At 54.1% G+C, this 69,551-nt stretch overlaps 2 protein-coding genes across 2 annotated transcripts; one reads left to right on the forward strand and one right to left on the reverse strand.

Moving 5' to 3' along the window:
• Window positions 1-9,566: 9,566 nt before the first annotated feature.
• Window positions 9,567-32,727, reverse strand: LOC125435565. The gene is made up of 11 exons (XM_048501758.1): window positions 32,570-32,727; window positions 24,151-24,217; window positions 22,905-22,993; window positions 20,314-20,425; window positions 19,474-19,542; window positions 18,280-18,462; window positions 15,828-15,915; window positions 14,583-14,647; window positions 11,507-11,690; window positions 9,776-9,911; window positions 9,567-9,642 (listed from the first exon to the last, which is right to left on the reverse strand). Coding segments are annotated over exons 3-11 (915 nt in total). The 5' UTR covers window positions 22,907-22,993; window positions 24,151-24,217; window positions 32,570-32,727.
• A 1,334-nt stretch (window positions 32,728-34,061) lies between these two features.
• Window positions 34,062-60,726, forward strand: CAPNS1 (calpain small subunit 1). The gene is made up of 11 exons (XM_048500643.1): window positions 34,062-34,449; window positions 42,082-42,281; window positions 47,504-47,537; window positions 49,795-49,884; window positions 50,751-50,808; window positions 50,955-51,019; window positions 52,481-52,549; window positions 52,716-52,794; window positions 53,554-53,670; window positions 57,613-57,671; window positions 58,653-60,726. Exons 2-11 carry the CDS (start codon window positions 42,091-42,093, stop codon window positions 58,677-58,679), a joined length of 789 nt encoding a protein of 262 aa, XP_048356600.1. The 5' UTR covers window positions 34,062-34,449; window positions 42,082-42,090; the 3' UTR covers window positions 58,680-60,726.
• The last annotated feature ends 8,825 nt before the right edge of the window (window positions 60,727-69,551 follow it).

Consider the following 69,551-nt stretch of genomic DNA (forward strand, 5'->3'; position numbering starts at 1 on the left):
GGGGGGGGTGGGGGGGGGGGGGGGTGGGGGGGGGGGGGGGTGGGGGGGGGGGGGGGTGGGGGGGGGGGGGGGTGGGGGGGGGGGGGGGTGGGGGGGGGGGGGGGTGGGGGGGGGGGGGGGTGGGGGGGGGGGGGGGTGGGGGGGGGGGGGGGTGGGGGGGGGGGGGGGTGGGGGGGGGGGGGGGTGGGGGGGGGGGGGGGTGGGGGGGGGGGGGGGTGGGGGGGGGGGGGGGTGGGGGGGGGGGGGGGTGGGGGGGGGGGGGGGTGGGGGGGGGGGGGGGTGGGGGGGGGGGGGGGTGGGGGGGGGGGGGGGTGGGGGGGGGGGGGGGTGGGGGGGGGGGGGGGTGGGGGGGGGGGGGGGTGGGGGGGGGGGGGGGTGGGGGGGGGGGGGGGTGGGGGGGGGGGGGGGTGGGGGGGGGGGGGGGTGGGGGGGGGGGGGGGTGGGGGGGGGGGGGGGTGGGGGGGGGGGGGGGTGGGGGGGGGGGGGGGTGGGGGGGGGGGGGGGTGGGGGGGGGGGGGGGTGGGGGGGGGGGGGGGTGGGGGGGGGGGGGGGTGGGGGGGGGGGGGGGTGGGGGGGGGGGGGGGTGGGGGGGGGGGGGGGTGGGGGGGGGGGGGGGTGGGGGGGGGGGGGGGTGGGGGGGGGGGGGGGTGGGGGGGGGGGGGGGTGGGGGGGGGGGGGGGTGGGGGGGGGGGGGGGTGGGGGGGGGGGGGGGTGGGGGGGGGGGGGGGTGGGGGGGGGGGGGGGTGGGGGGGGGGGGGGGTGGGGGGGGGGGGGGGTGGGGGGGGGGGGGGGTGGGGGGGGGGGGGGGTGGGGGGGGGGGGGGGTGGGGGGGGGGGGGGGTGGGGGGGGGGGGGGGTGGGGGGGGGGGGGGGTGGGGGGGGGGGGGGGTGGGGGGGGGGGGGGGTGGGGGGGGGGGGGGGTGGGGGGGGGGGGGGGTGGGGGGGGGGGGGGGTGGGGGGGGGGGGGGGTGGGGGGGGGGGGGGGTGGGGGGGGGGGGGGGTGGGGGGGGGGGGGGGTGGGGGGGGGGGGGGGTGGGGGGGGGGGGGGGTGGGGGGGGGGGGGGGTGGGGGGGGGGGGGGGTGGGGGGGGGGGGGGGTGGGGGGGGGGGGGGGTGGGGGGGGGGGGGGGTGGGGGGGGGGGGGGGTGGGGGGGGGGGGGGGTGGGGGGGGGGGGGGGTGGGGGGGGGGGGGGGTGGGGGGGGGGGGGGGTGGGGGGGGGGGGGGGTGGGGGGGGGGGGGGGTGGGGGGGGGGGGGGGTGGGGGGGGGGGGGGGTGGGGGGGGGGGGGGGTGGGGGGGGGGGGGGGTGGGGGGGGGGGGGGGTGGGGGGGGGGGGGGGTGGGGGGGGGGGGGGGTGGGGGGGGGGGGGGGTGGGGGGGGGGGGGGGTGGGGGGGGGGGGGGGTGGGGGGGGGGGGGGGTGGGGGGGGGGGGGGGTGGGGGGGGGGGGGGGTGGGGGGGGGGGGGGGTGGGGGGGGGGGGGGGTGGGGGGGGGGGGGGGTGGGGGGGGGGGGGGGTGGGGGGGGGGGGGGGTGGGGGGGGGGGGGGGTGGGGGGGGGGGGGGGTGGGGGGGGGGGGGGGTGGGGGGGGGGGGGGGTGGGGGGGGGGGGGGGTGGGGGGGGGGGGGGGTGGGGGGGGGGGGGGGTGGGGGGGGGGGGGGGTGGGGGGGGGGGGGGGTGGGGGGGGGGGGGGGTGGGGGGGGGGGGGGGTGGGGGGGGGGGGGGGTGGGGGGGGGGGGGGGTGGGGGGGGGGGGGGGTGGGGGGGGGGGGGGGTGGGGGGGGGGGGGGGTGGGGGGGGGGGGGGGTGGGGGGGGGGGGGGGTGGGGGGGGGGGGGGGTGGGGGGGGGGGGGGGTGGGGGGGGGGGGGGGTGGGGGGGGGGGGGGGTGGGGGGGGGGGGGGGTGGGGGGGGGGGGGGGTGGGGGGGGGGGGGGGTGGGGGGGGGGGGGGGTGGGGGGGGGGGGGGGTGGGGGGGGGGGGGGGTGGGGGGGGGGGGGGGTGGGGGGGGGGGGGGGTGGGGGGGGGGGGGGGTGGGGGGGGGGGGGGGTGGGGGGGGGGGGGGGTGGGGGGGGGGGGGGGTGGGGGGGGGGGGGGGTGGGGGGGGGGGGGGGTGGGGGGGGGGGGGGGTGGGGGGGGGGGGGGGTGGGGGGGGGGGGGGGTGGGGGGGGGGGGGGGTGGGGGGGGGGGGGGGTGGGGGGGGGGGGGGGTGGGGGGGGGGGGGGGTGGGGGGGGGGGGGGGTGGGGGGGGGGGGGGGTGGGGGGGGGGGGGGGTGGGGGGGGGGGGGGGTGGGGGGGGGGGGGGGTGGGGGGGGGGGGGGGTGGGGGGGGGGGGGGGTGGGGGGGGGGGGGGGTGGGGGGGGGGGGGGGTGGGGGGGGGGGGGGGTGGGGGGGGGGGGGGGTGGGGGGGGGGGGGGGTGGGGGGGGGGGGGGGTGGGGGGGGGGGGGGGTGGGGGGGGGGGGGGGTGGGGGGGGGGGGGGGTGGGGGGGGGGGGGGGTGGGGGGGGGGGGGGGTGGGGGGGGGGGGGGGTGGGGGGGGGGGGGGGTGGGGGGGGGGGGGGGTGGGGGGGGGGGGGGGTGGGGGGGGGGGGGGGTGGGGGGGGGGGGGGGTGGGGGGGGGGGGGGGTGGGGGGGGGGGGGGGTGGGGGGGGGGGGGGGTGGGGGGGGGGGGGGGTGGGGGGGGGGGGGGGTGGGGGGGGGGGGGGGTGGGGGGGGGGGGGGGTGGGGGGGGGGGGGGGTGGGGGGGGGGGGGGGTGGGGGGGGGGGGGGGTGGGGGGGGGGGGGGGTGGGGGGGGGGGGGGGTGGGGGGGGGGGGGGGTGGGGGGGGGGGGGGGTGGGGGGGGGGGGGGGTGGGGGGGGGGGGGGGTGGGGGGGGGGGGGGGTGGGGGGGGGGGGGGGTGGGGGGGGGGGGGGGTGGGGGGGGGGGGGGGTGGGGGGGGGGGGGGGTGGGGGGGGGGGGGGGTGGGGGGGGGGGGGGGTGGGGGGGGGGGGGGGTGGGGGGGGGGGGGGGTGGGGGGGGGGGGGGGTGGGGGGGGGGGGGGGTGGGGGGGGGGGGGGGTGGGGGGGGGGGGGGGTGGGGGGGGGGGGGGGTGGGGGGGGGGGGGGGTGGGGGGGGGGGGGGGTGGGGGGGGGGGGGGGTGGGGGGGGGGGGGGGTGGGGGGGGGGGGGGGTGGGGGGGGGGGGGGGTGGGGGGGGGGGGGGGTGGGGGGGGGGGGGGGTGGGGGGGGGGGGGGGTGGGGGGGGGGGGGGGTGGGGGGGGGGGGGGGTGGGGGGGGGGGGGGGTGGGGGGGGGGGGGGGTGGGGGGGGGGGGGGGTGGGGGGGGGGGGGGGTGGGGGGGGGGGGGGGTGGGGGGGGGGGGGGGTGGGGGGGGGGGGGGGTGGGGGGGGGGGGGGGTGGGGGGGGGGGGGGGTGGGGGGGGGGGGGGGTGGGGGGGGGGGGGGGTGGGGGGGGGGGGGGGTGGGGGGGGGGGGGGGTGGGGGGGGGGGGGGGTGGGGGGGGGGGGGGGTGGGGGGGGGGGGGGGTGGGGGGGGGGGGGGGTGGGGGGGGGGGGGGGTGGGGGGGGGGGGGGGTGGGGGGGGGGGGGGGTGGGGGGGGGGGGGGGTGGGGGGGGGGGGGGGTGGGGGGGGGGGGGGGTGGGGGGGGGGGGGGGTGGGGGGGGGGGGGGGTGGGGGGGGGGGGGGGTGGGGGGGGGGGGGGGTGGGGGGGGGGGGGGGTGGGGGGGGGGGGGGGTGGGGGGGGGGGGGGGTGGGGGGGGGGGGGGGTGGGGGGGGGGGGGGGTGGGGGGGGGGGGGGGTGGGGGGGGGGGGGGGTGGGGGGGGGGGGGGGTGGGGGGGGGGGGGGGTGGGGGGGGGGGGGGGTGGGGGGGGGGGGGGGTGGGGGGGGGGGGGGGTGGGGGGGGGGGGGGGTGGGGGGGGGGGGGGGTGGGGGGGGGGGGGGGTGGGGGGGGGGGGGGGTGGGGGGGGGGGGGGGTGGGGGGGGGGGGGGGTGGGGGGGGGGGGGGGTGGGGGGGGGGGGGGGTGGGGGGGGGGGGGGGTGGGGGGGGGGGGGGGTGGGGGGGGGGGGGGGTGGGGGGGGGGGGGGGTGGGGGGGGGGGGGGGTGGGGGGGGGGGGGGGTGGGGGGGGGGGGGGGTGGGGGGGGGGGGGGGTGGGGGGGGGGGGGGGTGGGGGGGGGGGGGGGTGGGGGGGGGGGGGGGTGGGGGGGGGGGGGGGTGGGGGGGGGGGGGGGTGGGGGGGGGGGGGGGTGGGGGGGGGGGGGGGTGGGGGGGGGGGGGGGTGGGGGGGGGGGGGGGTGGGGGGGGGGGGGGGTGGGGGGGGGGGGGGGTGGGGGGGGGGGGGGGTGGGGGGGGGGGGGGGTGGGGGGGGGGGGGGGTGGGGGGGGGGGGGGGTGGGGGGGGGGGGGGGTGGGGGGGGGGGGGGGTGGGGGGGGGGGGGGGTGGGGGGGGGGGGGGGTGGGGGGGGGGGGGGGTGGGGGGGGGGGGGGGTGGGGGGGGGGGGGGGTGGGGGGGGGGGGGGGTGGGGGGGGGGGGGGGTGGGGGGGGGGGGGGGTGGGGGGGGGGGGGGGTGGGGGGGGGGGGGGGTGGGGGGGGGGGGGGGTGGGGGGGGGGGGGGGTGGGGGGGGGGGGGGGTGGGGGGGGGGGGGGGTGGGGGGGGGGGGGGGTGGGGGGGGGGGGGGGTGGGGGGGGGGGGGGGTGGGGGGGGGGGGGGGTGGGGGGGGGGGGGGGTGGGGGGGGGGGGGGGTGGGGGGGGGGGGGGGTGGGGGGGGGGGGGGGTGGGGGGGGGGGGGGGTGGGGGGGGGGGGGGGTGGGGGGGGGGGGGGGTGGGGGGGGGGGGGGGTGGGGGGGGGGGGGGGTGGGGGGGGGGGGGGGTGGGGGGGGGGGGGGGTGGGGGGGGGGGGGGGTGGGGGGGGGGGGGGGTGGGGGGGGGGGGGGGTGGGGGGGGGGGGGGGTGGGGGGGGGGGGGGGTGGGGGGGGGGGGGGGTGGGGGGGGGGGGGGGTGGGGGGGGGGGGGGGTGGGGGGGGGGGGGGGTGGGGGGGGGGGGGGGTGGGGGGGGGGGGGGGTGGGGGGGGGGGGGGGTGGGGGGGGGGGGGGGTGGGGGGGGGGGGGGGTGGGGGGGGGGGGGGGTGGGGGGGGGGGGGGGTGGGGGGGGGGGGGGGTGGGGGGGGGGGGGGGTGGGGGGGGGGGGGGGTGGGGGGGGGGGGGGGTGGGGGGGGGGGGGGGTGGGGGGGGGGGGGGGTGGGGGGGGGGGGGGGTGGGGGGGGGGGGGGGTGGGGGGGGGGGGGGGTGGGGGGGGGGGGGGGTGGGGGGGGGGGGGGGTGGGGGGGGGGGGGGGTGGGGGGGGGGGGGGGTGGGGGGGGGGGGGGGTGGGGGGGGGGGGGGGTGGGGGGGGGGGGGGGTGGGGGGGGGGGGGGGTGGGGGGGGGGGGGGGTGGGGGGGGGGGGGGGTGGGGGGGGGGGGGGGTGGGGGGGGGGGGGGGTGGGGGGGGGGGGGGGTGGGGGGGGGGGGGGGTGGGGGGGGGGGGGGGTGGGGGGGGGGGGGGGTGGGGGGGGGGGGGGGTGGGGGGGGGGGGGGGTGGGGGGGGGGGGGGGTGGGGGGGGGGGGGGGTGGGGGGGGGGGGGGGTGGGGGGGGGGGGGGGTGGGGGGGGGGGGGGGTGGGGGGGGGGGGGGGTGGGGGGGGGGGGGGGTGGGGGGGGGGGGGGGTGGGGGGGGGGGGGGGTGGGGGGGGGGGGGGGTGGGGGGGGGGGGGGGTGGGGGGGGGGGGGGGTGGGGGGGGGGGGGGGTGGGGGGGGGGGGGGGTGGGGGGGGGGGGGGGTGGGGGGGGGGGGGGGTGGGGGGGGGGGGGGGTGGGGGGGGGGGGGGGTGGGGGGGGGGGGGGGTGGGGGGGGGGGGGGGTGGGGGGGGGGGGGGGTGGGGGGGGGGGGGGGTGGGGGGGGGGGGGGGTGGGGGGGGGGGGGGGTGGGGGGGGGGGGGGGTGGGGGGGGGGGGGGGTGGGGGGGGGGGGGGGTGGGGGGGGGGGGGGGTGGGGGGGGGGGGGGGTGGGGGGGGGGGGGGGTGGGGGGGGGGGGGGGTGGGGGGGGGGGGGGGTGGGGGGGGGGGGGGGTGGGGGGGGGGGGGGGTGGGGGGGGGGGGGGGTGGGGGGGGGGGGGGGTGGGGGGGGGGGGGGGTGGGGGGGGGGGGGGGTGGGGGGGGGGGGGGGTGGGGGGGGGGGGGGGTGGGGGGGGGGGGGGGTGGGGGGGGGGGGGGGTGGGGGGGGGGGGGGGTGGGGGGGGGGGGGGGTGGGGGGGGGGGGGGGTGGGGGGGGGGGGGGGTGGGGGGGGGGGGGGGTGGGGGGGGGGGGGGGTGGGGGGGGGGGGGGGTGGGGGGGGGGGGGGGTGGGGGGGGGGGGGGGTGGGGGGGGGGGGGGGTGGGGGGGGGGGGGGGTGGGGGGGGGGGGGGGTGGGGGGGGGGGGGGGTGGGGGGGGGGGGGGGTGGGGGGGGGGGGGGGTGGGGGGGGGGGGGGGTGGGGGGGGGGGGGGGTGGGGGGGGGGGGGGGTGGGGGGGGGGGGGGGTGGGGGGGGGGGGGGGTGGGGGGGGGGGGGGGTGGGGGGGGGGGGGGGTGGGGGGGGGGGGGGGTGGGGGGGGGGGGGGGTGGGGGGGGGGGGGGGTGGGGGGGGGGGGGGGTGGGGGGGGGGGGGGGTGGGGGGGGGGGGGGGTGGGGGGGGGGGGGGGTGGGGGGGGGGGGGGGTGGGGGGGGGGGGGGGTGGGGGGGGGGGGGGGTGGGGGGGGGGGGGGGTGGGGGGGGGGGGGGGTGGGGGGGGGGGGGGGTGGGGGGGGGGGGGGGTGGGGGGGGGGGGGGGTGGGGGGGGGGGGGGGTGGGGGGGGGGGGGGGTGGGGGGGGGGGGGGGTGGGGGGGGGGGGGGGTGGGGGGGGGGGGGGGTGGGGGGGGGGGGGGGTGGGGGGGGGGGGGGGTGGGGGGGGGGGGGGGTGGGGGGGGGGGGGGGTGGGGGGGGGGGGGGGTGGGGGGGGGGGGGGGTGGGGGGGGGGGGGGGTGGGGGGGGGGGGGGGTGGGGGGGGGGGGGGGTGGGGGGGGGGGGGGGTGGGGGGGGGGGGGGGTGGGGGGGGGGGGGGGTGGGGGGGGGGGGGGGTGGGGGGGGGGGGGGGTGGGGGGGGGGGGGGGTGGGGGGGGGGGGGGGTGGGGGGGGGGGGGGGTGGGGGGGGGGGGGGGTGGGGGGGGGGGGGGGTGGGGGGGGGGGGGGGTGGGGGGGGGGGGGGGTGGGGGGGGGGGGGGGTGGGGGGGGGGGGGGGTGGGGGGGGGGGGGGGTGGGGGGGGGGGGGGGTGGGGGGGGGGGGGGGTGGGGGGGGGGGGGGGTGGGGGGGGGGGGGGGTGGGGGGGGGGGGGGGTGGGGGGGGGGGGGGGTGGGGGGGGGGGGGGGTGGGGGGGGGGGGGGGTGGGGGGGGGGGGGGGTGGGGGGGGGGGGGGGTGGGGGGGGGGGGGGGTGGGGGGGGGGGGGGGTGGGGGGGGGGGGGGGTGGGGGGGGGGGGGGGCGGGGGGGTGGTGGGGGGGGGGGGGCGGGGGGTGGGGGGGGGGGGGGGTGGGGGGTGTGGGCGGGGGGGGGGGGGGGGGGTGGGGGGGGGGGAGGGGCGTGGGGGGGGGGGGGGGGGGGGGGGGCTTAACAGGGATGGGGGGGGGGGGGGGGGGGGGGGGGGGGGGGGGGGGGGGGGGGGGGTGGGGGGGGAACATCTGGAGTGCCAAAGGTTCGCCACCACTGGTCTAGGGGCAAAAATAGCACAGATTGACCTTTAACATGATTGGTGAATTCAATTGTAATTCTAGACCAATGAGAGGCTGTTGCGTGGGTAGGGAAAAGTATCCCTGATGTAAGCTTTGCTGAGTTGAGATAGAGCTGAGTTCTGTGTGTGTTGAACTTTGTTCTAGCTGAAGAGTTCTGTATAGTACAGTGGTGGCGAACCTATGGCACGGGTGCCAGAGATGGCACTCAGAGCCCTCTCTGTGGGCACGCGCAAACAGAGTTCGTCATGTGGGGGGGGAATTGCCCCCCCACCCACACATCTAGGCTGGCCTGGGCCACTGGGCTCGATTATTAGCATTAAACCTAAGACCTAGTTTTGGGGAAGCAGTGTAGGTAACCCTGTTAAGCCCTGTTAAACCCCACTGATTTTCATGCGAAGAACTTAAGCGCGATCCTTTACCTGGGAGTAAGCTCAGTTGCTGGAAATGGGGCTTGCTTCTGTGTAAACCCTCCTAGGGTCATGAGTCACCTGTTTGAAGAGTTGCAATGCTGCTTCAGAGCAAAGCCACCGACTACCACCAAGCTTACTCCTCAGTAACGCACGTCTCAGAGCCAACCGTTTTTTTCTAAACCAAAACCTCAGTATTCAGGTTAAATTGCCGTGTTGGCACTTCGTAATAAATAAGTAGGTTTTGGGTTGCAGTTTGGGCACTCGGTCTCAAAAAGGTTCGCCATCACTGGTATAGTATAATAGTCTTGTATAGATAGACTTGTGTAACCTTGCAACTGCTAAAGTAAAAGCCTTCCTGTGGAAAGAACATCTTGAGTGGAGAGTATTCTTTTCCAAGAGTGGCAGAAGGTTGCAGTGAGTGCAAGAAGACTAAACCTTCTCATCTTACCAGAGTGACTCCGCTTTAAACTCTGCTGATAGAGATGTGATCACTGGCCACTAGCTTAGAGGGTTTGAAAAAGCAGAATTTATGGAGGACAAGTCCCCCAGTGACTGTTTAATGGAGCCTCCAGCTTCTGAAGCAATTATTTGCCTGAATACCACATAGCCAGTGGGAGGAGAGATGGGAACAGCTATGGCCTTTGTGCCTGGTTTCCTGGAGCCTCTATCTGACCACTGATGGGAACAGGATACTGGGTTAGTTGAGCCTTCAATCTAATCTAACAGCAGCTAATCCAGTGGCCCCAAACATTTTTGATACTGCAAGCACCTTCGGTAGGTTGGCACAGCATGGTTGGCACAACCCAAAAATGGCTGCTGCAGTTTACCATTGGTCACACAGTGAACATTTTTGTGCTGCAGCAGCAACTGCAGCCAAGGCAATGTTTTTAAAAAATCTGCAGTCAATCTGATCTTCAATGGCCAATCAGAAGCCCTGTGAGCAAGAAGCCCTATCTAGTTACACCTACTTTCTATGCATTCTTGGTGGGTATCTGGAAAGGCGTTGGTGGGCATCACGATGCCCTGGGTTAATCTTAGAGTTTAGAGTTAGAGTTTGGATTTATATCCCCCTTTTCTCTCCTGTAGGAGACTCAAAGGGGCTGACAATCTCCTTGCCCTTCCCCCCTCACAACAAACACCCTGCGAGGTAGGTGGGGCTGACAGAGCTCCGAGAAGCTGTGACTAGCCCAAGGTCACCCAGTGCACAGGCTAATCTGAATTCCCCAGATAAGCCTCCACAGCTCAGGCGGCAGAGCGGGGAATCAAACCCGGTTCCTCCAGATTAGATACACGAGCTCTTCCAGCATACGCCACTGTTAACAAAGCTAGTGTCATGTGCCCTCTAGCTTTATCTTAGTTAGGGTCCTGCCACCATATGCTTTCTGGGGCTGCCTCTCTTACAGAGCAGCCTTGGGGATGGTTTGAAGTTCTTTCACCCAGCCTGTACCAGCGTGTCTCTTATCTTGCTTGGTCCTGCAGGTGGAGAGGGGGGAATGGTGATGGGTATCTTCTTCCGAAGTTCTCACTGTCTAGTGCAGGGGTAGGGAACCTGCGGCTCGAGTTCCGGTGCGAAAATAAGAACTATGCCCTTGCACTAGGCTCCCACAGGCAGAGCTGCCCGACCCCATCCTCCCGCTGCCCTGCAGGCAGCAGGGCAAGAGCACCCACTGCCCATGGCCGGCTGGGCTCAGGCCTCTTGAGGTTTCCCCTAAGCCCGCCCCCTGGCCCCGGAGGGCAGAAGCCTTCCAGGAGTGGCAGGTGAAGATAGAGCACTCAGGCACAATTTCTTGCCCACCACAGGCCCAGGGGCCAGGCGCCTCTTCTGCCCGCGGCCCGGCTAGGCCGCTCTGCGGGCTTCCCCTCTCGCCCTGCCCGGGTTGAGTGAGGTGGGCCCTTTCCCGGCGGCAGTAGCGAGGATGAGCTGCCTAGCTATCCTTGCCCACCCTGCAGGCAGCAGGGCGGACACATCCATGCGCTTCTCAGAAGGCGCGGAGTAAAAGGTAAAAAAACCCAATATATACAGTGTTATCTTTATTTTAAATGTCAGAGTATTTCTGACTCCAAGTGTTTTTGCTTTCCATTGGAAGCGGGTCCAAATGTCTCTTTGAGTGTTAAAGGTTCCCTACCCCTGGTCTAGTGTGTGTGTGTGTATGTATGTGAGTGAGTGTACTTTCCTGCCAAAGGGAAAGTACGAGGGGTGTCGGGGGGTTGCGGGCCTGACATATCTATGCTGGGAGATATAATGCTTTGCCTGTTTTAGTGTATCCAGTTCTGACAATATAAGTCAACAGCTTTCCTGTGCTAAATAAGAACGCTGCTTCCAAAGTACTGATTTGTTTATTGGACAAATCTGGGGTTGTGACACCGTGTGGCTGTTTTTAACAAATGCTCCAAATGTTCACAGTGTTTTTAAGCTTCATAACCCTCCTTGAGCTTGCAGGAGGTAGAGTATACATCGAGAAGTCCAGGGTTGTGACAAGAAGAGGAAGAATTTGGATTTATACTCCACAGTGGCGTAGGAGGTTAAGAGCTCGTGTATCTAATCTGGAGGAACCGGGTTTGATTCCCAGCTCTGCCGCTTGAGCTGTGGAGGCTTATCTGGGGAATTCAGATTAGCCTGTGCACTCCCACACACGCCAGCTGGGTGACCTTGGGCTAGTCACAGCTTCTCGGAGCTCTCTCAGCCCCACCTACCTCACAGGGTGTTTGTTGTGAGGGGGGAAGAGCAAGGATATTGTCAGCCCCTTTGAGTCTCCTGCAGGAGAGAAAGGGGGGATATAAATCCAAACTCCTCCTCCTCTTCTTCTTCTTCTTCTCCTCCTCCTCCTCCTCCTCTACTGTAAGGAGACTTAAAGGGGCTGACAATCTCCTTCCCCTTCCCCTCCCCCTCGGGGCTAAGAGAGCTCCGAAGAACTGTGACTAGCCCAAGGTCGCCCAGCTGGCGTGTGTTGGAGTGCACAGGCTAATCTGAATTCCCCAGATAAGCCTCCACAGATCAAATGGAAGTAAATTTGCAGCTACCTTTTGCCCCCACTCCCTGAGTGACCCCTGCTGAATGCCCAGAGGAAGAGCAACAACCTACAGGATCCCTGGGCAGTTTGGCCTGGAGGAAAATTCCTGGGCATGTAAGAAAGAAGTATGTTGGAGTGCACAGGCTGATCTCGTTCCCCAGATAAGCCTCCACAGCTCAAGTGGCAGAGTGGGGAATCAGACCCAGTTCTCCAGATTAGAGGGCACCTGCTCTTAACCACTACGCCACTGCTGCCCCCGGAAGAAGTAGCCACCTTAACGGTGAATTACTAGGATTGGCACAGCAGGCCCGTGGACTGCAACTCACCCGACACTCCGTGGCTCTGGATACTCTGGAATTCGGCATAGAAGACCGCCTTCTCCAGCATGCCCAGGAAGATGACGCCACCGATCCAGAACTGAATGCGCAGGATGTCTCGCCAGTAGCAGGCCAGGAGGACCAGCCAAAGGACCCCATAGAGCACATAGACGATACACATCACCATGTAGAACTGTGAGGAGGGAGGAGGAAAGGAAGGAGGCGGCTGAGGCGGGAGGATCCGGACGGATGCGGTTGCAGAGGCAGGCGGTACATGGTCAACTAACTTTAACATCGGTAAGAAAGCAAGCACTGCATATATTTCAATCTCTCCCCCAATTTTATTCATTCATTTGCTTTCCCCACTGAGGCTCAAGGTAGGGGACATGGAATAAATCTGTACAATCAACAGAGTGGGAAGTCAGAATACAGTGGAACCTCGGTTTTTGTTGGTAATCCGTCCGAAAAGAATCAGTGAAAACCGAAACTTATGAAAACCGAGGCGAACTTTTCCATAGGAACGTAAGAACATAAGAACTAGCCTGCTGGATCAGACCAGAGTCCATCTAGTCCAGCACTCTGCTACTCGCAGTGGCCCACCAGGTGCCTTTGGGAGCTTAGGAATCAATTAATCCGTTCTAGGCACTCCAAAAACATACCAAAAACACGTTTTTTTTGGTGAATCAACATAGTGTTTAATGCTGGAAACAGTAACAAACAATAACACCAGGACCAGCTTCAGAGCCAGTGGACCAATGTTGCACCAGAAAGCTGTCCAAAGAGGTCTGTTTCTGACGCCTCTTTAAGATTTGTCTGAAATGGGGCAAGACAGCTTTGTCCAGCTGATTTTTCTTCACAAACCCCTGCACCTGACTGCAAATCGATGAAAACTGAGACCGATGAAAACCGAGGCAAACTTTTCCATAGGAATCAATGTAAATCCAATTAATCCGTTCTGGAAATAGTAACAAACTATTCTGGAAATTCTGGAAATCCGTTCTGGAAATAGTAACAAACAATAACACTGAAAAAATCGATGAAAACCGAAATCGATGAAAACCGAGGCAAACTTTTCCATAGGAATCAATGTAAATCCAATTAATCCGTTCTAGGCACTCCAAAAACATACCAAAAACACAATTTTTTGGTGACTAAACATAGTGTTTAATGCTGAAAACAGTAACAAACAACACTAGGACCAGCTTCAGAGCCAGTGGACCACCGTCGCACCAGAAAGCTGTCCAAAGAGGTCTGTTTCTGACGCCTCTTTAAGATTTGTCTGAAACGGGGCAAGACGTTGTCATTGAACAAGTGGCAGACATGGCCTGCAACAGCTTTGTCCGGGTGATTTTTCTCCACAAACCCCTGCACCTTACCGCAAATCGATGAAAACCAAGACCAATTTTTCACTGAAAAAATCGATGAAACCGAAACCGATGAAAATCGAAACCGATGAAAACCAAGGTTCCACTGTAGTTTTCAGCTAAAAATGTCAGGAAGAACTCCCCAATAGGGAGAGCAGCTTCTAAGGGGAACAGGCTTCCTCGGGAGGTGGTGGCCTCTCCTCCTCTGGCTAGATGGCCATTTGACAACACCACTGGATCTTGGGATCTTAGCCAGACCACAAGACAGAGGGCAGAAAGAGAGGAGCCAGTGCTTGGCTCTTGTGGAGCAGCAGTGGCGTAGTGGTTAAGAGCAGGTGCCCTCTAATCTGGGGAACCAGGTTTGATTCCCCGCTCTGCCACTTGAGGCTGTGGAGGCTTATCTGGGGAACCAGATCAGCCTGTGCACTCCAACACACTTCTTCTTTCTTACATGCCCAGGAATTTTCCTCCAGGCCAGATTGGCCAAGGATCCTGGAGGTTTTTGCTCTTCCTCTGGGCATACAGCAGGGGTCACTCAGAGAGTAGGGGCAAAAGGTTGCTGCAAATTTCCTGCTTTGTGCAGGGGGTTGGATTAGATAACCCTCGGGGGTCCTTTCAGCTCTGTTTCAATCCAAAAGACAATGCAACAGGATCTGACTTGTAAACATCTGGAAACCAACTAGAGGTGAAGCGCAGAGTACATATTAAGAGGACACGTTCGACAAAAGCAAAAATTACATAGAAGGAGCCCACTTACAGCAACAGAGAGTATGAACCACATGTACTCAGAGTCAACAGCCCCTAACCCTTTACCCCTGCTTTTTTCCTGAACAGTATTGTTGCAATGCAGCCCTAATTGCTGTGCAACCCTCTCCCCTCAAAAAATATTCAGTTTGGCACAGTTTGGGGGAAGCCAGCCGGGGGGGGGGGGGGGGGGGGGGGGCATTCCTGGTGTCTTCAGGCAGACATTTCTGTCCATTCAATTTTTTAAAGAAGTCCGCAGGGCGAAAAAACATTTTTTTTCTTGCCCACGGCTTCAGAAATTCTTGGCACCTCAGCCCCTCTATCCCCATTACAACTAGAAAACACTCTGCAGACAAGCTGTCTCCAGGTCCTGTATCGAAGGACCAAGAGAGTCCAGCATGCTGTGTAAAATCTGGACCACAAGCCATGGAATTCCACCTGGGTCAGCAGGATCTGTGCCACGACATAGAAGAAGAAGAAGAGTTTGGATTTATATCCCCCCTTTCTCTCCTGCAGGAGACTCAAAGGGGCTTACAATCTCCTTGCCCTTTCCCCCTCACAACAAACACCCTGTGAGGTAGGTGGGGCTGAGAGAGCTCCGAGAAGCTGTGACTAGCCCAAGGTCACCCAGCTGACGTGTGTGGGAGCGCACAGACTAATCTGAATTCCCCAGATAAGCCTCCACAGCTGAGGCGGCAGAGCTGGGAATCAAACCCGGTTCCTCCAGATTAGATACACCAGCTCTTAACCTCCTACGCCACTGCACGCTCACCCTCTGAAAAGATGGCGCATGCAGCCCTGGGCCAGAGAAACGAGAGGAGAGGTTCCGGGGGCATGTGAGGTTGGAGTCAAGTTTGAATACAGGCAATGGAAGTGAACTACCGGTCGTGCCTTTCCCGTAGTTCTCCAAGGGGCATTCTTACTGCCTGGCACAACCCACCCCCACCCCCACTGCAAGGAAGACCCCAGCCACTCACCACCATGAGGGGCCACTCTGAGGCTGACAGGTAGAGGTGTTCTGGGTGCTTCATCTCCACGTCAACTGTGGGTCATGATGGGAAGAAGACAATCTGAGTCAACAGTCTCCAAGGGAAAGCCCTTCAGCAGATCAACACACCGGGGTGAAAACAACAATGGCCGACTGGACAACTCCCAACTCTCCCCATAAAAGCCACCACCCAACCGATGCTGGCACCCACGGGCCACCTTTGCAACGGTCAGTCTCATTTGCCTGGAGCTGGGGACTGAGGGTAGTCCGTCGTGGGCAGAGCCCGTCAGGGGGCAACCCTCTCACCAGTGTGATTCAACACCTATACCAGTGGTGGCGAACCTTTGGTCCTCCAGATGTTATGGACTACAATTCCCATCAGCCCCTGCCAGCATGGCCAATTGGTCCATAAGTCCATAACATCTGGAGGGCCAAAGGTTCGCCACCACGGACCTCTACTCTGTCCTCCTGCTCTTTGCTGTTGTTCTTTTGCGACTGAAATATTCTACAAAGAGGGAATCGGAGTTTCTCCAGCTGTTGTGATGCAGCAGCGGAGGGAAGAGTCAAAACAGCTGGGGCCAGAAATTTCCAACACCTGCCCCCATCTTTCTCTGGGGCGTTGCTGGGAAGAAAATCCTAGCTCTGCCAGGGGTCCAAGCACCCAATTTTTAAGGATCGCTCAGCCTTCCTTCCCCCATAATGCGTTTTTTTTCCTCTGCAATTTAGAAGAGCGACATGGACCAGAGACCACGCAACTGACTGTCCGGCCAGATTTCAATCCCACTGAGACATGGACTCTGGCCCTCCGAGGCAAGAGAGGAACGGCCATAGGGTGGGGCAGTGCACCTTCCCCTCAAGAGCATGCCGGGGAATTTGGCAGGCGCTCTCAGCACAGGGACGGTCTGGCCCCAGAGCCGAGAGACGGAGCTACAGTTTGGAAGGCCTGCCATTTGAATCCCTCCTCTGCTACTGACTCATTCAGTAGACCTGAGGAAAGCATCCTCTTTGCCTGCAACACAGCCACAGACAAGAAAACTGGCCTACTCCACAGGGCTGTTGGAGAGATAATAACCACGCTGCATGCACAAACGCCTAGATGCTATCATGCTTAGGGTGGTGGAAGGAAGTCTGGGCAAAGCAATGCTTCTCATGCACAGGCCGCCCAGAAACAAATGCCTCGCCATTCCACACCGAGCCTGGGCCGGAGGCACTTGGGGTCACAGGCAAAACTTACACTTGAGCTTCCAATTCGAGGGGTTTCCTTTGATCCTGAGAATGAAGACGTACGGCCCGTCATCCCACGTGGTCATCATCGCCGGCCGCTGGGTGCAAAAACCAACACGTTCCGCCTGAGCCCAGGGTCCATGGCTCTGATAGCCGCCAGTGGCTTCCCCGACCACTGTCAACCAACCCCCCCTTCCCTCCATCCTATCTCCCCTAAACCCACCCTGGCTTCTGGGACAGCAACCCCACCCCCACAGTTCCTTCCCATGGGATTCTAGGTGTAAGGCTGTGACTTTGTTATAGTTGGTAGTTTGGCCTTGAAGGAGATTCCTTCGCTAAGTTGGGCTGACTGCCCAATACGTCTGTTATCACTTGCTGAACCTTGCTTTCCGTCTGTGTGATATAGCCCTGTGTGAAACCTGTGCTTTCGGTTTGTTAGGTGGGAACTGCTAATTGTTTATGTTCAGCTCTTGGCGGGAACAGAGGCCCATAAAAGCGGCTGCCCGACAAGGGGGGGGGTGGGTTGTTAGAATCTGCATTGCCTGTAGACGATCATGAAAGCCAGCTCAATAAAGAACTATTAAGGTTGCTTTTGGACTGGACCTTGCTGATTCCTTACACTAGGCAGGGATTGTGATTTTTGATTTTTATTTATTTATTTGCTGCTGAAAAATTTCCACCCAGGAAGAAAATAGGTGCTCTTCAGGATAAGAGGACATTGCGGGATATGAGGACACAGCGGTTAGCTACGACATCACCCGTCTTTTCTGGATGAGTTTCCAAGCTAACTGAGAGTTTAAGCATTTATCAACTGTCAATGAACTTTCTGTGCTTACAGTTACTTTCACCTTGGACAGTTAAATTAAAACAGTTACAGAACGGTTAGATTAACTGCTTTTGAATTGAGGTTAAGAGTTTAAATTGGCCTTCTCATCTTGCTTTATCAGATGTAACTCATCTGCACCTGCTGATTGGCTTATCTGCACTAATGTTGGCTGTGTCATGTGAACTTATCAGATCTCGGCAACAAGTCACATTATTCTGACAGAACAGGGAAGGAGAAAGATAACATTATTTTCTTTTTCTTTTTTGGACCCTAACCCTTTCTCTCCTGCAGGAGACTCAAAGGGGCTTACAATCTCCTTGCCCTTCCCCCCTCGCAACAAACACCCTGTGAGGTAGGTGGGGCTGAGAGAGCTCTGAAGAACTGTGACTAGCCCAAGGTCACCCAGCTGGCTTGTGTGGGGGTGTACAGGCTAATCTGAATTCCCCAGATAAGCCTCCACAGCTCAGGCGGCAGAGCGGGGAAGGAAACCCGGTTCCTCCAGATCAGAGTGCACCTGCTCTTAGCCACTACGCCACAACAAATATGCACTCTTGTGACAAGCAAATCAGATTTATCTTGATGAAAGTCTCAGGAGAAGACCAGGTGAGATTTCTTGGGGGCTCACTTGAACTTCCCTAAAAGCAGTGAGACAACAAGCTGAAACCCGATCTGCTTTCAAAACTATTACTTGCTGTAGTATCATTCAGAGGTGCTGGGAATGTGTTGTGAAAGGTTTTCATGGCTGGAATCAACTGACTGTTTTGGGTTTTCCAGGCTGCGTAGCCGTGGTCTGGTACTTTTAGTTCCTAACGTTTCAACCACAGGTCTGGCTGGTATCTTCCGAGGCATGGCCATTTTAACATGACACGCCTCTGCAGATGACAGCTAGAGATGCGGGTGAAATATTAGGAGCTAAAACTAATATTTTTTTTAGCCATGGCCATAATGCCCAGAAAACCCACAATAGCCAATGATAGGAACTTCAATCATTTTACCATTCATCTTCACAGCATTTGTAGAGTCAACTTTTCCATACTTGTTTTTTTGCTTGCTCAATGAAAGACAAAAGTTTCTACAGGTTCTCTGTCTAGTTTGCTGGTTAACAGTTCAAAGAACCGATCTCAACCCCTGATTATTTTGTATTGTCGGAATTAAAGGTTGTTAACCCACCCTCTGACAGACAAATCCTGGAGAAGCCTGCTGACACACACTTTTGAACAGGCAAAGTTTTTAAAAAGTGTTTTGTGCAGGTCCTCGACTCTGCCCCGGTAAGCTGGGCTGCCCCAAAACTGTACAGCTTATGTTCTTCTCTTGCCCTACAATTCTCTTGGACTACAGCCCTCTTGGACTACAATTCCCATCAGCCCCTGCTGATCTGAACATCTGAAGCACCAGAGTTGGACACGTAGATGCCAATAAAGGCCTTGGATTGGAAGAAGGAAGATGAATTCCGGAGAACTCTGCTGCCGCAGTTTTGCACGGGAAAAGCCCTTTACAGTGTTTCATGCAGGTCCTCTAATTGGATGCGGGAGGGAATCTCTCGTTGCAAGGGGGTCCCTGGATCCCCTGGAAAACATCATCCCCCGTCCAACTCCGCAGATGAGCTACAAAGAACCCGCCGTTTGCGGCCACCAACCTCTTTTTTCCCCTTCCCCAGAGTGCCTTGTTTCTTCCCGTCAGCTGCAGAGCCCAGGACCTTTGCTGGGGCTGTCCCCTCCTTCTGCTTCGTGCCGGCCTCTGGCACAGATTCTAGCGTCTCATTGGTCTTCTGGTCTTTTGGCAATTCAGACGTATCCCTCTTTGTCTTGCCAGGTGGGCCCTGTGATCAAAATGCAGAAACCGGCAAAGGTTACAAGAAGAAGAAGAAGAAGTAGAAGAAGGAGGAGGAGGAGGAGGAGGAGGGGGAGGAGGAGGAGGAAGAGGAGGAGGAAGAGGAGGAGAAGGAGGAGGAGAAGGAGGAGGAGAAGGAGGAGGAGGAGGAGGAGGAGGAGGAGGAGGAGGAGAAGGAGAAGGAGAAGGAGAAGAAGGAGAAGGAGAAGGAGAAGAAGAAGGAGAAGGGGAAGGAGAAGAAGGAGGAGGAGAAGGAGAAGAAGGAGGAGAAGAAGGAGGAGAAGGAGGAGGAGAAGAAGGAGGAGGAGAAGGAGGGAGCAGAAGTTTGACAGCGCGCTCTCTCGGTGTCCTGGAAAAGGGGATTCTTCCCTCCCTTCCTAACCCAGAAAGCCCCAGCTGGTGGCAGAGTTCCTTGCCAATTTTTAAACTGAAAAGAAAGCACAGCAGACGGTCTCTGGGGACGGATGAGTCACAGTTGTTCCCATGAGGGAAACACGTTAAATGGGATCGCGAAGGTGGTTGGGAAATCACTGCCACAGAGGAGCAAACACAGGGAAATTAAAAAGGTCTAGGACAGGGGTCTGCAACCTGCGACTCTCCAGATGTTCATGGACTACAATTCCCATCAGCCCCTGCCAGCATGGCCAATTGGCCATGCTGGCAGGGGCTGATGGGAATTGTAGTCCATGAACATCTGGAGAGCCGAGCATGCAGCCAGTGTGGTGGGAGGTCTGGATCGCTCCTGGTCATCCACTGCCCCTCTCCAGGGCAAGGCCTGCATGGAATTCTCCCTATAAGTGGGTAGGCCACTCAGCTCTGAACAAATGTTGCTTGTGGACATAGATGCCCTCAGAATTCAGAGAGGAAAAGTGGGGAGAGAGAAGAAGGGCTTTTTTAAAAATCTCAACCAGTGGGCCCAGCATGAGAGCACAGATCAACACAGAACAGACCTGCCCCCCCCGCCCCCCACCCCCCCAATGTCCAGAGCCTTGTAACTGACCGAATTGGGAAGCTGCGGCTCTTCTGGAGGCTCCAGCTTTACAGGCGGAGGGAATTCCCAAGTACGGAGCTGCAAGAAAAGGAACACAGAAGAGTTGGACGACTGGTATTCTTTGCGCCTCTCACACCACCCTGATTCCTTTGTGCCCCTTCCCACCTTCCACACCCCCAACTAGAGACAATCCTTGATCCCCAATGGAATCAAGTACCCCCCCCCCCTTCTTCCTTTGGCTCCAAGTAAATTCCTTTCCTTTCCCTTAGTCTAGTTTACATTCTCTCCTGTCCTTCTGCCAAGGAAATGACAGTAACCTAGGTGGGTGTCTCATCCCTTCTTTTGTCCTCACAACAACCCAGCAAGGTAGGTTAAGGCTACAAATAAATAACTGGTCTGGGGTCCCCCTTGTGAGCTTTCAGATTGAGCCAGGATTTGAACGTGGGTTCCTGAGACTATAATCTTGACACGCCCTGGCAGTTAACCAACACACTGACTGGTACAGGTCAGAATGTTTCTCTCATTTCTACCTGGATGAAATTTCGGCCTCATGTTGCCCCCCCCCCCCCGCCCTAAACTGGGCAGGCAGGTACAGAGGAGTCCAGAACCTCTTCGCTGGCATCTGCTCAAGTCCTTTCCCTTCCTTCCAACCTACCTGGCCAAACATTCCCTCACCTGATATTGCCTTTTGCCCCCAAACTTTCCTCATCAGCACCTGTCTGCCTCGTTGTGACTCCCGTCAACCCCTCTGACTTGGGGCTGTTTCCCGACCTGCTTCTCCCTCACACAGCGGAATCCCCCACAAACTGAGCCCCCGACCCTGACTGTCTGCTGTTTGGGATTTCTCACCTCATTGAGTTTGTGACATTGAATTGTTATGGTTTGGTAGACAAACTGGCCCCCCCCCCACAACGCTGTCAGTGTATTTGTATCTATCCATGTAGTGCATGGCTTTCTTTTCCTGAAAAAATAAAGGGGAGAGGTGACACAGTTTCCCAAAGAGACCCTTGCCTGAGGCAATCGGTTCTAATCCCAAAGTCAGATTCCAGACCAGTAGCCCAGTAGAGGCTAATACAGGTATTGGGGTATGAGCTTTAGAAACTCATTACACATACATCGGCCTTCACTGGCATCCAAAACTATAAACCATGACAATAATTAAAAGGAGACACAGTTGATTAACATTAAAAGATAATATAAAACAGAACAGAAAACAAAATTAGATAAACGCATATATTATATATTTCACAATATTGAGATTAACACTTATTCCCAACAACGCGAAGGTTTATAGCGCCCTGCAGGAAACTTTTGAAACTCTTTTTGTCAGATCCGGCAATCTTTGAAGGGAGCTTCGACTCACACAAACTCAGACCCCTAAATCTTGCGGATATCAAAGGTCCTTCCGACCTCTTTGGCAGACCGAAGCTGCTTTCTGGAACGATCCCAAAGCCGTGGCTGCTGGAACTAAAGCCCACCTCGAGACAAATGCTTTTCCTAAAGAGTGTAACACATACACAACATTTGCACAAAACTGCCTCGTACTCTTGTTTTCTCCAGCTCGGTACTTTCTCCAGGCACAGCATGGCCTCTTCCACTTGAAGACACTCGGAAGTGAAACAGGGATCGCTGGCTGCAGAGGACCACGTATAACGTCCATTTTTATTCAGTTACTTACAGAAAAGGGATAACCTGCCTCTCCAGAGACCAGGGGCAAGGTGGCTCAAAAAGTAAAAACAACATCACCGTTACTTATGCTCAAAATCAGTTCCTGGTTGCCAGCGTTTCAGCAGTAAAATCCAATGACTAAACTTGCCGTCCGTCAGAAAGTGAGACTGCCAGAGCTTGATGCCAGTAAGAAAAAGAGTCACACAACTCTCCCGTTTGGAGAGGGAAAGGAACCGTTTGAGGACATTCCAATCGCTACCTCTGCTTATTAGGACGGCAGCTACCGTGTTTCCCCGAAAATAAGACAGTGTCTTATATTAGTTTTTGCTCCCAAAGATGCGCTACGTCTTATTTTCAGGGGATGTCTTATTTTTCTGTGTCCTGTTCGTCGGGCGTGCTTCCAAACCAAAACTTTGCTACGTCTTACTTTCGGGGGATGCCTTATATTTCACACTTCAGCAAAACCTCTACTACGTCTTATTTTCAGGGGATGTCTTATATTCAGGGAAACGGGATAACCGGTTTAGATCAGCAGACTGAGTAGCACTTGTGCTCATTCAATCAGTAGGGCTGAAAATTAAGGAGATGCCCTCCTTATATTCATGCTCAGAATTGTTGCCCGCGCAGAATTGTTGCCCTCTTTTGTTGCCCGCGCAGAGGCTATATATTTGACCATCTGCCTACCCCCTCCCGCCCAGGGTTTGTCCACTGGGGGTTGGATCCCAGACGCCTTTTATTATCATTCATTTTTTGTAGGTTACTGCTGCTATAGTTTTAATAGTTTTAAGATTTTGTATTGTTTTTATTGGGGCCATTCGATTTGTTTTATTGTCTTGTTATTTGTTGTTGTACACCGCCCTTCGGGGGTAGGGCGGTTTATCAAATCGAATAAATAAATAAGCAAGCAAGCAAGCAAGCAAGCAAAGTTTCATTCTCAGTTTCTGTTCCTCTGTTTAATTGGGTCTATGCTGCTGTCATGTTTTTATGAAAAGTGAAAATAAAAATTTAAATCGGCTGGGCTGAAAATTAAGGAGATGCTCTCTTTGTTCATGATGAGTCTGCTTTGGTTCAGGAGCAGCAGCGTATAAAATACAGAACACGGAAGATGGCAAAACAAAGAGACTTAGCTGCTTGCTACATTTAATTACAGTTCCCTTCCATGAAACACGAAGCACTCGCGCTGGGGTTTGGCTCTTACGGGAATACAAACAGGAACCTGTAAAAGCTTAGAGGCGGCCTCTTATTTACTCTCCCCTCCACTATTTCCTCCTTTCCTTTCCTGGAAGCCTCTTTTTTCATCCTGCTTCATTCTCTCCTTCTAGTGTTGCCAACCTCCAGGTGGGGCCTGGAGATCTCCTGGAATCGCAGCAGCTCTCTCAGCTAGAGCAGGGGTCTGCAACCTGCGGCTCTCCAGATGTTCATGGACTACACTCTCCATCAGCCCCTGCCAATTGGCCATGCTGGCAGGGGCTGATGGGATTTGTAGTCCATGAACATCTGGAGAGCCGCAGGTTGCAGACCCCTGAGCTAGAGTGATTAATCCCCAGCTTTTGTTATTATGATATACATACTTAAAAACATAATCAAATTAGTTGGTTTAAGGGCAGGCAATTCTTCAACCAAGAATTCTGTTCATCATCTGGCAACTCTAGTTTTTAAGACATTTTCCTGCAGGGATATGTGCCCCCCCCCATGCCCCCCTGCCAAGCCCTTTCACGGCATCTCTTCTTTCCACCTCCACCCACGAAGCCAAGATCAAGCCAGCTACTTACATCTATGTAGACTTCATCGTGACATCGGGAGCTCCGCAGGTAGCAGGTAATGGTCAAGGTCACACCTGAGTCACAGGTCTCATTCAGAACTGCAAAACAAAGCACCACAAGCCATGGATCAGGGAACCCAGGAGATCTCCAGAGATCTTGCTTCTATCAAATCCAGCAGTTCCTAAACTCCAAACAGTTGAACTGCGCTTTTCTTCCAAATAAAAATTGGAAAGAATTTCTGCTTTTACAGTCCCAAATGTTTAAGTTTAACCGAAGAAAGAATCACCCCAACGTCTGTATATCTGAAAGAGTCGCTGTTCTCAGCATGCCTCCTGACTGAAAAGATCTAAGCACAAAAAAGAGGAATGCAGAGACACAACAGGCACTCTCCTTTGAGAGCGCAGAGAGTCGTCCCAAGAAGAAGCAAACACCTTGATCACACTTGCTGCTCTGTGGAGAGCCAGAATGGTGTAGTGGTTAAGCGAAGGTGGATTCTAATCTGGAGAACTGGGTTTGATTCCCCACTCCTCCACCTGAGTGGTGGAGGCTTATCTGGTGAATCAGATGTGTTCCCACACTCCTACATTCCTGCTGGGTGACCTTGGGTCAGTCACAGTTCTCTCAGAACTCTCTCAGCTCCACCAACTCACAAGGTGTCTGTTGTGGGGAGAGGAGGGGAAAAGAGCTTGTCAGCCACCTTGAGTCTCCTTACAGGAGAGAAAGGTGGGGTATAAATCCAAACTCTTCTTCTTCTTCTTCTAAAAGGGCAAATCAGTGCAGAAACTCACACAGAGATGCAGTGGGTAGCTTCTGGGATTACAGGAGCTTCAACTTGTTTCATTGCACATTGTTCTGCAGCAACAGGTGGCTTGGCAGGTCTCCCAGCCAGGTAAATACTTGCCAGTTAAACACAGAATAGTGTGGGAAACTGGAAACATTGGGGTGAGGGGACAGAACTGATGGCCTCTGGTTCTCTCAACTCTACAGGACTTGAGCTGACTGCCCCAACATCAGCACCCGCTACACCCATTCTGGATGCCTTCTCTCAGTAGATTGTGAGCCCCCACCCCCACCCCCACCCCTGGAGAAACACACCAGTGAGCTATTTGATGCTGCCTGCAAAAGAAACACCTTCCCGCCATCCTTGGATCTGTCCTGACAGACCTATCTCCACCCAAGCCCCCTGTCAAGAGAGCCAGAGTCCGTTTGCCGCCACCCTGGCCCTCCGTTTCTGAAGCTTACTGAAGCGACTTACACTTGAACGTCACTCCGGTCCCATTAAACATCGTCTTGGGGAACACAAACACGCCCTCGTTCGGGCCCTGAAAGAGAAGCACAAGGTCAGGACCGGCGGAGAGGGCAGAGAAGCCGCGGAAGAAGAAAAGCAAACATCTATTTCATTTCCAGTGGAAAGTCACCAGCCTCCCAGCTACCGAGAAGGAGGATGAGGGAGGAAAAGGCAGCCTTGGCCAAAGGCCAGCACAGGACATGAACAAAGGCACGGAAAAGAATCAAGGCGACCTGATCCTCATGCTTAATTCCCCCCCAACCCCCCCCCCCCCCGGCAGTTCCGTCTCCAGAATCTTTGGTCAAAAAGATCCCGGGCAGCAGATTTTATCAGCCCTAAGATTATAGGCAGCTACTGCCAGGCAAAGCTGATTTGGACGGATCAACGGTCGGACTCGGCAAAAGGCTGCTTTCTGCCTTCACACTAGGAAGCTGCAAGTTCAAATCACCTGTCAGACACTAATTCACCAGGTGTCTTCAGGGCTCAACTAAAAATGCCCCCCCCCCCCCAAGCCTCAAGAAGAGAAGGGGCCCAGGCGACAGCAGTCCGGAGGCACGGGGGCCAAAGACTGGCACAAGAGCAAGATGGATGCCTCTCAGAGAGGCACCTTGGGCAGGAAGGCCGTTTGCCACTGAACTTTCCCCCTGTCCCTAAGGTGTGCCTGGCTGGACTCCACTGCGTCACCGGCCGAAGGCGATTCAATCAGCCCTCTGGGCAGACTGTGACTTACCCTCTCTGCACTCATCCCAGCAACCAATCCACGGCACTCTCTTGGGTCCTGACAACCCATCAAATCTCTCCTACAACGGTAGTGGGGCTTATCTCTGGAGGGGTTGAGTCTGCCTACCGGGGTGAGGTGGACCGGTTGCTCTCGTGGTGCAGGGACAATAATTTGGTCCTTAATACCAACAAGACAAAGGAGCTGATGGTAGACTACAGAAGGAACAAGTCAGAAATTCAGCCCTTAGTTATAAATGGGGATCGAGTGGAGCAGGTGGCCAGCTGTAAGTTCCTGGGTGTTATGATTAGAGAGGATTTGACCCGGGGCGTTCAGACTGCCACGGTGGTTAAGAAGGCCCAGCAGAGATCATATTATCTCAGACTTTTACGAAAATAACAACCAAATGAAAAACTGCTGGTGACCTTCTACCACTGTGCCATAGAGAGTGTCCTGACATACTGCATCTGCGCATGGTTTGCAAGTTGCACAGTGGCAGATAGGAAGGCGCTCCATAGGGTGATCACCACTGCCCAGAGGATTATTGGCTGCCTTCTCCCCTCTTTGGGAGAACTCTATAATTCCCGCTGCTTAAAGAAAGCACAGAATATTCTGAAAGACCCGTCTCACCCTGCATACACTTTTTTTGAAATATGACCATCTGGCAGACGATACAGGATCATGAAAACAAGGACAACTAGGCCCAGAGACAGCTTCTACTCTAGAGCTGTGGCTATGCTGAACTCCACAGTGTCGCGTTGACGTGGCTGTGGCTGTGTAGGGATGGTTGGATGGGAATTGTGGGTTTAAGAACATGAGAACTAGCCCATCTACACTTTACCCCCAACAAGTTGGGTTTTTACTGATCCCGGAAGGATGGGTCAATGTCGAGCTGGCTAAGTGAAGCCAATTTCTGTCGGGATCGAACTCAGATTGTGAGCAGAGCATTGACTGTGGCATCGCAGCTGACCACTCTGCGCCACAGGGCTCCTAAGATAAAGGAGTCCAAAATTCAAAACAAATCTGGCGAAGGGAGTTTGGACTCTGAAAAGCTCATACCCAAAAACTGTGTGATCTCTAAGATGCCGCTGGACTCAAATCTAGCAAATTCTCCCATGTGCAGAACACCTTTGATAACATAATTTTAACCATGCACCAACAACTTTGTCCCCTCGCAAAGTTCCACCATGTGACGATATAGTTGGTGTTTAATTCTTCACAGAACCAACTTGTAGATTTTACTTGTCAAAATGGAGAAAATATGCCCCTGGGATAGATGGCCTCTACCTTGTGCTCTCATGCAGAGTAAAACTAGCAGAAGCAGATAAGATGAAGAAGAAGAGTTTGGATTTATATCCCCCCTTTCTCTCCTGCAGGAGACACAAAGGGGCTGACAATCTCCTTGCCCTTCCCCCCTCACAACAAACACCCTGTGAGGTGGGTGGGGCTGAGAGAGCTCCGAGAAGCTGTGACTAGCCCAAGGTCACCCAGCTGGCGTGTGTGGGAGTGCACAGGCTAATCTGAATTCCCCAGATAAGCCTCCACAGCTCAGGCGGCAGAGCTGGGAATCGAACCCAGTTCCTCCAGATTAGATACATGAGCTCTTAACCTCCTACGCCACTGCTGCTCCTGGGAATGGCCCAGAAGTCTCACCGATCTTGAATGTCTTCCCCCACCTTATTCGGTCACAGGGACAAGCGGCTTGCCTACCTGAAGGCACAGTGGTGGGATCCAAAAATTTTAGGAACAGGTTCCCATGGTGGTGGGATTCAAACTGTGGTGTAGCGCCAATGGGGCTGGGCGGGGCACGACAGGGGCATGGCCAGGCATTCCTGGGCGGGGCATTCCTGGGCGGGGGCTGTGGCAAGGATGCAGCCGGGCTGCATGCCGAGTCCTCCATGGGCGGAACTTGAATGCACGCACATGGCGCATGAGCTGCCACGCACGCCCGGTGCACCTCCTGCTAGGGACTTTGCTTCCAAGTTCTCTGGCTACTACTGCTGAGAGGAGGGGCGTAACTAAGGCAAAAATCATGTGGCAAAATCACCAATGAGTAACCCCCTCTCAGCACACACAAATAATTCATAACCTACTCTCGGGAACCTGTGAGAACCTGCTGGATCCCACCTCTGTGAAGGCACCCATTTCAACTCTTCACACCTGCACCTGTAGCAGAAGGTAAGAAGGAAGGGGACTGGCATTGACTAGCCTGGGGAAAGGAAGGGGGCGTGACGGCCCCAGGTCTGGCACAGCCCTTGTCTGCAGACAAGTAGGTTAGCCTTCTCGGCTCCAGAGATGGTATCAGACGGTGCGGTTAGAGCCAGCGAGAGCAAGTGAGGCGCCCAGGGTTTCTGTTTCCTGCGGCTGCTGCTGCTCCCAAGCCCTTGCCCAATGAGGCCGATGCTTTTTGAAACCTTCTCCTCCGAGCAGCTGGAGCGTTTGCAAAGACAAAGCGGAGCCGCCTGCATCAAATGCAAAAAATCGCCACTCCTACTCTGAAGCGGATCCAAACAGCAATGGCCCCGGTGCTCTTTGGGAACAGGAATAGTAGGGGTCCTTTCCAGGGAAATGTGTTTGATGTCCATAGATGCCCATCACTTCCTCCTTCCTCCAGTTCGTATGTTAGCCCCTCGTCCCTAGGCTTCTAGCAAAGCAGCAAACTCTGTTCCCCACCCACACAAGTCTCGGTTCTCTTCAGCACGCCCTCTAAAGACCAGATCTGCACTGCTCCAGGAAATGCCTCCCGCAAGGCAGAAGCTCTTTCCAAGCCCAGCCACCTGCATGCAAATTATTTCCTCCTCTCTCTCCTTTCCTCTCTCAAAGAGGACGAGGCCAGGCTACCCAACAAAGTTCCTGTAACGGGTAATCTGAGGAAGTGTTTGCAAAGCATTCTTTCAGCTCTTATCAGAATAAGAACATAAGAACAAGCCAGCTGGATCAGACCAGAGTCCATCTAGTCCAGCTCTCTGCTACTCACAGTGGCCCACCAGGTAGGTGCCTTTGGGAGCTCACCTGCAGGAGGTAAAAGCAATGGCCTTCTGCGGCTGTTGCTCCCAAGGAACTGAACTGTTAAGGCATTTGCAATCTCAGATCAAAGAGGATCAAGATTGGTAGCCATAAATCGACTTCTCCTCCATAAATCTATCCAAGCCCCTTTTAAAGCTATCCAGGTTAGTGGCCATCACCACCTCCTGTGGCAGCATATTCAAAACACCAATCACAAGTTGCGTGAAGATGTGCTTGAGACGGGATATGCCTTCTGCTGCGCCAACACAAAGCCACAAGTTGCGATACTGTACTTCCTGGCAGTGTTGTACATGCGCTTAGAATACCTGCCTTGCTAAATCCAAAAATACCTTAGGATCTGATTAGGGATGTGCATTCAATAAAGCCAAACGGAGAAGAAAATTGCCTTTTTCTTTACTGTAGCGAATAATTCCAACCCCAAAAAAGTTCAGCACTTTCCGGGATCAGTTCAGGATTGCTGGCTACAGCAGTAGAAGCTCCTTTCAAAAGAAAAAAAAAACCACTTTGTCTCATTCACAGCAAACTCCACAGTATTTTAAAATTTAAATCCTCTCTCCCTTCAGTTCCAATTTTATGGGGCCCCATTTTTCCACTATTTGCATGGCTATAAACTTGGACCCACAATCTTTACCAAGCTTGCGGAGTTTTCTAAGAGTCATTAGAAGCTATACTAAAAAAATTGGCACTTCTACCCTAAAACACAGCACCCCAAAGCTTCGGAAAGATTCCCCATAAGCTGTAATGGAGCTGCATTTTTTTGGGGGGTCAGTGCAAGCGCTCCAGCAGAAAACAAGGATCTAGGTTTCTCTGTGCCACTATATTGCTAGTACCAGCCAAACGCCTGCGTGAATACACGGAGCTGCCTTCTGCTAGATCAGGGGTCTGCAACCTGCGGCTCTCCAGATGTTCATGAACTACACTTCCCATCAGCCCCTGCCAGCATGGCCAATTGGGATGGGAATTGTAGTTCATGAACATCTGGAGAGCCGCAGGTTGCAGACCCCTGTGCTAGATCAGACCACCAGTCTATCAAAGTCGGTGCTGCCTACTCAGACTGACAACTGCTCCCCAGGGTCTCAGGCAAAGAAATGTTCCACCTGATCCTTTTAGCTGGAGATGCTGGGGACTGAACCAGGAGTCTTTGGCTCATTCCGCACATGCAGAATAATGCACTTTCAAACTGCTTTCAATGCTCTTTGAAGCTGTGCGGAATAGCAAAATCCACTTGCAAACAGATGTGAAAGTGGTTTGAAAACACATTATTTTGCGTGTGCGGAAGGGGCCAAAGATAGTGGAGTCGGAAGTGATTTTATTCCATTTCTGATCTTGCTTTTAAATAAAGATGGAACTATGTCTTATTTCTATGTAAGTTAGGTAGGAACACACTGTATTAGGTAGAAAGTAGGAATTGTAGCTACCTTTTGTATTTGTGTCTGCATGGAACCTCCTTGGCTCAAGGCAGGAATGCACCCCTGCTCCACCTGGGCATGTCCCTTTCATTTGCTAAAACCATGGATGGACGTTGACAAAAGGGACCCCGGAAGCGCCTCCATCTGCCTAATCCCACCAGCAGGCAGATAAGGGTGCCGTCGTCATTAAGTTTTGTTTCCTGACCCCAAGCACCCAAAGGACTCTTTTGTGCTTTTCCCGCCAGTGCCTACGTCATCGCCTTGCCCTGCCTCTGCCACGAAATTCAAGAAGGGACTGCCCACTGGACTCCAATTGGTTCCTATGTACTTGTAGAGGTATGATTGTTGTTATGTATTTTGTGAATGAATGGTTGTAGGCTGTCCTGTATTCCCCCAGACTCCTGGGTGGGAGAAAGTGTATATAAGTTATTGTAAAGCTGCTAGGCACCACACAGTTGCTGTGGTGCGGAGGTGCTGACACGTAGGTCAGAATCTCAATAAAACCTTTTTTTATTTCACTATACTCGCTGTGTTGGGTCCCGTTTCTGTTCCTCTGCGCTGTCGAGAGCTGGTTGCTCTGGAGCTATTAAAAGTTACCAGGCAGTGCGGTAACATCTTCTGCTCGACCACTGAGTTGCAGCCTCTCCCCAGTCCCTCACAATCAACACTGTCTACTCGGACTGGCAGCCGCTCTTCAGGTCTCAGGCAAAGAAAGGTCCTTCATACCACCTGCTTCCCAATTCTTTTAACTGGAGATGGTGGGGACTGAAGAAGAAGAAGAAGAAGAAGAAGAAGAAGAAGAAGAAGAAGAAGAAGAAGAAGAAGAAGAAGAAGAGGAAGAAGAAGAAGAAGAAGAGGAAGAAGAAGAAGAAGAAGAGGAGGAGGAGGAGGAGGAGTTTGGATTTATATCCCTTTCTCTCCTGCAGGAGACTCAAAGGGGCTTGCAATCTCCTTGCCCTTCCCCCTTCACAACAAACACCCTGTGAGGTAGGTGGGGCTGAGAGAGCTCCGAGAAGCTGTGACTAGCCCAAGGTCACCCAGCTGGCGTGTGTGGGAGTGCCCAGGCTAATCTGAATTCCCCAGATAAGCCTCCACAGCTCAGGCGGCAGAGCTGGGAATCAAACCCGGTTCCTCCAGATTAGATATATGAGCTCTTAACCTCCTACACCACTGCTGCTCCTGGATCCCTCCCCACTACTAAGACCAGCCGGTGAAATGGAAGGAAACCTTTCTCCTCAACAACCTGACAAACCTAAAGAGAAGCCATGATGAGTCACAGCAAGCAAAGTATTTGGCAATCGTCTTTTGTAAGAACTTTATGATGCAAGTGGTTACGTTTGAGCTATTAAAGGTACACCACGGTCATAAACTTTCCGGTTAAAAAAAGACTGGCACGGTGTTGGCTTGCATGCTGCAAGTGGAGCGGAGTAAAGAACTTCTGTGCGTGCAGGAACACACCCAGCCATTTGGGAAGATGCACATAAATGGAACACACCAGCCCCACCAATGTCTACATCTGAATCGCAAGTGTATTTGCAGTTTTGTGTGCCATTAAAGGTTAAATTGAATTGTCTACAGCTCACTGCAGAAGCACCTTTGAGTCTCCTCTCAAGGGGCACAGAGACTCCTTTTCCGTTCCAAAGAGCCTTGCACACAGACACCCCCCCATACCCCAGATATTTGTCAGAGCAGGCAGAGATGCTTAGCAACAGAGTTGGAATAAGCGTCCATCTGCACCGACACCGTCTCTCTCAAGCATACTGCTTTGTTTTGCCACGACTGTTTTGCCTTATTGGGTAAGGATGAAAATGCTCCCATTGCATTCACATACACCCGTCCCGACCCCCAGAACAAAGGTAAGGTGGGCCCTGTACAGAAGGCCAAAGTGCAGGGAGAACTGATGTGCGAAAAGCTGGGGAGCAGAGGGAATCGGGTGTACTTGCCGGACCCGTTTGCTGGATTTAGGATTTACGCTGTGTCCAAGATGAAGACCAAGGAGGGACACTCCAGCTCAGCCCTCTAAGTTAGTTTTTATTACTGTTTTTAGACTATTGTAAGTTTTTATCAAGTACTTTAAAGAGCTATTCTGGGCTATTCTTGTCCAGTTACTCCTGACGCAGGAGCAAGTGCTGATGGACCTCTGATACAAGTCGAAGCCTGAGATGAGGAGTTAGAGCAAGATTGTTATTGTTGAAGCCAAACTGCTTTTAGCTTATCCCATCCTGCTGACGAGTTGCGTGCCCAGGTCACTACTGTGGTGACTGTTTGATTCAGGCATGAGGGAGAGGGCTAGGCCAGGAGTCTGCAACCTGCGGCTTTCCAGATGTTCATGAACTACCATTCCCAATTGGCTGTGCTGGCAGGGGCTGATGGGAATTGTAGTTCATGAACATCTGGAGAGCCGCAGGTTGCGGATCCCTGGGCTAGGCTGACCAGAGGGTAGGATAGCTGGTGACGCTCACCAAAGTGCAAACACTAGGATAATCAATGTGTGCCTGTGTGAAAGCCACAACCCCCACCTCCTGGCCTAATGCTCGTGTGCTCGATCAATGTGCAGAGGTTGACCTTAATGCATCGATTCGGTACAAGGGCCAGACCAGCAGCCACAGCTCTGCCACATAGATTATCCCAGTCTTTGCTCTTTCGTATCTATCCAGTCTGTTAGAAGCCACCCTTATTTCCATACCCGCACCCCACTATCAGCATCCACAATTCCATGTACCGGCCACACTACAGTCTGCAAAGACTGTGAATACCGACAATACCCATTTTTTATTTTATTAATTTATCTCTTTAACCTTTCTCTCCAGTGAGGATCCAAACTGGCTTACATCCTTCTCGGAACCTCAATTTCATTCTCTCAACAACCCTGCGAGGTAGGTTAGGCTGAGAGCACAGCCCAAAGTCCTCATTTGAACCCACATCTTCCAGATATTAACCTGACGCTCTAACCACTACGCTCTCCTGGTTCCTACTAGATAATTTCATCACGAGTGTTAATTAAAATAACAATAATTCCTGTTATTAATAATAATGTTGCTCCACCCCTTTATGCAAGCCTCTGCCCATAAAACTTATTTTTTTTGTCCCGTGCTGATCCAGGGAAAAAGAGGACAGGAGGGAGACACCCCCCCCCCACCGGGAGGGGGGCATCAAAGGATTGTGAAGCCCCGCCCCTGCCAGTAGGCCCCTCCCACCCAAGTGACGCCCCGCCCCCCTCCGCCCCACTCACGCTGATCTCGAGGTGCCACCGGCCGGGCTCCGAGCCAGCCGCGCCGGCCACGTCCGGCCCCGCCACGGCCGCCAAGGCCAGCAGCCCGAGCTGGAACCGGAGCCGCGTCCTCGCACCGCTCCATCCCGCCGCCATCCTCTTCCGGAACCGGGAGTCACGTGGCCGGGCAGCCGGGGGCGGGGCGGAGGGGAGGGGCCGCGGGAAAGTGACAGTTTTGGGCGCGACGAAGTCCGGCTCCGCCCCCTCCTCTTTGCTGCCAGGGATCGGGTGCAAAGAGCCTTCTCCGGACAGGGACGGAGAGGGCGGGAAGAAGGTCTCTCCGCGACCTGCCGCTGGCTGCCAACCTCCCGGCGGGGCCCGGATTTCTCCCAGCATTGCAAGGACTGTGTGTGCGCGTGCGTGTATATGCATGCATATATGCGCTATGCATGGGGATACTACAGCATATGTTTGTATGTTACAAACACGCGTTCGCGTTTTTGTATGTTACAAACACACGTTTGTATGTTAGAAACACATACCTGTTATACTATCCCCATGCATAGCATATATACATACATACATATACCCACATATGCATGCATGTTATACATGATACATACATATATACATGTGTGTGTGTTTCCTCCCTTGCACTGGAGGAAACGGCAGCTTCGGAAGGCGGAATCTGGACATTAACACACACACACACCCAGCTCGCCGCCAGGCAGGCCGCAAATTTCCAGGAATTGCCCCCAATGTGAGACGGCCACCCTGTCGAGACCCCGGGAAAGCTGGGCTGGTTGGCAGTTCTACCCTGGGATTGCTCAGCAGCAGGGGGAGGCACTCTGCACACGCTCAGAGCCCTTACGGGAGGGTCACGCTTTGCACGTGTTGAGGAACTCCTGGAGCTTTGGGAGGGTGAAACGAGGGGTGAGGGGACGGGCCAGTGGGGGAGCCGTGCCATCGGACCCACCCTCCAGAACATCCAGTTTCACTTGTCAGGGCCGGAGATTGCCAGGTGCCACCGGGAGGTTGGCAACTCCAGTTAGTCCAGAGTGCACAACGGCCTTGCGTGGGAGAAACATTCAGCGCTTTGCACTGGATGAAAGGGACACGCCAGAGGCACGCTTCCCACCTCTTCCCATAATCAAAGGTAGGCTGCTCCTGGAGGAGGAGGTTCCATTTAAGAACGGGTGAGGCGGGACGGCGCGCCCCCTTCATTCAGGGCATGCATGCATTCTGCACCTGCCAGGCAAGGCCGTGGTGCGCGCCGCAGGGGGTCGCGCCGGATTCTCCCAGCCGGCCTTCCCCGCGGGGCCGGAGAGGAGGAGGAGGAGGAAGAGGAAGACCCGGCCGGGCGGTTTCCCGCGGCTTTCCCCGGCGCCGCTTTCTCGGAAGCTGCTTCACTCCGGAGCGGGAGCGCCGCAGGCTCCGGCAGCTGCGAGGGAGCGGGCCGGGCCAATGCGGAGTCACTGCGCAGCCGTAGAAAGGGGAGAGCAAACCGCATGGGAAGCCCAGAGGCCCCCTCCGCACAGGCAGAATAACGCGCTTTCGATCCTCTGGCAGGGCGGTTTGCAAGCGCACTTTGCTGCTCCGGGGCTCCGTTCCGCTTTATCCTGCCCGCTGCAGAAGCCTCCTCCCTGCAGGGTCTGCGCACGGGCAGGCGGAGGCTCGGCCCAAAGAGCCACCGGCAGAACTTCTGCCTGCATGATCGGCCAGGCCGCCGCGGGCGAGAGCGGCTTCCTTTGGAGAGGAAACGGAGGGGCGGTTCTAGGACCCCGCGGGATCTTCCGCCCCGCCCCGCCGCAGTGACTCGCTCGGGCGTGGTAGATCCCATAGAGCTTCGACCGGAGATCCGCCTGCAGCGGAATCTACTAGGAAGCGGCGCCTGCGAGGAGGTAAGCGGGGAGGAGGACTGAGCGGGGAGCCGGGCCCTCCCTCTTTACCAGGGGGTCCCTTTCATTGCGGTGGATCCCCTGGGGATCCGGCTGCTATGGGGAGATCTGCCATTCACGAGCTCAGCTTCTCTGCTGGGCCTCCTCCATTGCCTCCCCCACCGTTCCTTCTGGGATCATTTCCCTTTGCTTCAGATCCCCGGGGATCCGTTTCCAGTCGTTTTAGGCCTCTGGGATCCTTTCTTCGGGCCACTAGATCCTTAACGCCATTACTTGACTTTGGGGGGGATCCACAGCTTCCCCACCTCCCAGCAGTCATTTCCAGCCAGGCTTCCCCCGCCCCCACCAAAGATTTCAATTTTCTGTATGGAAACTTTCCCCAAACTTCCCAGCCGAACTAGATCCCCGGAATCTCCTGCTTTCTTCTCGTTCCTGAAGGTTTTGCCTACTTGATTCTTCTTACTCTCCCCCCCCGCCCCCACTTCCTGGGATCTTTTGCTTCCTTTCCCACTTTTCCAGATCTCCCAGAGCACTTTTCTACCTCTGCCCGTTCTGTCTCTCTCGATCTCTCTTATTTTGCTGACATTTCTGTATTTCTTTTCTCTAGATTTGAGAGATCCCTTATCTAGATTCTCTAGATCCATTTTCCTGTGCTTTTTCAACCATGTTCTTGGAATTCTTGGATTATTGGGGTGGATAGGGGGGTGGCTGACAACTACACCTGAAAGATCCCACCCGTGGGGCTCCCAGGGTTTGGCTGGGGCCGCGGACTAGGGGGGGAGCGCTGTGGGACAAGATCCAGTGAACTCCATTGGATTTAATATTTATTTTATCTAATTAATTTAATCCCAGTCTTTCCCTCTAAGGGGGACCCGAGGTGGCTTGCGTCCTTCCCCTCTCCTCACAACCACCTTATGAGGTAGGTTAGTCTGAAGGCATGCGACTGGCCCAAGGGCACCCAGCAAGCTTTTGTGATCGAGCCGGAATTTGAACCTAGATCTCCCCGGTTCTAGTCTTGACACTCTAACCAAAAAAATTTGGCCATCTCTTTGTACCAGAGAATATGTCTGATGTTTTCTTTTCTTTTAACTTTTAAAAATTGTGTAGATTTATGGTATTAACAGGTAAAATGTGTTGCTATTATGCAGCGCTGTGCTTTTTTTTTCGTTTCTGAGTTCATAAACTTTCTCTGTGTTGTCCGTGACTTCAGCAAAACTCCCCCCAAATTCCCATTTAATTTCTTATGCCGACCCGCTATATGTCAAAAATATGGGAAAGTCACGTTGTGGAAGAAATAATTATGATTCCAGAAGATCTCCAGGCTGCACCTGGATGTTGGCAACGCTATGTGGGAACAACCAGCTGTATTTAATCCAGGGACAAGCCAGCCGGCTTCATTGGAGAAGCGGCTATTTCATCATAAAGACCATCTGACCCCTTCCCCAAATGTAGTAGTATTTATTGAATTAGCCATACGCCTCACAGTCAACTTATAAAACAAACGTTAAAAGACATATCGTGTTAACTACAAATAAACTGCATCTCACGGATAAAATCTTCTGAATTAAAATTGCCCAGAATAAAACCGCAACTATTTAAAAAGAATTATGGCTAAGCTTGCCCTTTATAACGCCCGTTCACTTCTGTTAAATACCGTATAAGCATATCTAATTACCAATTTCCTGTTTCAACGTATCAATGGGGAATGTAAACGCACAACGCACAATATCCAGCACAAAATACAAAAAAGCAATGCAATCGATATAGCCTGATGGATTTGAACACCAAAGGGGAATGGGCTACAATGTGGCTCTGTTTGGAGGCATTAGAGTCGTTTTCTTCTTCGTTGATACTGATTAAAAGGTGGAAGTGGCCACTTTCAACATGACTACTGGGAACACATCCGCCAGGAGATAATTAACGTTGTCCTCATCTGTCCCTTTAATGTCTGTCAAAACACCTGCGAGATATTTATCACGTATATGCTCATAAAATGAGCAATTCAGGAGATAGTGAGAAATATTTTCCACCTGATTCATCCTGCAACTGCACAAACGCTGATCTTTTGACCTTTTTTTCATATCTACCGTGTGGAGGGTCTGAAAGCGCAAGCTGGAAAAGGCTTTCCTTAAAATAGGATTTGTTAGATCCGAAAGGTAACGGGCCCTTCCCCAAATGTTTCCCATGTGAATCTGTTATCTAACTGGAGTTTTAGGTGTTTTCCTGTATAACCCTACCTCCCCCCCCCCCTTTGTTTCTTTGATGTTCAGTTGCCCAGTGAAAGTACCGTCTAGTGGTTAGGAGTAAAGAAGATGGGGGCAAAAATCAGGGCCTTAAGAGAAGAGAAGGAATTAGGAAGGAATTAAAAATTCCAGCCGTGGAAATGGGCTTGCAGAGGTTTTGTGGGTTTGGATCTGAGATTTCTATATTTGATTCTTTTATACTCCATCTTTCCTCTCCCCTGTTGCAAACCCGAAATGGCTTCTGTTGTTCTCTCTTCCATTTTATTCTCACAACAACCCTGTGAGGTAGGTTAGGCCAAGAGTATGCAACTGGTCAAGGTCACCCTTCCATGGTGAGAGTGAGGATTCGAATCTGGTCCCATCTCTCTTAACAACCACACTGGCTTTCCAGTGATCTCCCAGGAATCCAGTTTAAGACCCCTTGTCTTTCACGACGGAAGAATGGAAGATTGGGGTGGGATTTTAATTTATTTTTTAAATTTGACTTGACATAGTCGGGCTCAGAGCGGCTAACATATCTGATTCAATAACAGTTAAAAACAGTAATTTAAAATATTAATCGTAAACCATTTCATATAAGTGCCCTTATGGCGATTTAAATTAAACCCATCTGCCCAGTGGTGGGATCCAAAAATTTTAGTAACAGGTTCCCATGGTGGTGGGATTCAAACTGTGGCGTGGCACCAGTGGGGCTGGGCGGGGCACGACGGGGGCGTGGCCGGGCATTCCAGGGGCAGGGCTGTGGCAAGGACACAGCCGCTGCGCCGGTCCTTGGGCGGGAAACGAATGCACACAGGCGCAGGCTGCCACGCACGCCAGTGCACTTCCTGATAGACTTCTTCAAGTTCTGCGCGCTACTGCTGAGAGGAGGGGCAACTAAGGCAAAAATCACATGGCAAAATCAATTAGTAACCCTCTCTCGGCACACACAAATAATTAGTAACCTACTCTTGGGAACCTGTGAGAACCTGCTGGATCCCACCTCTGCATCTGCCCATATAAATCTCCGTTTCGCCCAATTACATAAGCTGTCGTTCAGGTGAACAAGGAAGGGTGCCAAGTTTGGGGGCCAGCATATTCAAAGGCCCGTATCAGCTGTGGTTGAAAGCCCATTGGAAAATCTCAGTTTTGTCGGCTCTGTGGAACTGTTTAGTATCTCACAGGGCCCAGATGTCCGCTGGTTGTGAGTTCCACCTCGTAGGAGCCCCGGCAATAAAGGCCCTGGCCCTGTCGGAAACCTGACGAATGTCTTCGGGGCCAGGGCCCACTGTGAACTGAAAATCTTTCAGAAGGGGCAGAAAACTGAGCACAACTGAGAGTCAGTTGAAGGAGAAGGAAATTTCCCCTTAGAGCAGAGGTGTCCAACTCCGGCACTTCAGATGTGCATGGACTACAATTCCCAACACTCCTGTCTTAGGGCATATAGCAGAGATGGCCAAACTTGCTTAATGTAAGATCCACATAGAATAAACTTCAGATGTTTGAGAGCCATAAGACATAAACAGATATTTACACACACATTTTTATCATTGCCTGCACATTTTTTGACCAACCTTTTACGTAAATATTAAATGTCATACATAATAATAATGATTTGTGAATGTATTTTTAAATGAACTTTTATCAAACAAACAAGAAGCAAACAACAAAGAACCTTTATTGGCATAACAACATTATATACACAGATCCACTTAACCAAGTAGAGGGAAGCTAAAATAAATGTACAGGTAGAGAAGGCTGATGTTCAGGATTTGCTCCTACAGCGCTGTTTTATATACAAATCCAAAAAATTGGTGACTGCATCGTTTGCATCACTACTGGGGCTGTCCAACAGAAAGGTAATCTTTTGCAAGTCAGATGCATACTCTTTTTTGAGTAGCAGAGGTGACAAGTATTTGACTCTGGGTACTGTGTAAAGTGGACAATAAAGTAAAATATGGTCTATAGAGTCAACACAATTCCCCGTTGCATATGCATAGCCTTTGGTGGTAAGGGGTTTTAGTGAATCTCCCTGTTGATACGGCTGATGGAAGGGCATTGCAACGGGCCAACATCATTGCTCTACGGAGCCTGGGCACGGTTATCTGGTGCAGGTATTGAGCCCCCTTATTACCAATGTAGGTGGAACTTTTATCAACATTAAACGAGACTGCCAAAAATAAAAGCCAAAGGAGTAAAAACAGGGATTGCTGATGCTAGTTACTGGCTACTACTGCTAGTTGAAATATGACGTGGCTCCATCTTTGCTGTGAGTTATTTAAAATCCAGCTACTGTATGTTATTGTATTGTATTGTATTATTCGATTTGTATACCTCCCTCTCCCGAAGGGCTCAGGGCGATGAACAACAACACTATAATATCAAACATCAGTAATGTTCATCAAGGCAGTATGAATTACAGGGAGCTTGTGGGACCTTGGGCAGTTCTGCCTCTGGAGCCCCAGCTGTTGCTGCCCTTTCTGGCCTCTCTGCCCCATAGCAAAGGGCCAGGAACGAGGAGGGGCACTGCAGAAGACAGGCCAGGAGAGGGAGAAACCCAACCAGCCTCCCCAGCCGCAAACCATACATTATGTGGCAAAGAGCCCCTCGTGGCTGGTGAGCCACAGTTTGGCCACCCTTGGCATATAGGATTCTGGAGGGGAAGATTTTAGAGGCTGGGGTGGGATCCCCTGCCCCCCAAATTCCTTGCATGTTCCTAACCTGCCCAATCTGTACATGGGAGACAGCATCCGTTCTAATGAGCAGCACTCAGAACAGAAAGAGCTGTATTTTCTGCGTTGCTGCCCTTCCCTGTTTATACAAATCCAGACGAGAGAGGAGGGAATTTTCCTAGCGGTCACGGTTTCTATCTCTGTGTTTATCCTGCTAGCGCAGCCATTTTGATCCCGAAAGAAGAGGCGGCCGAGGCCTGTCCTTGGCACCGCAAATAGCAACTTTATTTTTAGAGTGTTCAATCAGCTGATCTCTTTTCATTCAAGCTGTTCCGTTTTGTGTGTGTGTGTGTGTTGTTGCACAGCCTTTGTGCTCAATTTGGGGTGGAGTGATTGATTGTCACAAGTGATTGAGTCTCCCTGCAGAATTGTGAGCAGGGGTTCGAAGTTAAGAGTCTTGATTCCAAACAAATCCCTGCCACTCAGTAGCTCCTACCAAGCTAGGAATTTGGGCTCCAAAAAAAATTTCAAGATTTGTGTTTAGAAGAATCTTGGATTATGTGGAAGTCCCAAACCTGGAGAAATAGCTGATGTGAGTCTCCTTCATCCCCTTTTGTTGGGGTGTGAGTGTGAATTCCTACTTTTTCTGATTGGGTACTTTGATGTGTGTTCCACAGTGTTGACCACTGAATTATCTGAACGTTGTACAATCCGTGGGTTCCTAATCAGGATATGTTGGATTCAAACCATGTAATTCTGGTTAGGTTTTTTACTACTGCTGAAAGTTTAATTAAAAAAACACGTTAGTTTTATTAGTCAGCAAGAAACCCTGCTTTAATTATCTACAACTTTGCAACTTGATCTAATTACAAATTCACTCTGGATTATTTAGCTGTTGTTGTAAAACAACAAAACCAACTTTTAAAAGATGTGGTTCATCGAAGCGTAGTTCCCACATGCCAGAGATGGTCGGGCCTTCTGGTTTTTCTGTGGAAACTGGGCGAGGGATGTGACCTAACCTGCAGAGAATGATTCCGGCCAAATTAGATCAAATGCGAAGTACTGCATCTGCATAGAGTCGTCCGGCAATGCTGCATCTGGAAGCCCTCCGAGCCAAGAGCGACCTTCTTGGCATCCCATTTGCAAAGCATTTTTAAAAAATCAATTGTGTCCGTTCCAGCTTAGATTCCCCATCAATTTCCCAAGCTCTCACTCCTCCCGAAACTTCCCTTTGCCTGCTTTCAGGCAAAGGAGCAGCAGTGGTGTAGGAGGTTAAGAGCTCGTGTATCTAATCTGGAGGAACCGGATTTGATTCTCTGCTCTGCCACCTGAACTGTGGAGGCTGATCTGGGGAATTCAGATTAGCCTGTGCACTCCCACACACGCCAGCTGGGTGACCTTGGGCTAGTCACAGCTTCTCAGAGCTCTCTCAGCCCCACCTACCCCACAGGGTGTCTGTTGTGAGGGGGGAAGGGCAAGGAGATTGTAAGCCTCTCTGAGTCTCCTATAGGAGAGAAAGGGGGGATATAAATCCAAACTCCTCCTCCTCCTCCTCCTCTTCTTCTTCTTCTTTCATTCTTTCTTTCTTTCTTTCTTTCTTTAGATTTATTTTCTGTGGGCATACCTTGAGGATGTGGGTAGCATCCTTGGGCATCTGAGCTTCAGCTGCTGTAGCGCATGTGTGCCTGGCTTACTTAGTAAAAAAAAATAGCATGTCCAGAGACAGTGTCTTCGGAAACAGCCGTTCCTGTCCCTGTGGACCTTTCTGTCAATGAAGTATCGGTCCCATTCCTCAACGCTTCATTGACAGAAAGATCACGGGCACAGGAACGGCTGTTTCCGAAGACACTGTCTCTGGACATGTTGGGAGTTCCGATATCATATTAGGGGAGGGGCTGTCGCTCAGTGGCAGAGCATCCCAAGTTCATCTCCGGTTATGGACCAGGTAGTAGGTGATGTGAAAGACTTGTGCCCGAGATCACAGGTAGCTGCTGAGAAAAAGTGCAGAGAAGGGCAACGAGGATGATTGAAGGATTGGAGCACCTTCCTTATGAGGAGAGGCTGCAGCGTTTGGGGCTCTTTAGTTTGGAGAGGAGACGTCTGAGGGGGGATAGGATTGACGTCTATAAAATTATGCATGGGGTGGAAAATGTTGACAGAGAGAAATTTTTCTCTCTTTCTCACAATACTAGAACCAGGGGGCATCCATTGAAAATGCTGGGGGGAAGAATTAGGACTAATAAAAGGAAACACTTCTTCACGCAACGTGTGATTGGTGTTTGGAATATGCTGCCACAGGAGGTGGTGATGGCCACTCACCTGGATAGCTGTAAAAGGGGCTTGGACAGATTTATGGAGAAGAAGTCGATTTATGGCTACCAATCTTGATCCTCTTTGATCTGAGATTGCAAATGCCTTAACAGTCCAGGTGCTCGGGAGCAACAGCCGCAGAAGGCCCTTGCTTTCACATCCTGCATGTGAGCTCTCAAAGGCACCTGGTGGGCCACTGCGAGTAGCAGAGAGCTGGACTAGATGGACTCTGGTCTGATCCAGCAGGCTAGTTCTTATGTTCAGTTGTGTTACTTTCCCAGTCTGTTCCGGTGCGCCTGATACTGACCAGCTTCTGGAGAGCAACAGGTTCATATGAGCCTTAATTTGTATGCCTTTCAATCTGTTGCGCGATGCTCTCTTGTTTCCTTTCTGACCACCATGCCGTTTGCATTCACCCTTCTTCTCGACAGCTACAGAAGATGTTCCTGGTCAAAAACTTCCTTGGAGGGGGCGGCGGTGGCGGCGGCGGCGGTGGAGGCAACATCAACATCGGCAATGTGATTGGAGGATTTCTCAGCGGGGGAGGTGGTGGCGGCGGTGGCGGACGAGGAGGTGGCGGAGGTGGCAGCGGTGCTCTTGGGATCCTGGGAGGAGTCATCAGCGCTATCAGGTTAGTCTGTGATGTTGGGCAAAGAAGCTTTTGATCGCCGTGAAAGAGATACCGACGGCGACTTTTCCTGGGGCAGTTGATGTGCTACAAGTGTTTGATGCAGATATGTGGATGTTCCCCGGCTGGCATAAATTTTGGCATGCTGGGGCGCTTGTGGACTTGTGTACAAGGCTGCGGATTCCTACTCATCATTGCAGGAGCTTGTTTGGACCAAGCCTTTAAATTTGTTATTTACTTATTTTATACATTTATTATTTATTTATTTATATTTATTTATATATTCGGTTTATAGACCGCCCTCCCCCTAAGGGTCCCTTTCTTCTTTAAAGTGCTAAAGGGGGCTCACAATAGAAACGAAATGCATAAAATAAAACACATTCAAATACAAAAACCCCAAATTTAAAATTTCAGGGTAGGATGATGGTCCTAAATAAAACCATCTTCATCTGCCTCCTAGAGATTGAAAGTGAGGAGGACAGTCCAGATCAGGGGTAGGGAACCTGCGGCTCGAGAGCCGCATGTGGCTTTTCTGCCCTTGCACTGTGGCTCCACGAGCCAAGCTGCCGGCCCCATCCTTGCCCGCCCTGCAGACAGCAGGGCGGGCGCACCAACTGCCCACGGTCGGCTGGGCTGCGCCATGAGCTTCCCTTCTCGCCTGCCCCGTTGGAGCGGGGCGGGCGCTTTCCCGGCGGCCAGCGAGGCCAACCCGCTGGCTTCATCCTTGCCTGCCCTGCAGGCAGCAGGGTGGGCACATCCATGCGCTTCTCAGAATGAGCAGAGTAAAAGGTAAAAAAAACCCCTATATATATAGTGTTATCTTTATTTTAAATGTCAAAAATTATTTGCGGCTCCAAGTGTTTTCTTTTCCCATGGAAAAGGGGTCCAAATGGCTCTTTGAGTGTTAAAGGTTCCCTACCCCTGGCCAGATATTGGGGGTTCTAAAGTTGAAAGCTTTTTGTTTAGTACATTTTTCCTGTAATATTTCGGTCCAGGGCTCAGCCCCAGGACCTATTTTCAGTTCTGGCATCCAGCCCCTGGGAATGTGAAGTAATAAAGAAGACAAGAGAGACTCTTAGAGTCTTTTCAAGGCGCTTCTTTCCCATCATGCTGAGCTGGCCCTTCCTGCACCTAAAACCCTAGGCATACTGTGCTTGGACCACCTGTCTTCAATTGTCTTCAAGGATGATCCTATATTGAGAATGTTACAGTAGTCTAGTCTTGAGATTACACAGCCATGGATCAGTGTTGCCAGGGGGCCAAAACTCTGTGCCAGGCAAAGATGGACAAAGGCACTTTGAGCAGGGGAATTTATTTATCTTACTGGTAACAGCTCTGGGCACAATAACAACCCCCAGGCTCCACACTGAACTGGATAATGCGCCTGAACCCCATCCAAAATGGCAGTCCAAAATCTCAGTTTTCCTGTCCAGTTTGTGGCTCCTGTAACTTCTTAAAAGACCATATAGATCCAAAGGTAGGTTAAAAGCATGTTTTAAACTTAAAATTGTGGCTCTTTGATTAGTAAATTAAGTATTGCTGAGATACTCATTCTTAGCCTTCCCATCTGGCCAGTGGAGGTCCAGCCAAGTTTTAAAGACATGGTGGAAGAGGCAGAGCCACGTCCGGTAAAGTCCAGACTTCCTGGAAATCCTCTTGAATTCCATGATAAAAGAAAAATGGGATGAGTGAACTGAATACCAGCCTACTTTACAGGGTAGAAGAAGAAGAGTTTGGATTTATATCCCCCTTTCTCTCCTGCAGGAGACTCAAAGGGGCTTACAGTCTCCTTGCCCTTCCCCCCTCACAACAAATGCCCTGTGAGGTAGGTGGGGCTGAGAGAGCTCCGAGAAGCTGTGACTAGCCCAAGGTCCCCCAGCTGGCATGTGTGAAAGTGTACAGGCTAATCTGAATTCCCCAGATAAGCCTCCACAGCTCAGGCAGCAGAGCGGAGAATCAAACCCGGTTCCTCCAGATTAGATACATGAGCTCTTAACCTCCTACGCCACTCCTGCTCCTGTTGTAAGGATTGCAATAAAATATTAGTTTTGAGCACACAGCACTGTATAGGTGCTAAATCAGCGGTCCCCAACCTTTTTGGGTCTACAGGTACCTTTGGAATTTTGTAAGCAGGTGGTCAGCGCCACTGCAAAATGGCTGCAGCAAGAGACGGAGCCAACTGCAAAATAAGTGCCTCAGGTGGAAGAAATCTTGAAAGGAGAATGGAACCACATACTAACTAAAGGAAGCACAGATCCTTACAGTTCTCCTCACCCTTCGGGGGAAACCCTTTCATTTGAATGAAGGAAGCCAATAACAAGTCCCACCTTACCATGGGCCCGCCAAGTTTCTGAAAAGTTTGGTGGGCATCATGGCGCTCATGGGCACTATGTTGGGGAACCCTGCGCTAAGTGTTCCTCTTGGGTCTCTCTGTCAGGGCTGTTGTTCTTCTTAACGATTAAGCAGAGTAACTATATTTGCTTTGCATCGTGTGTTCTGTGCCTTGGGTTTGGGTGGGGTAAATTGCGGAAGCCAGGATCCCCGGAGGCACGGCCCTTATGGTTTGTGGGATGGGCTCTGGCTCATTCAGGGCTGCATTTTTTACTCTGTCCAAGCCCAGTGAATGGGCAGGAAGTTTTCTTTTGCGGCTCAGCCGTGCTCTGCTTGCAGGGAGGGGCTGGTGGGGCTCCCTTGCTGAATCCCTCTGCCTGGTTTTTGTTTGCTGTGGGACTGGTTTGGGGAGCCCAGATAATCCTCTCAGATAAGTGACGTCCAGCAGCAACTCCAGCAGAAGGCAAGCCGTTTACACCCAAACAAGAACGAGAATTATCTCCCCTCCCCCCCAAACCGGAGGAACTGGAATTAACTCCCCTCCCTCAAAAAACGTTTGGAGTAAAGGAATTTCGGGGGGGGGGGGGCGGCAGTGGATTGGGGATTTTGGTGCTGTGTACAGGAAGGGGGACCACAGAATAGTGGTCCCCCCCCCCCCAAAAAAAAAATGTGCAGGAAATTGGGCCCTGCCTTCTCGTTTTGACCACCTCCTACAGCAGAAAAGTGTTGGGGGACAGGGTTTGGGAATGGCATTCTGATCTCTCCCCCTTACCCCCAGCAATCAAACATGCAGGCATTTCCCCGATCCCCATCCCAGAGCTAGGAAACCACCTGGCTCTGGGTGCAAGACCAGCTTGGCCAACTGCCAATGTGCCATAGCTGGTCCCCCAGGCACGCCCTCATCCCCAGGTTGGCCTCTGGCTCCGTCTTCCCAGCAACCACGACCAGAGAAGAAGGGCAGTGTGTGTGTGCCAAATGAGGTTTGGCAGAAGGAGGAGAGTTTGGATTTATACAGTAGGTGTCTCGTAGCGAAGGCATCTCCTGCTAATGAGAACATGAAGAATGATTCTTAGTCTTTCTACGGCAGGGGTGGGCAATTATTTTTTCTATGGGGCCGCATAAGAAACAGAAAATATTGCGGAGGGCCGGGCCAAAAGGCAGGGGGGGTGAGGCGCTTTTGAAAGCCCCACAGAAGCCGGCGGCCAAGGCAACCGGCTTCTGCGGGGCTTTCAAAGATGCCTCGCTCCCCAGCGCGGCAGGGGGGCCAGTCAGGGTCATCCGGCGGGCCGGATGTGGCCCGCAGGCCGTATAATGCCCAGGTCTGTTCTACGGCGTATTTAGAGATGTTCCAGGCATTCTGCATACGTTATCTGAGCAATACTGGACAGCCACCCTGTGAGGCTGGCCAGCATTGCAGATATGGAGAAGGGGAACCGGAAGCTGTCCTGGCCGGGCTGCACTCTCAAGGAAGCCTCACAGCTGCTAGCTAGACCGTGTCTCAGTCAGACGTTTCCTGCTTCAAAGCATGCTGTGCTTCACCAGGTGTAAAGCCACAACCTTTTGACATTCTGTTCTTTCCAGTGATCAGATGATTACTCAGTTGGTTCTGCAGCTGACCAGAGGATGAAGGGTATGGGAAGAAAAGAGAGAGCTTTCGTGTGGGGGATTTGGCTGATTGGCAGAGCCTGTGGTTTGGCAGGCCAAAGGTCCCAGGTTCAAAGGTTCAATCCCTGGCATCTCTGGGCAATTGTGGGGGGGGGGGGGTTTAAAAACCTCAGTCTGGCACCCCGGAGAGCTGCTGCCACTCTGAGTAAGCAATGGTGGCCTTGATTCATTATAAGTCTGTCTCATCTCTGCCTTCCTGGATCATACTTAGAATTTTCCTGTTATCCATTTTGTACAGATGATGTCCAGAGGCATATGGGGGGAAATGGCGCCCGGAGACAACTCCTCCGGGTGCCCTGCCCCCCCGTGCTTGGGGGCGTGGCTTGGGGGTTGCCACGCCCCCAGGTGCTGGGGGTGTTGCCACGCCCCCGGATGCTGGGGGAAGCAGGGCCACTCCCCCAGGCCACGCCCCCGACCTCCTAGCAGAAGAACTGGTTTTTAAAAGCTGGCCTGCGTGGAGGTGGAGGGGGCCACGCAGTGGGCAGCCCAGGTGGCCCCCCGCTGCTGAACCCTGCCCCCACCTCCCTGCAGGCCAACTCCTGGGAGATGGGGTTTGGTGGCATCCGGTCACGTGGGGGGTGTCCGTGACCGAAAGGCGATACGCCCCTGATGATGTCCAAAATGCCACTAACACATTCGACTTGGGTCTCGTGAGACAGAGCTCATGTTAAGCCCTGATTCTGAGCTTTCTTGCAGAAGTGCTCCATTTCCCCAGAAGTGCTCCAGATCTGCCCAAGTTTTTCATTGCAGAGACAAGACAAAAAGCTCACTTTCAATAAATAAAATGCAAAAAGTTTCTTGAATCCCTTCTTTCATTCATTTCTTCATACACACAGCAACTCTCCATTGTGTTGCAGCTGTGCGTGTTTGTATTTCTCCTCCCCTCCAAAAGGTCAGTTGAAACAGAACAAAACAGATTCTCAGGCTTCCGGGTGTCAGCCACGGCTCAGTGCTGGAGCACCCGTTTGGCAAGCACAGAGTTTCTGGCCTCTCCAGTTAAAGGATCTCAGGGGCTGGGGAAGGGTGCTGATCTAGGTGCTGGGGCACTTTTGGTGGATCTTGGATTATCTGGACTGGTGGCCAAAGGCAGCTTAATATGTTTTAAGTTCCACAATACAATTTTAGACTTGTGACGTGACATATTAGAGGACGAGCGAAGGTGACTTGCTTGGGTAAAGCATCTTTCTAATAATTTTTTTCCCCTTCCTCTTTCTTTGTTTATGTAACAGTGAAGCCGCTGCTCAGTATAACCCGGAACCCCCGGTAAGTCTTTAGTTCATGCCAGAAGAGTGGAAGGGTTTCCCCTTCATGCCTTATGCCTTTCAGTGCTGCTTGCGTTAGAGACGGGATGCTGGGTGACATGACTCACCTACCCTGGCTGAATCTTGTGGACTGTGTGGTTGCGACACCCTAGAATTCCTAACCAGGGAGGGGCCAAAGGACATGCCGCTTTAGATGGTTCCTCCAGGCTACCTCTGATTATGGAAATGAACCCCACCAAGATGAATCTGGTGGCATTTGGGCAGATCTGGCCAGCTTGTGACCCACCAAGCTGAAATCTTCCTACTAGCCTCGTTTTCATCTCACTAGATCAGGGGTCTTCAAACTATGGCCCTCCAGATGTTCATGGACTACAATTCCCATCAGCCCCTGCCAGCATGGCCAAGTGGTAGGGCTCATGGGAATTGTAGTCTATGAACATCTGGAGGGCCATAGTTTGAAGACCCCAGCACTAGATGCTTGAGACCACTCTGACTCCCTGCCCTCCATTTGCATCCCAGGCTGGCAGCAAAATCAGGACAATTGAAATTGAAACTGAAATTGAGGCTGCCAGTTTCCATCTCTTGTCATCTTGGTTGGGCCTGTTGTTGATTCCATCATGGGCCCGGCCTGTTCCCTCCCTTTCTTCTTTCTTCTTTTTGGCCGTTAGATCATGCGCTTGTTTTTAATCAACTCTTGCTAAACAACCTTGCTGTTTAATTCATATTTGTTTGTGAGCAACTGCTGCTTGAGTTTTAACGGGTTTAATAGGTTTAAGTTTTATGTTGTTTTGAGTTGCTGTTTGGAGAACAGCCATTTTGTGAGCCGCCTCTTGCCCTATAAGAAAGAAAGATAGATAGAGTGAGTGAGTGAGTGAGTGAGTGAGTGAGTGAGTGAGTGAGTGAGTGAGTGAGTGAGTGAGTGAGTGAGTGAGTGAGTGAGTGAGTGAGTGAGTGAGTGATTAAACTTATAGGCCACCTCTTCCCCGAAGGGCTCGAGGCGGCTCACAAAATGGCTGTTCTCCAAACAGCAACTCAAAACAACATAATTAATTAATTAATTAATTGCTGAACAAAATGTGAACTTGGCAGCAGCTTAAAAACCAATGGTATTTTCAAGGGTATTATGGTCTGGTCAGTCGCAGTTCATTTCATCTGTTAGCAGAGAATTGCTGAAGCCGTGTTGGGCTGACAGGTGGCACAGTCCTCAGTGGCTAATTTTACATGACTCTTGTGTCTGAACTTTGTGTGTTGCAGCACAATTGACAATAAGCCTAGCAACACCTTAAAGACGAATGGATGGAGTCTGGTGTAAACTTTTGAAAGGCTTGGGCCTGCTTCGACAAAAGCCTAAAGTGGGCACTCTCCATTTACCCAAAGATGTGCGTGTGGGGAACAAAATGGGGTCTAGAGGTAATCTAATATTACCTGGGACTTAGGGTGCCAACCTCCATGTAGACGCTGGAGAATCCAGGAATTTCAACCGATTTCCAGCCTACAAAGATCAGTTCCCCTTGGGAAAAAATGCTGCTTTAGACTCTAGAACATTGTTCCTGTTGAGGTCACCCCCCCCTCCACAAACCCTGCCCTTCCTAGACTCTATCCCCAAATATCCAAGAATTTCCCAATCTAGAGCTGGCAACCTTACCTGGGGCGCTTCTGGGCAAAGCTCGGTGGTGTAACAGGTGAAGCAAAGTCAGGGTTTAGATTATTTTAGTGTTATTTTTATTGTTGTTTTAATTGTTATGTTTTGCTTACAATGTTTTTATTGTTTTTAACCTGTGTAAGCCGCCTAGAGCATGGGTGTCAAACTCGCGGCCCTCCAGATGTTATGGACTACAGCTCCCATCATCCCCTGCCAGCGTGATGCTGGCAGGGGATGATGGGAACTGTAGTCCATAACATCTGGAGGGCTGCGAGTTTGACACATGTGGCCTAGAGAAACAGGTATAAGGTGGGATATAAATAAAGAGACATTTCTTGTCTAACTAGATTTGCTAAGTGAAGCCTGGTCATGGGATAGGAAACCTGTTATTGTGACTGAGACCGAATTGGATAACAGGAAACTTACTGAGCAAATTCTGCCTACCTCAGGGGCTTGGATAGAACAACCAGGCAGCAGTGCTTGAAATAAGTAGCTCACAGTAAATGGAAGCAGACAGCCCTTGTAATAGTACACAGGCTGGGTTCTGCCTTTTGTGATCACCTCACCCAATGTTTTTTCTCTGGTCTTTCTCTTGCCGCGTCTCTCCCCATTCTAGCCGCCTCGCAGCCACTTTTCCAACATTGAAGCCAATGAAAGCGATGAGGTGCGGCAGTTCCGGCGGCTTTTCACTCAGCTGGCAGGAGATGTAAGTTATGGGGGTTCATCTGGTGGCTATTCCCTAAAAACTTGGGGACTCCCTGCTTGATGCTATGGGTTGTTGGGGTTGGCTGGTAGGAGGAGACACCCAGGGGGAACTGAATTGTGTGACATTTCACAGCAGGGATTGGGCCTGACCTCTCCCTCTGGAGACAACAGCCTATATTTTATTAAATTTGTTACCCCATCGTTTCCCAGTTAAAGACTGGGTTCAAGTAGGCTTACAGACATATTTAAACAACATAAATAAATCAAATTCAGATATAACAATCATAAAAGCAATAAGATTACAATAAACATTAAAAACACTACCCCAAAATTCAACTATGATGGCGACTGAGAATAACAATTCCGTCACGGGTCCTGCTATTGCCTAAACAATTCCACCTCCCCTCCCCAAAAATGCATCTCTCATTTCATTTCTCAAAGGAGAGCCATGATGCTCGCCAGGTTTAATGTTATGCCTTCTGCCTTGTTACATGGCAGATTTAATAAGCAAGAAAAGGCTAAAAGATTGCGCCCATGTAACGATGGCTCAGTTGAATCTCTGGCCCACCAATTACTACACTGTCTCAGATTCAAGGAAATCAGATCCAAGTATGTGAATCTTACTCCTTTACATTTACCAGATCTCCCCGATTTAATTAGATGACACTACTTGTTGGACAATCCTGATCCTTCTCTCTGTATGATAGTGGCAGACTTTCTCCTGGAAATTACCAAACGCCAGTAGATTTCCTTCGACCTAACATTTATTTCCTGTATTGTATATGCTTTTTAATCCGTTTTTATTATTGTTGTACTGTTGTCTATGCCAATAAAGGCTTGCTATTAAATTTTTTTTTTCATTTTCAGGATATGGAAGTAAGTGCTTCGGAGCTGATGAACATCCTCAATAAAGTGGTCACCAGACGTAAGTGGCAGCTGCATTTTCCCCCGGGGGGAATATTTGAGCGCGGGACCGGTTCTCTATCCTGGGCATGCAAACATACCGTTGTTGTAAGTGATGCTTTCTCCAGAGGCCTGACAGAATTCTGAACTTGCGTTTCTCCTTCCTAGATCCTGACTTGAAGACTGACGGCTTTGGAATCGACACTTGTCGTAGCATGGTGGCTGTCATGGATGTATCCTCTTGCCAAACGCCATCCCTGATTCTGGAGTTATTTGTTTTATTTCAGCCCCCAAACACAAAGAAATAAAAAATACAGTAAAATATAATGTTGACATAAGAACATAGGAACTAGCCTGCTGGATCAGACCAGAGTCCATCTAGTCCAGCACTCTGCTACTCGCAGTGGCCCACCAGGTGCCTTTGGGAGCTCACATGCAGGAGGTGAAAGCAATGGCCTTCTGCGGCTGTTGCTCCCGAGCACCTGGTCTGCTCAGGCATTTGCAATCTGAGATCAAGGAGGATCAAGATTGGTAGCCATGGATCGACTTCTCCTCCATAAATCTGTCCAAGCCCCTTTTAAAGCTATCCAGGTTAGTGGCCATCACCACCTCCTGTGGCAGCATATTCCAAACACCAATCACACGTGGCGTGAAGAAGTGTTTCCTTTTATTAGTCCTAATTCTTCCCCCCAGCATTTTCAATGAATGCCCCCTGGTTCTAGTATTGTGAGAAAGAGAGAAACATTTCTCTCTGTCAACATTTTCTACCCCATGCATAATTTTATAGACTTCAATCATATCCCCCCTCAGACATCACCTCTCCAAACTAAAGAGTCCCAAACGCTGCAGCCTCTCCTCTGACGGTGGCCAGCATACAGATAAGCCTCTGTAAAAGGTTCCAAATATTGTGCAAGTATACATGCACAATTATCTATTTGCCATATGTTCAAATGTTGATAAGCTTTTAAAGTCAGTCCATTGGATTTTAAGAACATTTATCTCTCTAGTAATATAAGTCTCTTAGCAACAGTAAGGGCACAGAGAGGCCATTTTCATTAACCGTCAGATGGCATATAGTTTAATAGTACATAAGAATTTTCAAAAAGATCAATGGATATTTGAGTGCGAAATTGATATGAGTAATTACTTCCTTCCAAAAAGACAGAATAACTGGCCCAAAGTGTTGGAAGTGAAGGACTTTGCGCTGTCTCCTGCCTCAATGATAGAGCGGGTCTGATCAGTGAGTAGGATGGCTAAAGGCACTGGGCACCTTTTCTCTACTGCTCTGAGACGATCCCTTTGATGTGTAGATTGCTCCTCTCAGGGAACTTCCTTCCTGCTTCTCCCCCACTGTCCACCATTCTTGGACATACTCCTCCATCTTCCATTTGTCCAGAGAGGGGCAGACCAAAGAAGGTATCCTGGGTTCCTCTTTGGATTTAGAATTGTGTCTTTTGATGGCTTCCGTCCTCCTGCTTGAGACCTGGGTCTGAAAGGCTGGAGGTCTCCAAGTGATGATGTCATATGTGGCAGAACTTTGCTCATCTCCACTGAATTATTTGCCCCCCCCCCCCCCCCACACACACACACACCTGTGATGCCCTCACATTGTGCATCAGAGAAGAGGCAGGAGCTGTGTATGTGACCTTGTGGCTTTCTCCATATTTTTTTTTCTTTGACTGCATTTGGTGCAGAGTGACACAACTGGTAAATTGGGCTTTGAGGAATTCAAGTACCTCTGGAACAACGTTAAGAAGTGGCAGGTAAAGTTGGTGCAGCCTGGCTTTTGCGTGTGGCTTCCCTCAGGGCGGGTGATTGTGGCAAGAAGGCCTTGCGGGAGGGGAAATCCGAGCTGGTCTCAGCTGGAGAAGGGGTTTCTTCTGACATGCAACCATTTCTGCCTTCTTTTCTGATCTCCCTCATCCTCAGTGTATCTACAAACAGTATGATACGGACCGATCTGGGACCATCGGCAGGAATGAACTCCCGGGAGCCTTTCAGGCAGCAGGTGAAGAAAGGGGGTGGGGGTGGGGAGGTTCATAGGTCAAATGGAGTCTCCATTCAGACTGGATACTGTTTTTATCTATCTATCTATATCTATCTATCTATCATCTATCATCTATCTATCTATCTATTTACTATCTATCATCTATCTATCATCTATCTATATCTGTCTGTCTGTCTATCATCTATCATCTGTCTATCATCTGTCTATCATCTGTCTATCTATCTATCTTCTATCTATCTTCTATCAATTTATAACACTTCTATATTGCCTTTCCACCAAATAGGTCCCTCAAGGCTGAGAGGGGCTCTGCATTTTTAAAGGGCTAAAATTGAGTCCAGCAGCATTTTAGATTTTCAGAGCTTAAGTTTTTGATGGTCAAACCTCCCTTCGTCAGCTTTGACTCTCAAAAAGTCACGCCCCCCCTCCCCCCAAATCTCGTTGGTGGTACTGAACTCGAGCCTAGCTGTTCTACTGCAGACCAACACAGCCATGCTCACGAAACTATCCCGTTTTTGAAGAACGGGCAGCGTTTTCTGCCGGCATGGCCTGCTTAGCACTACGCTGGCGGGGTTGTCTCCATTGGGATGGGAGTTCGAGAGCTGCAGAGCCTATGGATCGCCCCGACACTGGGTGCTTGTTTTTTTTTCCGCTAAGGGATGTCAGAGTGGTTGGGAAAGGAGCCGTTGTCAAAGGGTTGGAGCCTGCGCTGTGAAAGCTGACCCCCTTTTCCTTTGGTGCCCTCCGTCTTTGTTCCCTCAGGTTTTAGACTGAACGAGCAGCTGTACAGCATGATTGTGCGCAGGTATTCGGACGAGAATGGGAACATGGACTTTGACAACTTCATCAGCTGCCTGGTGCGCCTGGATGCCATGTTTCGTAAGTGTCGGGGATCTCGTTGCTGCCATTTCTTTTCCCGGGGTGGGCTGTATCAGAATGTTGAACGAGGCGCGGACCTGGTTTGTGTTGAGGATGCCGACTTTCAGCCCCAAGGGGTGTTCAGGGCAACTTACCAGGCCCAGTTTCAACAATATAAAATCACTTTGAACAGCTGTAACACAGATAGTGATACAAACGTTAATGCATACGTGTGTTGGATTATATAGGTCTTTTCCACCAGTGGCCGTGTCTTCCCCAGACTTCTGTTGGGGGAGAGTTCTTGATAGCAGAATTGAGCGGTGCTACTCAGAGTAGAACAAGTGGTCTTGTACAGCAAACCCCCACCTTCATGAAGAAAAACTCCACACAGCTGTTTCATCCAAAAGAAGGCTTTTACCATTGAGTTGCTCTATGTACAAGTGACTATATACAACTTAGAATAAGCAGGAATATTAAGCAGTCCAACAAAGTGCTTTGCCATGCACTTAAGAACATAAGAACTAGCCAGCTGGTTCAGACCAGAGTCCATCTAGTTCAGCACTCCGCTACTCGCAGTGGCCCACCAGGTGCCTTTGGGAGCTCACCTGCAGGATGTGAAAGCAATGGCCTTCTGCTGCTGCTCCTGAGCACCTGGTCTGCTAAGGCATTTGCAATCTGAGATCAAAGAGGATCAAGATTGGGAGCCATAGATTGACTTCTCCTCCATAAATCTGTCCAAGCCCTTTTTAAAGCTATCCAGGTGAGTGGCCATAACCACCTCCTGTGGCAGCATATTCCAAACACCAATCACACGTTGCGTGAAGAAGTGTTTCCTTTTATTAGTCCTAATTCTTCCCCCCAGCATTTTCAATGAATGCCCCCTGGTTCTAGTATTGTGAGAAAGAGAGAACAATTTCTCTCTGTCAACATTTTCTACCCCATGCATAATTTTATAGACTTCAATCCTATCCCCCCTCAGACGTCTCCTCTCCAAACTAAAGAGTCCCAAACGCTGCAGCCTCACCTCATAAGGAAGATGCTCCAGTCCCTCAATCATCCTCGTTGCCCTTCTCTGCACTTTTTCTATCTCCTCAATATCCTTTTTGAGATGTGGCGACCAGAACTGAACACAGGACTCCAAGTGCGGTCGCACCACGGCTTTATATAAGGGCATGACAATCCTTGCAGTTTTATTATCAACTCCTTTCCTAAGGAGTTGATAACTTGTTTCCCTAAGGAACACAGACACAGTACAATACAGTTGCTTATATACATGGTTCCACCAATCATTGTAAAGGTCACTTGAAACTGGTTAGAACCGGTTTGTGAGCTGTCAGATCATTCCTTTCTTGCTGACTCATACCTCTGCTGGATAGGATATGATCACCACGATCTAACTGTCATGACAGTTCTTTGCCTGGGAAGTTCATGGAATGGGCCTGCAAAACCCAGCCTTGCCTTGCCCTAAATAAAATCATGTAACCTCCAGAGGGGGAGGAGGGTCAGTGGAAGAGATTATATTTTCAGTATTTTTCCAGTATGTATATTTTAATGAATTCAGGCCATTTCAAACTTCAAGGGTAATTTTATCAGGTACGTTTCATATTTTTAGTATTTTTCAGTAGTTTCAGGTTTTTTGGTATGCAAGGGAAGGAGAGGGAGCGATGGGTGGCATGCAAGGGAGGGGAGGGAAGGGGAGGGGGCCCGGCATCTGGACATGGCCCACCCACCCTAGTGGAGGGAGGGGGAGGGGAAGGAGGGAGGGAGGGAGGGGTTCATGCAAGGGAAGGGGAGGGGGCCCGGCATCTGGACATGGCCCACCCACCCTAGTGGAGGGAGGGGGAGGGGAAGGAGGGAGGGAGGGAGGGAGGGGTTCATGCAAGGGAGGGGAGGGAAGGGGAGGGGGCCCGGCATCTGGACATGGCCCACCCACCCTAGTGGAGGGAGGGGGAGGGGAAGGAGGGAGGGAGGGAGGGGGTCATGCAAGGGAAGGGGGGGGGAAGGGGGTCTGATGGGCCCACCCACCCTAGTGGAGGGAGGGGAAGGAGGGAGGGAGGGAGGGGTTCATGCAAGGGAAGGGGAGGGAAGGGGGCCCGGCATCTGGACATGGCCCACCCACCCTAGTGGGGGGAGGGGGAGGGGGAGGAGGGAGGAGGGTTCATGCAAGGAAGGAGGGCCCGGCATCTGGATGATGGCCCACCCACCCTAGTGGAGGGAGGGGGGGGGAGGGAGGGAGGGAGGGTTCATGGGCGAGGGGAGGGAAGGAGGGGGTCCGCATCTGGACATGGGCCTCACCCACCCTAGTGCGGGGGAGGCAGGGAGGGAAGGAGTGGGAGTGGAGGTTCATGCAAGGGAAGGGGAGGGGGCCCGGCATCTGGACATGGCCCACCCACCCTAGTGGAGGGAGGGGGAGGGGAAGGAGGGAGGGAGGGAGGGGTTCATGCAAGGGAAGGGGAGGGAAGGGGAGGGGGCCCGGCATCTGGACATGGCCCACCCACCCTAGTGGAGGGAGGGGGAGGGGAAGGAGGGAGGGAGGGAGGGGTTCATGCAAGGGAGGGGAGGGAAGGGGAGGGGGCCCGGCATCTGGACATGGCCCACCCACCCTAGTGGAGGGAGGGGGAGGGGAAGGAGGGAGGGAGGGAGGGGTTCATGCAAGGGAAGGGGAGGGAGTGAGGGGTGGCATGCCCTATGTTTGAAAGATGGGACAAAAAAACTAAGACCATAAAAGAAAAAAAACCCTCACTACCTAACAACATTGGTTGGAGGGGGCTAACCACCCATTCAAAATGTAAACTAACCACAAAAACCTTGCAGCCCTTGAGACTCCCAACAAACTAAACACTGAGCAACTACACTAGACAGGTTTCTTTACCCAATTCAACTTTACACTCAATTTCCCCCCCCCCCCGATAAAAATAACTACTTAACAGACACCCTGTTTATTAGATTTATTAGATACCCTCCTAAACAGACACCCTGTTTATTACAACTGGCTTCTACAAAACCAGTCCCGTGGAATTCAATTCAGTGAAGGCTTCTAATTCATAAAATCTAGGCCTAATCATTGAGTGGACTCATATGTCTGACAACAGGGCGACCATCTCTCATGCAGAGGTTCCAAAAAGGGAGTGCCACCACAAAGCAGACCCGGTCTTCTAGACCAGCCTTTGCTCCAGGCCTGAGCGTTCTGCTTTCACCGCAAATAGAAGAGTTTGGATTTATATCCCCCCTTTCTCTCCTGCAGGAGACTCAAAGGGGCTTACAATCTCCTTGCCCTTCCCCCCTCACAACAAACACCCTGTGAGGTGGATGGGGCTGAGAGAGCTCCGAGAAGCTGTGACTAGCCCAAGGTCACCCAGCTGGCGTGTGTGGGGGTGTACAGGCTAATCTGAATTCCCCAGATAAGCCTCCACAGCTCAGGCGGCAGAGCTGGGAATCAAACCCGGCTCCTCCAGATTAGATACACGAGCTCTTAACCTCCTACGCCACTGCTCCTGCTGCTCATTTTTTCTTTGCTCCTCTCATGTCTCTAGTTTGGCAACTGGGGTGAGGGAGACAGCCACAACATCTCTCAAAGTGCTGGGTTTGGGTGGAAGGCCTCCAGCTCTTGTCCCCTGTAGGCAAATTCCTCCTCTCCTGACGGATCTTCCAGGGAAGCCTTTCTCTATTTCCTTGGGCCACTTAGGCAACTATAGCTAAACTTCAGTCCAATATGATTGGGTGTTTGACTTAAGAACGTAAGAAAGAGCCTGCTGGATCAGACCAGAGTCCATCTAGTCCAGCTCTCTGCTACTCGCAGTGGCCCACCAGGTGCCTTTGGGAGCTCACGTGCAGGATGTGAAAGCAATGGCCTTCTGCTGCTGCTGCTCCTGAGCACCTGGTTTGCTAAGGCATTTGCAATCTGAGATCAAGGAGGGTCAAGATTGGTAGCCACACCGTTCCTTGTGTTCTTTCTTCTTTTAGGTGCCTTCAAATCTCTGGACAGAGATGGGAGTGGACAGATCCGAGTGACCCTGAAGGAGGTAAGAGGGGACTCTGCCTTGTTTGTTTCGGGCCCTAAGAGCAGGGTTTGGGGACGTCGCAGAAGAATCCAGAGAGGGAAGAATGGGGGATTAGAACTTCCAGGGAAGGGGGGCTTCAGGAAGAAGAAGAGGTGAGCTGAGGTGGCAGGAAAGCAAAGAGGCCGTCTGGCCAAGCAAGAGCGGAAGTGGTTCAGGAAAGACGGATTCTGCCTTCAGGCAGGACTGGGAGAAGGAGAGGGGAAAAGACTGTGAAAATGCCCTCAGAAACTGTGTGAGATTGTGAACTGGGGAAAAAGGCATACTACGTGGGTAACAGATGAGACGGAGGGCAAAAGGAGCAAATCGAAAAGAGTCATGTATTCTCGAAGGCTTTTACAGCCAGAATCAACCGGCTGTCCTGGGTTTTCTGGGTGGAAGAGGCCAGCCACAGATGCAGGCAAAACGTTAGGAGCTAAAACCACCAGACCACGGCCACACAGCCCGGAAAACCCACAGCAGCCAGAAAAGAGAAGTCTCGAAGAGTTTATTTTAAAAGCCAGTGAGGGCCGGGAACTCAATGTGCTAGTACCGTGGTGGCGAACCTTTGGCACTCCAGATGTTATGGACTACAATTCCCATCAGCCCCTGCCAGCATGGCCAATTGGCCATGCTGGCAGGGGCTGATGGGAATTGTGCTCATGATCCACTGTCTGAGTGCCAAAGGCTTCACTGCTGTGCTAATAGATAAAAAAGTGAGTGAGGTAAAAGAACTTTTAAAAACTTATCTTAAAAATGCGGAGGAAAAAGTAGCAAAATTTCTTTTACAAGTGACAGAACTTTCTAAGTAATGTATACTGCTATATACAGTCTTCCTGTCATGCTTTTGAATGTAATCTCTTGATTTGTATTTCAAAAATGTCTGGCAACGCTCTAGAACCTATTTTTAAATGCCAAATAAAGGTGGTTGTTGTTGTTGTTAATGGATTTGTTTTCTTCTTTCAGTGGCTGCAACTCACCATGTATTCGTAAGAACTAGGAGGACACACGTTTCTTTGACCTTGTCAAGCCTGCCTGGAATATTTTACAACTCCGCACGCTGTATTTGATTTCCAGTTCACCTGGGAACCGCTGCAGAACCTCTTTGTTCTTTTCTTTGTTATTGTTTTGCTTTCACTCCTATCCCTTTTTTTTCTAAAGCAAAAAAAGTCAATTTTCCTGTTGTATGGATTGGCATTTTTAATGGCCAGTAGGGGGAAAAGTCTAACTTGTATACAATTTGCGCCATCCGCTTAATTTTGCACCATCTTCATTTGGTTGCTGATAGCATCTTCCTTGAAGAAACTTCTCATTTGGCTCGGTTCCAAATGATTCCACGTGGAGTCAATGCCTTTTCTGCCAAATGATGATCCAGAAAGGGCGGGGCTTGCTGATGCAGCCCTCAATCCAGGGGAAGCCGCAGCACTTCTGTCGTGGTTGGTGTGTGTGTGTGGAGTGTGTGTGTTGGGGGGGCTAACATAGATTGTGCTTTGGTAGAACGCAAGATCGCCATCTGCCGCCTGCGTTTGCCACCGCAGATGACAAATGTTGGCTGCTGTTTAGGTTTTATCTTATAAAACCGGACAGACCAGGATCCCCAACGTGGGTGCCGTGGCATCCGCCAATCCCTTTCCTTCTGCCCGCCACGTGTTTTTAGAAAATGGGCAGGGCTTTTGCCCAGCCAGGCTTCTGAGTGGCCACGCGAAATTCAATTGCAGATGTTTTAAAATGTCGCTTTGGCTGCAGCTACCCCGCGATACAAGGATCTTTATTGTGGGACTGAAGGTAAACCACGGCAACCATTTTGTGGCTGCGTCCGCCACGCTGTGTCAGAATTCCAAAAGTGCCCACCGGCTAGGACCCCTCTGATGTGCCTCAGGGGCTGTTGAGTTGGGAATGATGTGAGGGAGGGATGAAAACAGCAATGTTTGAATACAACTGGACGCTCCCCCTTCCATTAGGGAACTCTCCTCATTTTTAAAAGAACTGGAGGACGAGGTCTCTGAACACTCTGCATGAATGTCATGTTTTTTTGTAAAAATCAGTAGGTTAGGAAGTGGGAAAGTCTGCCAGGCGCTATTTAAATTAATGTTAGCTATACAGATGTATGCTTTTTTAAAGATGCTGCAGTCCTACCCAAAAGCCATTGTTAAACAGTTTGCTTTCTATTTACCTGTCAGCAGCCAAAGCCTGTTGACTCCAGTACAATTTGCACATTTGGCAAATAAGCATTTGCGTGCCATGCAGTCCTCCTTCCCCAGCACCAAACTAGCACAGCGTGGGGTTTCTGGGCATGCATTTTGAAGGAATGAAGCGTAGCCAGACGGGGATGGGGGGGGGTGGGGGTGCTGTGCCGCGTACCCAGAGGCACTTCTACAATGCTCTTTCTTGCAAATGTGGCTTTGTCGCCCTCTGTGGGCCACCCTGAGTATTGCCGCTGCAGTTTCCCCCGCTTGGTTTCCAGTCCCGTCACGAAGGCTCAGTTGGCTGGGCTCTGAAATCCACGGTTCATGGGTTTGAGACTTCTGTATGACACATATTCAGTTTTCACTGAAATAAAGTTGTGGGGACATTTCCGGAATGCTGCCGTGAATTCAGAAATGTCGAAGTCAAGCACACGGGAGCCCATCCTTTTCAAATACCTGCGACATCTGCCCACCTCGAGAAATAGGATAGCACATTCAGTCCTCTGCCCTCAGGACGGGGTAACATTAGGGTTAGAATTTGTTTGGGTTTTGGCCAACTTTGAAGCTTGATCCGGTTCCAGGCGAATGTCACCGTGGCCTGTGACCCTGTGGCTAAAAGGTCATAAAGCCACGGAGAGCAGAATGAAAAAGACAGTGTGCCTTCCTTGAGTTTTCTGGTGGATGTCAGCGGGGAGGAGGGTTGGTGCATTTTCACCGATTTAGGATGCCCATGTTTTTCCCTGCCAAATGCTGTTGGGGGTTGCCTTTGAAACGTACCAGCTGTCTGTCTCCAGCACCTACTCTGTTTTTCTAAAAACTCAGTAGCAACAAGAATAAAAGTTCCGTAACAACAACGCTTATTATGCCTGGGCCCTTCTGTCTCATTTGCTGTCCCTTTTGTTCAGCGCCTTCCGGAGGTATGTGCGTGCGTGTGTGTGTGTGTGTGTGAAGGGATCCAAATCAGTGCTAAAAGGGGGGGGGGCAGCAGTGGCGTAGGAGGTTAAGAGCAGGTGTACTCTAATCTAGAGAAACTGGATTTGATTCCCCACTCTGCCACCTGAGCTGTGGAGGCTTATCTGGGGAATTCAGATTAACCTGTACACTCCAACACACGCCAGCTAAGTGACCTTGGGCTAGTCACAGCTTTTCCGAGCTCTCTCAGTCCCACCTACCTCACAGGGTGTTTGTTGTGAAGGGGGAAGGGAAAGGAGATTGTCAGCCCCTTTGAGTCTCCTTACAGGAGAGAAACAGCGGGGGATATAGATCCAAACTCTTCTTCTAAATGCAATGGAAAGGGGATGCCAAGTCTAGTCGGACACACGTTCTAGACTTTTAAGAAAGCTGATTTCAGTGAACTTAAGAAACTGTTCTGTGATCCCATGGTTAAGAATACTAAAAGAGAAGGGGGTACAAGATGGATGGGAGTTTCTTAAAAGCGAGATCTTCAAGGCACAATTTCAAACAGTTCCAATGAGGAGAAAAAATGGGAGGTGTCTACAGAAACCAGGATGGCTGTCTAAAGAACTCTCAAGTGAGCTAAGATATAGAAGGGACCTGTACAAGAAATGGAAAAGGGGGGAAATTGCTAAAGAGGAATTCAAACAAATAGCCAAGACGTGTAGGGAGAACGTCAGAAAAGCTAAAGCTCGCAATGAGCTCAGACATGCGAGAGATGTTAAAAACAATTAAAAGGGCTTTTTGGGCTATGGCCGTAGCAAAAGGAAGAAAAAGGATGTGATTGGGTCATTGCGTGGAGAAGACGGTGAAATTCTAAAAGGGGACAGAGACAAGGCAGAACCACTCAACGCAGGCACGTAGTTAAGGGGTGGCTTCAAGGGGTTCAAACCCCTCCCATTATTCATGGAACAGTTACATACATACATACATAAAACCTTTATTAGGCATCAAACCAATATAACAACCAGCATTATCCAGACAGATGTTCCATACATAAAACCACCACAGGTATTATTCCAAAGTTCCTAAAAGGAACCTAGCTACAGAATTTAAAATCACAGAAGAAGAGTTGTTTAGGAGGAATGCAACCTTCCCAGCAACAGAGTATTCCTTAAACTTAGCAGGAAGAAGAGTCCAAAGCCTGGCCCTAGCTTCCTCGTATTTGGGGCAGTTAAGCATGATGTGTTCCATGGATTGCACCACTATAGTACAGTGGGGGCATTTCCGCTCTTGCGAGTCAATTTTAAGAAACCTCCCTTGGAGTACAGAACAAGGGAAGGAATTACAACGAGCCCTTGTGTATATCCATCTAAGCTTGGGCTCTTGGAGTATACTCAGATAGTCTGCCATCAGATTGGTTTTGAATTTGATGTTGAAAAAGAAGGGGGAACAGTTACTTCGCGCTCATGGAACAGTTAATATAATGGCCAGAGGCATATGGGGGGAAATGGCGCGTGGAAACAAACCTTCTCTGGATGCCCGCCCCCCACCCGTGCCTGGGTGCAGAGCCCCAGCCCTGAGCCTGTGTACAGTTCTGGGCACCACAATTCAGGGTGGATATTGACAAGCTGGAACGGGTCCAGAGGAGGGTGACCAAAATGGTAAAAGGTCTAGATTCCATGCCCTCATAGGCTTAGGGTGGCTTAGGGAGATAGGCATGTTTAGTCTGGAGAAGAGCGGGTTAAGGAGTGACATGATAGCCACGTTGAAATATTTGAAGGGATGACATGTTGAAGAGGGAGCAAGCTTGTTTTCTGCTGCTCCAGAGACTAGACCAGACCTGGGCATTATACGGCCTGCGGGCCACATCCGGCCCGCCGGATGACCCTGACTGCCCCCCCCTGTTAGAGCCGAGGGCTTTGAGCCCGCAGAAGCCGTGGTTGCCTTGGCCGGCCGCTCTGCAGGGTTTTCAAAGCCGCTCTCTGCCTTTGTTGCTTTATGCTGAGTCTCCAAGAGAAGCCGGTTGCCTTGGCTGCCGGCTTCTGTGGGGCTTTCAAAAGCGCCTTGCCCCCCTGCCTTTTGGCCTGGCCCTCCGCAATATTTTCTGTTTCTTATGCGGCCCCATGGATAAAATAATTGCCCACCCCTGGACTAGACGGTGGTGGTGAACCTTTGGCACTCCAGATGTTATGGACTACAATTCCCATCAGCCCCTGCCAGCATGGCCAATTGGGACTAGGGACTAGGACATGGAATAATGGATTCAAACTTTGAGGAATTAATTCCACCTAAACATTAGGAAGAACTTCTTGACAGTAAGGTCTGTTTGACAGTGGAATTCACTGTCTGGGAGAGTGGTGGAGTCTCCTTCTTTGGAGGTTTTTAAACAGAGGCTGGATGATCACATGTCGGGAGTGCCTTGATTGTGTGTTCCTGCATGGCAGGGGTTGGACTTGATGGCCCTGGTGGTCTCTTCCAACTCTATGATTCTTTGAAAAATAGAGTTAAATACATAAAAAAACAAATGCTAGTCTTTATGCCGCGTGAAGTTCACCTTCAGGTCTCTGATGTTTCTATTAGACCTTCTCATGTCTTTTGATCTGGTCCCTGTTAAGTATTTTGGGCTGTTTAGCTGGTATTTCAGAGATGGCAAGCCAGTGGTTTCAGTCCTTGGGAGAGGGTCCAGTAGCACACAAAGTGTTATAATTAGAGATTCTGAGTTTCTTTTCAGTGATAATATTGATGTGAGTGGCGTATATCCGGTTCCCTGTCTGTCCTCCCTGATCTGACTACATTGGTCCACACCTCTGTGACTTCTGGGATGGACTACTGTAAGGTCATGGGGCTGACCTTGAACTCTTAGAACAGTGGTGGCGAACCTTTGGCACTCCAGATGTTATGGACTACAATTCCCCTGGTAGGGGCTGATGGGAATTGTAGTCCATAACATCTGGAGTGCCAAAGGTTCGCCACCATGGTCTTAGAAGCTTCAGTTAGTACAGGATGCAGCAGTTCACCATTCAGCCTGGTGCTTGGGCCGTGTGTTTCTGTATGTCCGGGCTTGCAACAATTGCATCGGATAATAATGTGTTTCTGACCACACCCCCAAAGTGTTGATTGTTACCTTTACAGTCCTTGGCAGCCTGCTTTTCCAGAGGTCTGCTGCCGCCCGAGAGAGGTGAGAAATCTGGGCTGAATAGTCTGTTTTGAGATAAGGCAGGTTCACTAGCCCTTTCAACTGTTCTTTGCTGCTTCTAGCTTAATTACTTCCCACTCCCTGCTATGGCACTAGTGAATCAGTCACTCAGTATCAGTGGGGGTTGGGGAGGGGTATGTGATTTAGAACTGCTTGTCAATTTGCAGCCAAATCCAGAGATTAATTTTGCTGTGTTTCAGTTGTAATTACAGAGCTATTCAAAATGATCAGGAAAGTACAATGAAGATGATGAGCAATAGTTTTGGCTGCAAAGTGAAAACTACTTAATGTATGTACAGGAGGACGAATAATTGGTTTGATGAAATCTGTGGCATTTGGCAGAGAGAACAGGAAGCAATTAGTCAATCTATTGCAATGCAAAATGGGAGTGAACATTTGCTGAATGTGACTTATTTTTCAGTGAAAAATGTATTGTCAAAGGCTTTCACGGCTGGATTCAACTGGTTGTGGTGGGTTTTCTGGACTTTGTGGCCGTGGTCTGGTGGATCTTGTTCCCAGCGTTTCACCTGCATCTGTTTCTGGCATCTTCAGAAGTGTATCACAGAGAGAAGTGTGTTACACACTGTGTCCATTGAGAAGGGAATGTTTAGTGGGGTATATATTGTCCATGTCCCAGGGTGGAGAACCAATCAGTAAGTGTTTGGGTGGAACTTGCTATGCAAAGGTGTGGTTGGCTGCATTGTGTTGCGGGTGGGGGTTTCAGTCCATTTCAATTGTATACGCCAGGGGTCTTCAAACTATGGCCCTCCAGATGTTCATAGACTACAATTCCCATGAGCCCTACCACTTGGCCATGCTGGCAGGGGCTGATGGGAATTGTTGTCCATGAACATCTGGAGGGCCATAGTTTGAAGACCCCTGGTATACGCATTTGCATTCTCTGCAGTAGCAACAGTATTAGTGAATGCAAATCCTGTGTCTGGGTGGAGTTCATTGTCCATGGACCTAGCATGCCCTTGGCCTTTGATTCTGGTGTTTTTAAGTACTGGTAGCTAAGTTTTGTTAATTCTCAGAGTCTCTTCCTTCTTGTTGAAGTTGCCTTGGTGTTTGTGGATTTCATTCCCTTCTCACTGGACACAGTGTGTAACACACTTCTCTCTGTGATACACCTCTGAAGATGCCAGCCACAGATGCAGACGAAACGTTAGGAACAAGATCTACCAGACCACGGCCATACAGCCTGGAAAGCCCACAACCACCAACTTTCTGACTGTCAGGGCTGTTTGATAGTGGAATTCACTGTTTTGGAGAGTGGTGGAGTCTCCTTTGGAGGTTTTTAAAGAGAGGCTGGATAATCACATGTCAGGAGTGCTTTGATTGTGTGTTCCTGCATGCCAGGGGGTTGGACTTGATGGCCCTTGGGGTATCTTCCAACTCAAGAAGACTATGATTCTATGAACCTACAGTGAGGATCTGGGAAAACACATTGCTTCACTGCTGTTCTGAAATGTATATATCGATTGCATATGCAATAATTCCCCAAGGAAAGGGGAAGAGCGGCATAGTTTGTACCCCTGTCTTTTGATTGCAAAAGGTTATTGTGGCAAGATCTCATCCTGGTGAGGACAAGATGTTCTTCATTGTTCAGGTATTGCATCTTCCCTCCCTCCTGATGCATTTCAAGAATCTCAGCCTGGATTCCTCCTGCCCCAAGAGAGGGAATCTGAAAGAATAAATGGCTTGCCTTCAGAGGATGAGTCATGGCATAACTTTGCCAAATTTGCTGCCTTGCTTTCTGCTGGGATAAATCAACTCTGACTCACGGGAGGGCAGAGCATCACGTTAACAAAGGGGAAACTGAGACTCAGCGAGTGAATAAAAGACTCATGTCCAGCAGCTGAATCACAAACACTGGCAAGCTTGGACCATCCTTTTCCCCTGGTTGGTAGCCAGGAGCTTGACAGCCCAAAGGATAAGTGGGAAACTGGGTCACAAAGGAACATGGTGGGACTACTGTAGTGGTGTTTAGTGCCCTAAAGCTGGAATCACCGTGGACAGTTTTTCTGTGGGTGGTTCAGTGGGCTATCTGCCGAGGGACACGGGGGGCCAATTGACCGCAGGTGCCACCCATTAGATCATGTGGGGGGCGCCATGCAGGCCTCGGCAGGCTCCCGGCATAGCTGCTCCTTCACCCCTCAGCCTGGCCCCGCCAAGCTGACTTGGATCACCACCACCCTCCTCCATTGGCTAAGGTAAGTGGGGCGCAAGAAGAGGAAGAAGAGGAAGAAGAGGAAGGAGGAGGAGGAGGAGAGTTTGGATTTAGACCCCCCTTTCTCTCCTGCAGGAGACTCAAAGGGGCTTACAATCTCCTTGCCCTTCCCCCCTCACAACAAACACCCTGTAAGGTAGGTGGGGCTGAGAGAGCTCCGAGAAGCTGTGACTAGCCCCAGGTCACCCAGCTGGTGTGTGTGGGAGTGCACAGGCTAATCTGAACTCCCCAGATAAGCCTCCACAGCTCAAGCGGCAGAGCAGAGAATCAAACCCGGTTCCTCCAGATTAGATACACGAGCTCTTAACCTCTTACATGGAGGAGGGCGCGGTGAGGGCAGTGGGGGGTCCTGGGCCCCATTTTCCCCCGGGATGCATCTGGGGTGGTTCTTCTAAGTCAATTGAACACAACCAGCTCCCCCAAGGCTGTGCCGGTGCTCGCACAAACACACAAAACTGCCTTCTCATATATTTTGATCCCTCAAGGTCAGTATTGCCTACTCAGACTCGCAGCCACTCTTCATCACCTGCTGTTTGACCCTTTTAGCAGCAGAGGGTGGGGACTGAACTGGGGGCCTTCTAAATGCCAGCTCTCAGAGCCACGAGCTCTCCCCTCGCCATCCTGCAATCCCACCTTGGATGAAAAGTACAATCTTCACACAATCTCGCTCCGGGATGCTGTTCAGGGAGAGTCCTGAGTCCCACCTAGATTAGATCAGAGTGGGCTTCTGGGCAGCTTGGACAGGGCTGTCAGGAGGGGGCTTATCTGAGAGAGGGATGTACCCTTGAGTCCATGTAACCAGCCATATGCAACAACCCAATGCCTCTTTTGATGTCCGTAATCAGCCTGTTATATGTAGCCACTGCCGTCTATGCATTATTTCCTTGACCTGTGCTTTATGGCTTTCCGTGCTTTGTCATGAAGAAGGCCTCCCCTGCCTCACCTGTCCCGTGAGAAAAGAGTTACTGAGCACTGGGAGAAGCGGAGTTTTGTCATTGTGCCAGTGGCTAAGTACAGGGTGGTACTGGGGATGCCATGCTTGAAGGACCACAATCCGTTAATCCGATGGCCACCATCCAGTTTCGGGACCCCCCCTTGCGGGTGCCACCTCCAGTCCAACCCCCCCCCCCACCCAAGGATCCGGGTCCGCTGTGGGACTTGGCGTGGGCAGCAAAGAACTCCCCAGGAGTATCAGGACTTATCTAGGGTTTTTGAGAAGGGCGAGTGCGATAGGCTGCCGCCCCCCCCCCCGGCACACTGACTGCAAAATTGAATTGGGCCCGGGTGCACAGCTCCCAAGGAGCCGCCTCTACCCCATGAACCCTACCGAAGCCCAGGCCTTGCAGGAGTTTTTGGACAAGAACTTCCACCGAGGTTTTATTCAACACTGCATCAGCGAGTTTGTGGCCCCAGTGTTGTTTGTGGAAAAAAAGGACAGTTCCCTGAGGCTGTGTACGGACTATAGGGGGTTAAATGCAGTCTCGGCGTGTAACAAATAACCCCTGATTAAGGACCTGTTAGCGTGCCTGAGAGGGGAATGGATTTTTATAAAATTGGACTTGCGTGAGGCGTACTACCGGGTGCGCATTGCTGAAGGCATGGAGCACATGATGGTTTTCAACACCAGACTAGACCACTTTGCATACCACGTTATGCCTTTTGGCCTCCAGGGGGTGCCAGGCGTCTTCATGAGTCGGATTAATGAGGTGCTGCAGGACTTTTTATTCAAAGGAGTCGTGGTTTATTTGGATGACGTGTTGATTTACTCTGACTCTCTGGAAGACCATGTGAAGTTACTTGACAGTGACTTGTTTGTTAAACTTTCTAAATGCAAGTTTAGAAACCTGGACCCAAATGCAGCATTGTTGCCCTTCATGAAAATGCCCTTCATTGTTGCCCTTCACTTTGGGAGGCCCACTGGGGAGAAAGGCAGAGCATCAGTAAATAAAACATTAATGATAAAGTTAGCAAGCAGTATACACGTTGCGCTTCACAGGTGGGCCAAACTGAGAGCCCCATTCTGGAAGAGCTTGCTAGAATGGAAGGAATCTGTTTCGAATCCTGGATTGAAGCTGCCTGGGAATGTAGTCTTCCTGCTGCTACTGTACATGAGCCAGCATGGTTAAGAGCAGGTGGAGTCTAATCTGGAGAACCGGGTTTGATTCCCCATTCCTCCATAGGAGCGGTACACTCTTTATCTGGTGAACTGGATTTGTTTCCCCACTCCTGCATTCCTGCTGGGTGACCTTGGGCTAGTCACAGGTCTCTCAGAACTCTCAGCCCCACCTGTTGTGGGGAGAGGAAGGGAGAGGAGCTTGTGAGCCACCTTGAGTCTCCTGAGGTGGGGTATAAATCCAAACTCCTCCTCCTCCTCCTCCTCCTCCTCCTCCTCCTCCTCCTCCTCTTCTTCTTCTTCTTCTTCTTCTTCTTCTTCTTCTTCTTCTTCTTCTTCTTCTTCTTCTTCTTCTTCTTCTTCTTCTTCTTCTTCTTCTTCTTCTTCTTCTTCTTCTTCTTCTTCTTCTTCTTCATAAATAGTTAATCTCTTGTTAACTTTCTCTCCACCCCCTGGTATGTGAACTCCCCCCGCCCCCGCCCCCAGGTTTGAGTCTCCGCTTTCAGGAAGATGCTGCAGCCCGTGGTTAATTTTAGGTCCTCTTTTCTCCGCTTCGTTGGCTGCCTCCGAGATCTCCTTTGTATCTTCGGAGCAGTTGGCGTTCTGTTCTGTGCCAGGTTCCTGATGATCCCTCTGCCACTTTTATCCCCAGCCCACCCTTTTCTTTCTCTGCTGTCAGCCCCGAGAAAGAGGCTGGGGGTTTCTTGCCCCTACATGCCCCTCCCCCTCCTACTCGAGGAAGAAAAACACAGAAGACGAGGCGCCTCTTTTCCTGCCTCTTAACTTTTCAGCCACGGCACATAAACAGAAGGTGGGAGCACAGAAAGGTCCCGGAGTGGTGGGTGGTGTTTTTCGGCACCAGCAGCTGCATTTTGCCAGCGCCATAATTAGTAGGTGCCGGCTGGCATCGCAGCCAAGGGGGCTGGAATCACGGCAGGGCCTGTCCACCCCACCTTAGATTTCTCCTCGGCAGGAATATTAACCAAAAGAGCAACATAGCAGCAAAGACCATGGGGGTGGGCCACCTGCCTCTGGTTCACTATGCATGAGGATTTCTGTGGCACCCTGAAGGACGCCTCATTTTTTGAGCTTCCTCTTGCCTGGGCTTGCTTCATGGGTAGAGATGTTCCATAGATGAACAGGGGCTCAGGTACAGCATGCGAAGGGTTGTGAACGCTTTGCTTCTCTGAGAGTGCAGAATTGGATGCACAAGAATCTCGGCTTCCAATCAAACCAGGTACTG

The sequence above is a fragment of the Sphaerodactylus townsendi genome, linkage group LG06, assembly GCF_021028975.2.
Source record: "Sphaerodactylus townsendi isolate TG3544 linkage group LG06, MPM_Stown_v2.3, whole genome shotgun sequence".
Classification (NCBI taxonomy): Eukaryota; Metazoa; Chordata; class Lepidosauria; order Squamata; family Sphaerodactylidae; genus Sphaerodactylus; species Sphaerodactylus townsendi.

Excerpts from the sequence above, each read along its gene's own strand:
- LOC125435565 (XM_048501758.1), bottom strand. Across the intron at positions 18,463-19,473 it reads AGCCGCAGCTTCCCAATTCG|GGCCCACCTGGCAAGACAAA; the intron begins GTCAGTTACAAG and ends TTTTGATCACAG. Across the intron at positions 15,916-18,279 it reads TGGGGAAGGGGAAAAAAGAG|CGGCCGGCGATGATGACCAC; the intron begins GTTGGTGGCCGC and ends TTTTGCACCCAG.
- CAPNS1 (XM_048500643.1), top strand. The coding sequence starts at position 42,091 with ATGTTCCTGGTCAAAAACTTCCTTGGAGGGGGCGGCGGTGGCGGCGGC. Across the intron at positions 47,538-49,794 it reads AGTATAACCCGGAACCCCCG|CCGCCTCGCAGCCACTTTTC; the intron begins GTAAGTCTTTAG and ends TCCCCATTCTAG. Across the intron at positions 50,809-50,954 it reads CAATAAAGTGGTCACCAGAC|ATCCTGACTTGAAGACTGAC; the intron begins GTAAGTGGCAGC and ends TCTCCTTCCTAG.